At 44.8% G+C, this 69950-nt stretch overlaps 2 protein-coding genes across 4 annotated transcripts in view; one reads left to right on the forward strand and one right to left on the reverse strand.

Moving 5' to 3' along the window:
• The window catches only part of TMPRSS2 (transmembrane serine protease 2), a 20769-nt gene extending 15565 nt beyond the window's left edge, over positions 1-5204 (reverse strand). For 2 of the 3 annotated variants that reach the window (XM_027635242.1, XM_027635232.1), the window contains exon 1: positions 5096-5204. The gene's annotated coding sequence lies outside the window, so the exon portion shown is untranslated. Of the gene's footprint in view, positions 1-4687; positions 4706-5095 lie in introns of those variants that run through there. The other variant, XM_027635261.1, reaches the window with a different exon arrangement.
• A 15337-nt stretch (positions 5205-20541) lies between these two features.
• On the forward strand, positions 20542-37824 carry LOC113944900. Its single transcript, XM_027638571.1, has 2 exons — positions 20542-21084; positions 36778-37824. The coding sequence occupies exons 1-2, from the start codon at positions 20758-20760 to the stop codon at positions 37822-37824; spliced, it is 1374 nt and encodes a 457-aa protein (XP_027494372.1). The 5' UTR covers positions 20542-20757.
• Positions 37825-69950: the final 32126 nt, after the last annotated feature.

Raw genomic sequence — 69950 nt, forward strand, 5'->3', positions numbered from 1 at the left:
ATGGGTGGAGCAGAACCAGCACTTGGACCTCCAGTAACACAGAATGTCCAGAACTGAGTGTGTTTTTCTTTGGTAACTCTGAAAGTACAGAAATAAAGCTACTGTTTCTAATGACAGGAGATAAGGAGAGTGAAAAGCCATCACTGACACAGTATCCTGATGAATACAGGAAAATGTACTGCCTCACAGCTGGCAGCTACTGCTTGAAGTATCTGAGCTTCTTCTCACATATGCCTTAGGAGTATTAATATCAACGTGATTCCATGGGTCATTAAGATTAAAAAAACACATCATTATTTCCAGTAAAAGTTGTCAAAATGAAAAAAAAAAAATTAACAAAACGGCAATGCAAAATTTTAAAATATTAGATTAATTCAAAACAAATTCAACCCAACAGGTTTTGGTTTTGTTTTAGTTTTTCAATGGATTTCTGCAGATCAGATCTTTAGGTAAAAGCTGCAGTAGAGTTGTACTTCATTTGATAACATACTGCATTTGATAACATACTACTTAATCTAATACAGACTTTCTAGACAATTAGTCCTCCAAAGGGTTTTCCTCCTCCCTACCCCAGTGACAGCCACTCTGTCCCCCGGATGGGAAAAGCACTGAGCACAGAGTTGTGCTGCTCAGCTCTAAGGGGTCACCACCACATCCTCCTGAGCCCCTCACCTGGTGACTTTTGGGCAAAGGAAAGGCTCCACTTTTGCCACCATCATGTCATGGCTCCTTCATCCAGCCTGTGTCCTTCACTAGCCAGGAGCCAGCATCCCAAAGAGACAATAGAAAGAACGAAAGGCAGTGAAACCCTAAAGGTTTAACCACAGTTTTGTTAATCAAACCTGACCTGCTGGCTTCTCCATGCAAGAAATAATAAGGTACTTCCTTAGTGCAAACCATGTCATGGCTGTTAATTGCTTCCCACAAGCTTCTATGTGGAGATCACCATAGGCTGTTTCCAAGCCTAAGTCAGTAGGATGGAATAAGTACCTCCAGATATCCTAATTCAACACTGTGAATTCAACTTGGCCAAAGAAGCCAGAGTTACGTTGGCAACAGTTTACTTCCTGCATTTACATAATGCTTCAATACATATTTTGTGCTATTTCCTGAGACAGAAACAACGTTAGTTGTTTGCTAAGCTCTATGATAGTTGTCAACAGTTGAAAAAAAAACAACCAAGAACAAAGAAAACCAAACCAGTTCTCCATAGGTGGACCTACGTAAAAGCAGCCACATGCAAACAAGAAAGATGGGAGAGAACAGAACAGTCAAAAGCCAAATGAATGAAGTCAAGCCCATCTTCTAAAAGGAGGAATCATAAAAGCATCCAAACACTCTACATGAACCTGAAACAGTGTGTCACATCCAAAAAATTGCCACTATCCAGATGAACAAACTGGCAAAAGTCATTAAGATAGCAAAGGAGTAATCTCAGTGCAAAGCTCAACCCTAAAAAAGGGCAAGCCGACAAATTATGGTGTTGATGATGCTGGAAAGGAAATATGCTTCCTTTGTTTTTTTTTATTCCCAACCATTTTATGATCACTGAGAAGTTTCAGTAGCATAACCACAAACACAATATAACCATGATACGACAGTGGGGAGGAAATATTAGAGGGGCAATAAAAAAAAAATAAAGAGGGAAAACCAGGAAGGAGGTGATTCCAGATTGATTTTCATTATCTTTTCAGAGAGCAATTTCACAGAACAGGATAATTCTTGCCTTTGCTACCAGGACAAGAGGAAAGAAACACGGTCGAGATTTCTATTGAATAATCAGTACTAAAAGTCATCACGACTTGCAAATGAAGTATAGAAAGGTTAAAATAAATCCAGCTATAAATTAAAAAGGAGAGGAACTAAGTAAGATTTTCACCTCATTTCATTAATAAGATTTCCTTGACACTTCAGGAAGTAGCACTAAATATTCTTATTGTGATGATTAAAAAAAAGTGATCATAATTTACTCCACAGAGTAAAATTTATCCCCTGGAAGGGGTCAAAGACAAATTGACTGAATGTCTCAAAGTCATCAAAATCAGGTTCTTCCCAATGTCCTGGCCCTTCAGGAACCTTCTCCATAGAGGTGATCTCTACTCAGCGTGCCTGTGGGGTAACATCACACATCTTCCTGAGAACTACAGGAGACTATGTAAATATTTACATGAAAGGTTGCCACAAACAAAATCTCAGCATTCTCACAGTTCCTAAGAAATAGGTTTGAAGCTATTCTAGATTAGCCCCCAAAATATCATTATACTGTAGAGTGTACTTATCAACAGGAGTCAAAAAACAGTGCCTCTTGATAAGCACTATCAGCAGCAGCTCAGTGAAGCCCACAACAGTATTCCCGAGGCCAGGAAACCAGGATTAATTCTACTTCCACATGGACAAAAGAAGGCATTAAAAATCTCTGAGTGTAGCAGTCTCTTTAAGCAGTTATAGGCTGCCATATTTGTGCTACAAGTAATCATCTATTTGTCTTCTCTGAAAACAGATACTGCCATGAACCTCAGCCTACCACAAGTACATCACATTAGGAACACTGGGGTGGGGAAGGAGGCTGAAATGCTGTTGCCTGGCTGAGTGGATGATGAGTGCCAGAAGACCCTACAAAAACAACCATTTCTGAAACAGAAAGGACCAAGAGCCCAAAAGAACCAGCCGTCCTGCCACGGTAGGAGATGGACCTATTGGTCAGGCAACAACTGCAAACCACAGCACCCACCACCAGACCACAGGAGGAGCTGGAGAATGCACCAACAGCCAGCCTGGCATTTGGATTCTTACTTCCCCTACACTGCATCCCCAGTTCTGCCTCTGCCCTTCTTCCATGGCAGAAGCAAATAATTTTCTGGCAGAAGCATATTTGCTTGTTATCTTCATATTTGATTATTATCTTCTGGCAGTAAAATTCAAGTGTCTGTCTATGTTACTGAAAGTTGCTGGCAAGGAAATGAACCTCTCAAGAATACCTGTTTACCATATTGGAGTTGCAAATGTATATTGTATGAATATGATAGCACTAGTTACCCACTCTGCAGAAAAAAAGCCCCCAGCAATGTTCACAAATTAGACTTATTTAGGCATCTGGTCCAGGTCAGCTATTTTCAATCTGTGAACTACAAATCCTGAGAAGCTGCAAACCATTTCTAATGGGTCTATGGCAGAGAAGAATGAAAAGCAAATCTGCTGGCAGGAGGTTTAAATTCACTCCATGGGGAGGCTCATGTTGCCAGAAACAGGTTTCGGGATCCAGGCATCCAAGATGTGGGGGAAGTACTGCTGCAGTAGTATAGACACTGCTGAGCTACCATCATGGCACTGGAAATACTCATGTGGACCAACCCTGCACTGATACAGGAGGAAAAGGCTGTATCTTCAGGACTGACAACTCCAAGAGAAATATTTTGACCAGCACCCTGGAATCAGGAAAGGGTTCTTCACCCAGAGGGTGGTCGGGCACTGGAACAGGCCCCCCAGGGCAGTGGTCACAGCACCAAGCCTGTCTGAGTTCAAGAAGTGTTTGGACAACACTCTCAGGCACATGGTGTGAGTTGGGGATGGTCCTGTGCAGGGCCAGGAGTTGGACTTGATGATCCTGATGGGTCCCATCCAACTCAGCAGATTCTACAATTCTATGAATAATGTGTCACTTTGCTTTTCCATCAACATCCAGGAACATAGTTTCAACTTATTTCCATTTTCAGGCTAGGCTGCCATGATGGATTTGCTCTAGGTTGACTGGGACTATGAACCAGTATAATTTTTAACACTTTAAGAATGAAAGGAAAAAGGAAAAAAGACATGTTAAGTCCTACTTTGGCATCAAATTTTATCTTAGTCTTTTGGCTTTACATTTATGTTGATCCTTGTAGGTAACACTCACAACTGCAATCACTTCCCAGTTCATTAATTTGTGCCACACACAATGTCCATCTCTTTCCCACACCTAACACTATAAAAATCCAAAATACTGTGAAAATCTTTCCCCACCTAATACTGGAAATCATCCAAGCTGTTTCCCTTGGCTCTTTCTAAAGCACTAAAGGCATTAGTGTCACTTTACTCAGGGCAAACAAGGATACTTAGGACAAAGGCTCGACGTGAGAACTGGCCCTTTAAATTCACTGACACCCACCCAACCCACCCAGGGACTTGAGGTTGAAATTCGAGGGCCAAGTAAACTCGGAACATAAAGACACCTGAGAGGAGGTGTGGAGTGGGGGTTGATTTCAGCTTGCAAAGATTTGGCCCAGAAGTTTCGGTGATAGGACTCCTGAAAAAAGTCACTCTTCCAAAATCTAAAGCACTTAAAGGGATTAGTGTAATTTAGGGCAAACAGGGAAACTTAGGACAAAGGCTCAACGAGAGAATGATCTTCCAAAATCACTTGATGAATTATGACAACTTTAACTAGAAATTAGAGTTTTTTGGGGAAAAAAATGAACCAGTGGTGGCATTAATACAAGCTGAAGAGGCCCCAGAACTAAGCGTTGTTCTGGTTTACTCTCCCTGCGAGCAGCTGCTCGCTCGGTGACCTTGAGAAAGTTGCCTCATCTCCTGCCCTTCATCACCACGGCAAGACATGGACAAGCTCCACTTGGAAAGGTGCGCGGAGCTCTCCGCACCTTCCCCCCCCCGTCCCTGCTCGGTATCCTCTGAACTCACATCGCCCACCCACCTTCTCTGGGCGAGTTCAGCTCCCGGCTCCCCTTACAAACCCGGCTTCCCACAGGGAAGCGCAACTTTATCGCGCTGCATCTCCCAGTGGAGAGAGCGTCTACGGAGAGGGGGAGGCAGGGGGAAGCGGGGGGAAACACCGTTTAGAGGGGCGAACTACGTCCCCGCTCGCTTTTTTGTCACCCGGCGCCTCCCACCCCCACGGGACGGGGCTTTCCGCCGCCGGGGTCCCTCCGCATCCCCGCAAAGCCGAAACGCCTTCATTAAAAGCCAAAAGAACAGCAGGCGCCACTCGGAGCGGTCGGGATGGCGATTCCTCCCCCCTTTCCCTTCCCTCGGGAGCCGCCCGGGGTGGCTCCGCTCGGCTCTCGGGAACGAGCCCCGTGCGAGGCGAAGGGGCCGCGCTTACCTGGGGCTGCTCCCGGCGGAGCTGGACGGGACGGGCTGGAACACGGGAGGACGGAGCCGGGAGCAGCCGCTGCGGCCGGGGAGGAGTCAGGGAGCGGGGAAGGGGCAGGGGCAGGTGCCGGCAGGTGGATGCGCCGCCCGGCCCCTTCCTCCCGCGGCGGGCGGGGAGGAGGCGCTGCCCGCTGCCCTTCGCCCGCCTCCATCACCCCGGGACCCCGCGGGGGGCGCAGCCCAACCACCTCTTCCCGGCCTCCGACCCCTGGGGCTCCCCTTTTCCTCCTCCTCCCACGGTGGAAAACAAACAAGCCGGATGGAAGCCAAGGGACACCTCGAGGAGGAGGAGGAGGAGGAGGAGGAGGCGGTGGCGGTGCCCCCTCCCCTGTGAGACCCCGATGCTCTCTCGGGTTTGGTTTTTGGCGCTCCAGCCCAAGGGATCCGCGGGTTCGTTTGGGGGCTTTTTTGGAGCTCGCCCATCGGTGCCTGCTGGGCTCCGTTTCAGTTAAATCACAACTCTTCCCTAAACAGGGCAAGTCAGCGCCTGATAAAGATTGCTCGTAAAATACCGGCCCTGGGAAATGACTTCTGTTTTCTTCGGCTTTTTTAGGGCCATTTAATAACGGGGCACTCCGGAAAATTACCGTGGTCTCTCAATGGTCGCGTTACTTACAACGCTATGGTGACTCGTGGTAACTCCTGTGGAGCAGAACTGCTCCTGAGCAGTGACAGGACTCGAGAAAACCGCACGAAGCTGAGTCAGGGCAGGTTTACGTTGGAGATCAGGAAAAAGTTCTTCCCCCAGAAGGTGGCTGGGCGCTGAACAGGCTCCCCAGGGCAGTGGTCACAGCACCAAGGCTGACGGAGTTCCAAGAAGTGCTTGGACAATACTCTCAGGCACGTGGGGGGATTGTTGGGGTGTCCTGTGCGGGTCTAAGAGTTGGACTCGATGATCCTGATGTGTCCATTCCAATTCAGCGTATTCTATGATTCTATGATACAGTGAGTGAAGGTTTTTTCTCTGCTGCAGCTGAGCTCCACAGAAAAAAAAAAAAATAAAAAAAATTACTTATATCCCAAAACTTCAGAGTAATACTGGAAAAGTAAGTCAGCAAAAGAAATTCCACTCAGTGTTAAAAACAGCTCCAAATTAGCTTCAGTATTGCTGAATGCTGTGCTTAACATCTCTGTATGGAGACGAGATAAGGCAAAGTACCCAAGTTTGGCATGATAAGTGTCTGGAGTTTGTGTATATTTTCAAATGCATATCAAGGAATTACATCAAGTGCACCAAGAGGGTCATACCATCAGTATTTTTCCATCTCTATGTGTTTAGTCAAAGAGAACGAATGATCTTCAGGACCTTTAGTACTAAAACATAAGGAGTATTGGTTTTAAACTTTAGCTTAGGCTTTCCAGCTGTACCATTTGTAGGGCTATTTCAGTTCATGTGCTCCCAGAATGAATCAGTGAGATCTGGTAATTTTTGCAGTTTGGATTCAGTTGCAGGAATTGGACCTCAAATTTCATTTGAAGTGTAAAACGTAAAATCGTCCCAAGTCACAACCAAAATGCAATGTCACCTTCTGTAGGTCTCTGATGTGCCCACCTGTGTGGCTTGTCCTTGTTTTTAATCTGCAGTAACTGTCAGTGGCCTTCAGAGCTTAGAGGTACTTTGGGTTTGAAGCAGGGTACCTGGTCATAAGGTTTCCCTGTTAAGTTTCCTTACCAAGAGGAGGGAAATGGTCCTGCAAATTGTCACTTGACATCATACCAACAAGAAGAAACCCCTCAGGATCTTTTCTGTTCTACAGGAGAACCCGAACATTTTTTTTCTTTTGAAATTCACGTATTTTTTCCTCTGAAAGTCATGTGGAGTTTATATACTCCTGAACTGATGGTGTCTAGTGCCTCTCTCAAGACAAAGCTCAGTTATTAGTTATTAGGATGTCTAACAATATATATTTCAAAAAGGTATTTCTTTTGAGTTTAGAGTATTTTGGATCTCTCTTTGGATTTGTCCAGATCTCTTGCACAATGGCTACAGATAAAGGGAGATATGAAAAATATGTGCTGGTTCCTGTTGCCTGTATGCAGCCACTTCTAAGGTACTACATCAATTCAGGTATTGGGAACGAAATTAGGCAGAAGGACACAAATATTCAGTGCCAGGGAAGCTTTAAACCCTTTAGGAGGACCCGCGTTGCTTTATGCGCTGATAAACAACACCAGCCCTGCCATGGGGGAGATTCAGCTCAGCTCGGTTAAAATGAATGGCGCTCTGCTAAGTTACAGACTTGAAGATCTGGGCAAAAGCCAGCAGGTCGCTGATTACCCCTGTTAACACCTTTTCTTCTCAGAGAGGGCTGAGCCGGTCAGTGAACGGTGCATTCCCACCCTCTTTCCCCCGGTTATTCCCTCCCTTCGTGGCTGGTATGGGGCTCACTAAAGGCTTGGCCTTTCTGATCTCTAACGTAGTAAAAGCTTTTTTTTTTTTTTTTTTCTTTTTAAACCTGGGTTAATATTCCCCAAGGTTAACTCGGCTTGCTAACAAAGGTCAGAGGAGCGGGAGAGCTGGAGCAGCGGCAGCAGAGGTGGGGAGGGGGACATTGCCTCCTCTTGGCAGCAGAAGCTGTCAGGTCTGTTCAGCTTGTCCTCTCTGCTCGAGGACTGAGCTCCGGGCCCTGTTATCTTATCCAGAATAGTTCCGTGGGCTATTATCCGTGCGTGTTACCGTGTTTTAATCATGCAAAGGTGGCTTTTGCAGAGCAGGATGCTGAGTGTTCATTTTATTAATGGATTATAAGCAATTTCTGAAGGAGAGATCAGGGCAGGGTTTGGTTTCTCGGAGTGGCTGCGTGCTTTGGGAGGGGCAGGCAGCTGCCTGCTGGAGAGGGATGTCCTCCTGCTGCGTAGCCCAGAGTTCACTGCCCAGAACTGAGGGTGTTGGAGAGCTTCAACATGACCCAGCCTAACATTGTTCATCTCAGAACTTACTCCAAACACCTCAACCTCACTTAAATATTGATAGTTAAATGTTTGGCAAACTCCTTCCTTCTCCTTATTTATGCAGGAGAACATGTTTGGAACTTTTGTTGTTTTTTCTTTACAGGCATGCAGGCTAGCCTTCCTGTAAACTGGGGCTAAGCTTCTGAATAAATAAACTGATGAACACACTGATCTTTTTTAAGTGCCTGGTATCACCTACTATTGTACACCCTGCCTTGTGATACCTCTGGCTTCCTATGACACCTCCCTTACCCTGTTCTATAAGGTAGCTCTGCCCACCCATTTATAGTATCACAGAATATGCTGAGCTGGAAGGGACCCACAAGGATCATCAAATCCAACTGCTGGCCCTGCACAGGACACCTCAACAATCCCACTTCATGCCTGAGAGCGTTGTCCAAACACTTCTTGTGCTCTGTCAGCCTCGGTGCTGTGACCACTGCCCTGGGGAGCCTGTTCAGTGCCCAGTCAACCTCTGGGTGAAGAACCTTTTCCTGAGATCCAACCCAAACCTGCCCTGACTCAGCTCCAGTCCTTTCCTTGAGTCCTGTCACTGGTCACCAGTGAAGAGATTGGTACCTGCCCCTCTGCTTCCCCTGGTGAGGATGCTGAAGACTGAAATGAGTTATCATAACTCCCTTGGTTTCTGCAGGCACTTTGTCACCACGGGTTCATTTCCTACTCAGTTGGTGCCCAATGTGCCATGTGCTCCACTGTACTTCTGATTTTTGCCTGGGTTTCATGTGTCTAATAAAAACCCAAGGGCAGTGGGAGATAAGGCCTCCCTAGGGCCAAACACCAGAGTACTTAATCAAAGCACATCAGGGTAGTTTGCCCTCGACACTTCGAGATTACAGCACAAGACTTCTCTTTACCATTCCAAAAGAGCTACAATTAGAGCTATCTCCAGCCAAATTCGGTGCTAAATCCCACAACTGGGAAACAAACCCACCAATATTCAATTAGTTGCGTCCTCTATAGGTTTTTTTCTTCCCTCAGTAGCACGAAAGAGATCTCTGTGGGTTGACTCTTTATGACAGACACTACAGTTGTGCACTCATCCATAAAACTACATCAAACCTGGGAACATAATTAGTCATTTAATAACTAAGCTTAAACTCAATGTATGTTGACTTTGGAAGTACGTTTGCATCTGGCTGTTATTACCATGAATACACACACATAAATTTACCTGCTGCAGCTATATTTGAAAATCAAGGTAAACGGGCAGACATCTTCAAACACAGTCTTTTTTTTTTTTAGTTCTAACTGTTGAATGAAGCAGAAGGTAGTCCTTTGTTAGGGTATTAACTAAATATGGTGAAAAAACACGACTTCTTAAACCAATTACCCTGTTATCTGGGAACTAGGAGAGGGTCTCTTGTGCCTGTAGATTAGAAAGGTGTGTCCTTGTGAACATTCTCACTTCTTTCCCACCCTTTCGGAAACTATTTTAGGAGTTTTAAACCCCACGCAGATGGAAACCCAGAAAGTTGCCCAAATCTTTTTGTTTTTCTCAATTTATAATTTTTTTTTTCTTTTTTTTCTCCCAGTTTAGCTTTCTGGTATAGACACAAAAGTCTCAGAGTCATGAGATTCTTTGCTGTCTCCCCGAGGGAAGAAACTTTCAGAAATAATAAGTTACCCTCAGTTTCATTTAGGTGCATGTTGTTTCAACGGGTTTCTTCTCTGTTATTCTATAACAAGAGAGAATAAAAATTCAAATACTGCTCTTTGCTGGATTTTTCTGGGTGTATTGTAAATACAGCTGCATTTTCCTACATCAGAACACAATTTGACCTGCTACCCACAATAAAATAATCCTCCTCTTGTGGCACAGAAACTGAATGACAACTTTCATTTATTGTACTTTTTTTTTCCTGATACTTGGGACTTTTTTTTTTCACTGATCTGGTAGTTTAGCTTTGTCTTGCACTTGTAACACAAAGCAACCATAAATTCAAACTACTCAGCCAATTAAGCCAGGTTTATAGTTACTCCTGTGCCAGTAATCAGGTCTGAAGCAACTACAATGCATCAGTGAATTTGAGTTTCGATGCAGAATGATCTCACTGTTCTCATAAAACAAATTACAGAAATACATTTTAACTTAACATTTTAGAATATTTTATTTCGTATGAAATTGCAAAAGGAAAATTACTCCATTCTTATGCAATTGGCTTAAACAATTAGTGAAAGAACTGTGTTTCAGTGTAGATTAGAGTCAAATATATTTAGTCTTGCTGATGCATACAGAAAAATACTGAGTGGTAAAATAAAAAGAAACCACAATAAATCTTAAGATTTTTTTTTGCTTTGTTTTCCAATTAGAAACCAAAAATTATGTTTTGGATCCAAATGTAATCTTGGGAAAAGTTAACAATGATGTAGTGGAGCCAGATCTTCTCAAATGATCATTTAATTATAATTTGTTTTTAAAATGTTGAATGCCACTCATGCCATCTTATATATATAAAAAAAAATTCCTTATTTTCTATAGCTCCAGGAAGACCACCGCTTTTCATTTATTTGGAAATAATTCTATGCTAGAGAGGTTAAAAAAAAATGAACAAGACCTTTTGAACAGCTGAATTTTCTGAATACCTGCATGAGATAACCAGAGATAAATCCTATGTGAAAAGAATTGCCTTTTGTTTGTCTGAATAATAAAGAGACAGGGTTGTTTTTTTTTTACTTTCCATACTAGTTGAGCTCCAGATTTACTATATAACTTCAGCAAATTGGTTTGCTGCCCTGTGAAAGGAAATTAATGGTATGCAGTATCAGGAGGAGCACAGCTATTTTCACATTTAACCAAATATTTGTAAAAGTGCTTGGAGACTTGATGATTAACCTGTTATAAAAGGGTAATAATAAAGTGTCCTCTTTATATTTACCTGCAGCTAAGTGACCTTTTATGGTCTGTTCCTGCATCAGGTATAGGTACTTGGTTTTTATCAACAATGTGACGTTGCTTTTAATCCAATGATAAACGGTGCAGATGGAGTCAGAAAACTGTAAATCCCTGATGAGTCACAAAAACCACCACTGGATCAGGTGTGTTATAAAGGAGGGGAAATGCAGTTTGGTTTCACCTGTTTATATTCTTCAGCAAACCATCAATGAACTCAGGAAAAAATAGATTTAACTGTGATTATGAAAAAGCACTGATTGCATATGCAAATGCAAGATATCAGTTTTCAGGAAGCTTTCCATGGAAGCAGCCAGATGTGTTGTCCATGGCGTTTCACGGGATAACTTTGTTTGTGAGTAAGGCAAGATTTTACAGTTTGACTCCAATATGTTATTTTTCTTGACTTTTTTTTTTTTTAATTGTGACTGAAGAGGCTCAATGAAACACTATTTGTGCTGCAAATATATTTTTGAGTGGACGAAAAATGTTGATTTCTGAAATTATTTCTGAATCACAGTTACCACTCTTCCACATCTCGGTGTAAAAATTATTAACTTGTAGTAGGACATCACACATTTGTCACTCTTGCCATTTGCTAAGTTTTCCTCGTTAATGACTAAAACATATCTTACTTCATCATTCTTAATTTAGCTCTGACTCTCTTTATTCTGGTTCAGTGGCTGCATTAATTCCTTGAGAAAAAACTGTGTTTGTTGGCCTACTGTTTGTGTAAAGAAGTGTTGTGTTTGAAGGCACAAATAAAACAAAGCCAAAATACTTCTTATCTTTAGAGAAGGTGGCACCAGAAAACAGATCCTTGCTGGTCAATAATGAGAATGGCATTACTGTTTTACTCTCAAGAGGTGAGAGACTGATGCTTTAATTCAACCTTTACCTAATTGCCAACACTTCAGCATCAACCAAGGAAGTTTTTGAAGAGCAAATTCTTGTGTTAGTGTAACTGCCTAGTTACCAGATTTTTTCTTACTAGTTCTATAACTCCTTTGTGATCAAATCCCAGCCACACTGACACATATCAAAGCTTCATGTGAAGCTAGAAGAAGCTGACTGGAAGTGTTTGTTTTCTCTGGGCTTGGTTGGACACAGGTCATCAGACTCCTGGACAACCACCTGGTGAGGAACTTTCAGAAGGTAATTTGAACCATCCTGAGAAAGAAGTACAAGCTGGCTCAAACGAGTTTCTGCTGGGGATGGACCTATTTTCTTAAATACTTCTGTGGTAACAACAGCAACAGCCCTCATAAAACAAATACCAGTGAGAGTTGGCATCTTCACTGCTGCTTTGTACTGGTGCAATGAAAAACACACAACAGTACATGGGCACTGTAGAAAATGGCCTTAAGAAATGAGCATTTCCATAAATATCCAGAGCTCACAAAGCCTGTGCTTTAGATCTTAACATTATACCACTATTACTAATTGGTGGAGTGGGTCTTATATAGTTTCTTTGCAAAATACTGATTGTCTTGGTGTCTATGTGGACAGGTTTTGAAGGAAAGAAACAGAATGGATAGCATAGATGGAAGTCAGGTAAAAGAAGCTGGCCAACTGATGGTTAATTTTATGAAGATGTGTCTGCAGTCAGGGGTTTTATTCCACCTTTAGCATCACCAGAGACACAGGAATGCTAGAACTGAAATAATAACATATAAAAAAAATCACAGGAGGTAGACCATATTATTTTGGAAGGTTATAAAAATTTTGAAAGTTTTGAAAGCTGCAGGAACTGGTAAATATTTGAGGTACTTGGAAATCCAACTTTCCTGCCTGCTTTGTGGTCTTCTCACTGCCCTGAGGATGTTGAACTCCACCAGGAGATACAGGTACTGCAGTACCCAGGATATCACGGAATATTGCAAGAACATTTCCTTGAGGAGTAAAAAGATGGTCTGTGAGACAAGATGTTCCTGTATTTGGACTGGATTAATATTGCCACTTTTTTTTTGTGCTGTTGCATTGCTACCTAATAGATAGTGAGTATCTGAACCATCTGGGTTGTAGTTGTTTTGGGGGGATTGTATTTCCATGTTTCCTGTTTTATTTTTTAAAGTCTGCTTCAAGACTGTTCTCCCTTACTCTGATTTGAGAAAGACACATTATATTTTTTTATAAATTTTTCTTTATTTTGCCCCTTTGTAATTCCTACTACACACAGTTTCAAGTGTTAATATTGATTATACAGTAAATGAAAACATTACCTTGTTTTATGTTCTCTCCTCCCGTTACATCTTCAAGACAAAACAATTCCACTGCCCTTTTTCCAATGAATTTAGTTCTACTGAACTACTCCAGCCTGACAAAGAGGGTTTCCACACCTTTGAACGCAGCTGCAAGGTGCCTATTGTGTGAAAACAGGGAGTTAACCTCTTCTTCCACTGGCTGTGCTGAAGTGGGAGAGAGAGAGTTATAACTTCAGATTGCTTCAGAAGTGATGCAAGAGCTTGTGTGTCCTGCCCCTTCCTGAGCTCTCCAGGCTCATTCCCAAGGGAGACTGGCTTGTCAAGAGAGTGCCAGGGCAGAAGCTGGGAGAGCCAGCTGATAAACGCAGGAAGGTTCAGACCTTGGAAAATAATTCCCAGAGTGTGGTTTGGATACCCCAGTAATCTCTCAAAAAGCAACAGGGCAGCCAAGGTGGACACCTCACCACAGGGCATGTTGTAGATGTTGGCAGCACTTGGGGGACCAGGTAATATACAGAGGTTTTTAATGTATTTTTCTATGACTTATAAATACAAAATAATCCTCCTATTTATGCTGCTTTTGTTCATACGTCTTTACCAGTCAGATTTGTCAGAAAAGCCTAGTCAGTACACAATCATTTAATATTGGACTACACTGAAAATTTAAGAACTGTGGGATTCCACCCAGAAAATGTGATTTTCCCTGTATCCTTGCAGAGATTAGAGTTGAAACTGAGAGAGGAAGTTGTCTTTTAAGTGTTGGGAACTGTCAGAAGACCTTAAGGCAAAGAATCCACAAAATAGCCAGACCTTTAGCACCCCATTACATGCCCCAGAAGGGCAGGTTTGGAGCTGACAATTCAGGAGAGTGCCTGTACTTCAGCACTTTGAGCCTCGTCTGAGAACACTTGAAATTTTTGTCTTAGATATGCTAAAGGTGACAAATTAGCCCACATGCCAATGAGTCATTTCATTAGGCACAATCTGATTGACCTTCAAACACTCAGTCACTCATAAAAGGACTGAAAGGAGGCCACTGGGTCTCCTGCATCCTGTGCACACAAAACAGCTCGATCATACATAGTTCGAATGCAACTAGGCTCCACTAATCCAAATACTGTATCACTGTGTGATGGGGCTGCAAAAGCTACAACCTCGGCTGTTGCCTGGATGGGAGCTCAGGCTGTTTGTCAGGCTCTGAATGGGGCAAGAGCAGCAGGTTTCGACTGTGGTGAGATTTCACGGATTTGCATGTGAACGGGGGAGCCAAATGCCGGTGTTTCTGCACGGGGGCACATCACCAGCATCCTCAAAGTGCTCCCAGAAGGACCAGCAATGATCCTTTAACAGCTTCTTCAGATGTTCCCTTCTGGAGGAGGGGAGTAGTCCTGCAGAAATCATTTCATCCGGCCAAGGTTAGCCTGCTTGTCTTGTGAGAGAGGGGCAATGCCAAGTCTCCCTGGAGGACAGAAGCACCCAAATCAGCCTTTACACCCAGGAAAGGCTTGTGGAACAATCCCAGTAAGTTAGGATTGTATCTGTCCATCGATGTGAGCAGAATATCCTGATAAATGCAGCTGTAGGCTGTCCAGAGGTAAATAAGTGAAAGATGTAACCCATACCCTCATGGATGCCCCATATGGACTATGCTGCTGTGAAATGTAGTATAAGCTAAAACAGGGGCAGGTTAGTGCTGCAAGTACATAGTAACAGTGTAATGTCTCTTAGAAGTACATGGTGATCAAGAGATGACCAGGAAATTCAGAGAGGAAGGCTCTGCAAAGGTCAGATCTAAACCCCTAAAATAGTCTCTCCCTTGCAGGAGCAGCAGTTCTCTGTTTTCAGCTAGGAAATTTCCATATCCTGCTGTCCTGTGGGCATGCAGTGACCCAGTGCAGAAGGTGAGCAGTCCTGTGAAACACCCCTGAAACTGGGTGTCCGTTTTTGCAGGTGCTGTTGTGCTCATAACACACCCAAAGCTAAAATCACAAGGTAAAAGGCAGGTGGTCTGTCACCCTTGTTATGGGGTAATATCCATAACACTGGCATCTTTTTTAGAGTGCTCTTGAAACTGAGAGATGTCTTGATTGCTCTCCCATCACCTGAATAAAAGGAAAGTGAATATAAGAGAAGGGTGAGGAGAAAAACTGCACCTCTCTCAGAGGTGACTGAATGATTCAGTCTTCCTTAACAGCAGGAGCTTAGACGTGTGCTTGGACACAGGTTGGTTTAAAACCCGCAAGAAGGTAATCTTTCAATGTGGCTTTCAGAAAAAAGGTTTGCTGTGATACACAAAGAAGAAGAGTCTTGGTTACTTTCAGAGAAAACTGGTTGCATAGCATGAAGCTGCAGGGCTTCAGAGCAGCAGAGCCACTGGGCAAGACGCAGGTCTGTGGGGACAAAAGAGAAAGTTGAGGTACCCTTTTTTGTTTCTGGTGCCTTTTAAGTTCTTTCTCTGTTTTTTTTTTTTTCTTTCTACTCAAGTGTCCACAAGAACATCTAAGCTTTAAGAGGTTAAGCTCTCCAGGCTTTCCACATCAGGAGCTACCTCATAGATGTGGGTATCCACTGAAGCCACTGGAAGGAACATTGTACCAGAGAGTGCTTGAAATGTACTATTGGTTATATGTTAACACTACAGGTCCTCACAGCACATGCTGTTCTCAGGCCAGTATTTCTTTCCCATTAGGAGCAGAGCAGTTGCAAATTACTTTCTGCCGAGGCTATTGCCTAGTGGGGTTGTGGATCAGAAACTTGATTTTCCCTTCTGGCTTTTGCAGGGAACACACAAACCCTGCTGGCTGAGCCACCCACGGGGACTGGCTGCCACCCACAAGTTCTGGGTCAGGAGTGTGTTTTGACTGAACTATAAAATATATGCTGAAAGAAGTTAAAGGGGCACAATGTATAGTAATGGCACCAACTGCTGTTAATCAACCTAGCAAAAGTCACAGGGTTTGATGGGATTTCCCCCTCCTCTGTCCTAGGAATACTTGTCCTTAAGAAAAATAGACCTATAATAGAAGTTTCCACCAAGGGGTATTCAGATATATTCTGTCTTGGGTTCAAAGGCTGGTGGGTAGGCACAGCAGATCTGTAAAAAGTCCAGTTTAGCCAACAGAAGTGCTATGGGAGAGCTTAAAGTCAGGCAGACTTTAAGCCTGACATCAAGAGCTTTTCCCTACCCTCGTGTGGTCTATGCAGGCTTATGTCAGCTCAACAGTGAGTATGTGAGTCAGCACAGGCAGGCAGCCAGAAAAAAACACCAATTCACGACTATAACAAAAAGAATAAATTTATTTCCATTACCTCACTAGCCAGGGGATCCCTGAACCAACACCTGGGCAGAGGCACACAAGTGGAGACACAGGCACTGTTAAACTCAGTTCATGCCAGAGGATCCCTGGCCTGCTGTTTACTCAGGCTTATCAAGGGTTATTCCCAGCTCCAAGGTCACTTGGGCAATTCACAATCCTCCTCCAACCTTCCACTTTTTAACCCATTCCTCCCACCGCTGAGCATAGAAGAACTCTGCCAGGTATCTTATGTGTCCTATTGAAACCTTGCCTGGAAAAAGTAAATAGACAGGCTATCCAGGGCTATAAATCAGGAAGGAGCTGGTTTTCCTTCCTGGTGCAGACAGAGCACTCACTGTACTTGTGTGAAACCTTTGCCAGTGTTTTTAATACTGCACCCATAAAACTCTGAGCTGAGACACAGACCATAAAGCCCCTGAGGCTTGAGAAGTATTTCCAGAAATTAAGATCTATGTTCTGTCTGAGGACAAGTGTGGAGCTGGCATTCTCATTCATCCTTGGGCTTGCTTTTCCATATTCTTCAGGAATGTCAATACTGTGTGCCAGTCTGACATTCACTTAAGGCTGTCTTAAGAAGTTACTAAAATGCTGGGAAAGGTCAGGTATGTTATGATCCTTAATTAAGAGATCTTCTGTAATTCTTCTCACAGGTGCTATTCAATGTGTAGAGACCCACAGACAAACCTGAGATCAATGTACCTCATCCTGACTCCTTGTTCTTATTATTCCTCTGCTTATTTAAGCAATGTGGTCACCTACAGCACTGTGAGTCCTACCTGTAGCTCCTGATGACTGTTCAGCACTCATGGCAAAACACAGGCTTCAGCTGCTCAGGTGCACTGCAGAGTCCCTGTCCCAGCTCTGCTGAAGGGAACTCACAAGTGCGGCCTCGTGTTTTTCAAAGCAATTGTCTTGTATCACAGCCCAGTTCCTCAGGACAATGAGGCAGGTAAATTCCTCTTTTCCCCCATGGGCATTTACAGATGGTCCATCTCATGCTGTGCTGCCTTCCATGGCTGCAGTGACAGACTCAATAAAGGATACCACTCCAAAAAAGAAAAAGGAAGGTTTTCAGGATCTTGAAGGAAAAAAAATCTCTGCATCTCCAGTAAAGAATAATCCTGATATGCAGCAAAAAAACGAAGCTTTGGAAGGGGGAATCTGTTGCTTTCTCAGGGGGTGGGGATGGAGAGCCCATCCAGAACAAACCTCACAGCCATAATGAGAGCTGAATATAGCAATGAAGTGCGTGGGAGTCGGACCTATACAGAGATCTTTAAACACACAGAGCTTTGTCGAAAAAGTGTCATGACTGGACTGGGAACACCTGAGTGCTGCCACCCTTTCTAAGGAATAACTCGCTCTGCTGTTGCTGACCTGAACAGGGAAAGATCCCTCAAGACCTGGCTCTGATCTCAGCCAGTGGTTGTTCATATTCCTTCAGTCTCTATGAACTGCTCCCTTAGGACCTGCTCAAGGGACTGACTTTGTCCTGGGCTGCTGAACTAAAAGCAACATTTTTATCAGGGAAGAGCCCTGCTGACTCTGACACTTCCTGCATCAAATGTTTGGCTTTGTCCCAGACCATCTGACCTCAAAGCAACATAACAAGGGTGAAATTAGGGAATAGGGCTCCTGCAGGATGGTTTGAGAGATGGAAGACAAAGAGCTGACTACAAAAAAATCTTCCACATTTTCCAGAGATGGACAGATCCCCTCTTGGGGAGGCAGCCTGGCTCTATCAGCCTCAAAGGGGCAGGCAGGCAGTTGGAACAGCTTTTCATACTGGAAGTGCACTGACCTCAGAAAAAAAGGGATGTAGAAACAACCCTCATCTGAAAAACATTTAATGGAGTATTGCATAAAACAGTCTGCCATGAGATGACTTGAAAGACTTGTTTCAGTAAAGCTGTGTGGGAAACAAACAGAAAGCCAGTTATTTTGTGTCCCATGATAGATTTTGCCTGTGTTTTGGCTGGGTTTTTTGTTTTGTTTTTTTTTTGGTTTTGGTTGGTTGGTTTGGTTTTTTTTTTTATGTGGGTTAGCGAGTCTAAAGGTAGCATGTGCTCTTTTGTGCATTACTTACCTGTTCTGCTAAACATAAGAGCAAAGTTTGCAGGACACCCTTTTGTACAGGTTTTCCTCAGTCACTTTTGTCTGGGATGTGAGATGCCCAGACAAAATGTACCACTGGTGCCTGCACACACATCGGTTCTTTGGGGTCTTCAGTGTCATTCATCCCTTAGGAGGGGGCTGGTTTGGTCATGTTAACAGAGGTTGAGATGTGCTGGCAGGAATTACCTAGATGCTCTTTGTCTTCCTGCCATGTTTTCCTGATCTTAAATTTGCAAGGGTGCAAATTTGGGTTGTTCTAAAAATGTACTCACATAATAAAACCCCACCTTATCAACATAAGAGAAAGAGGAAACCTCTCTGAGTGTGCTGTCAATACAAGAGAGGTTTCAGAACCCTCTTTGCTTGCATTTTGTTGTGAACTTCTGACAAGTCCACTTTTGTCATTATATAAAAACATTTTAATATTAAATCCTAGAGATTATTCATGTGTTCAGTGATATAAATACAGTGAGCACTCAGCTTCTCATAGACTGTGATGAAATGGCAACAATTAATGCATTGAAATAAAAAGCAGAAGCCAGCTCCTTCAAAATCCAGTGTATTTTTTTGTAAGATACCCCATTTCTAAGGGAATACAGTGTACCTTCATCCTTATCAGCAAAGGCTGACCTTATATAGCTTGGTGTGGGCAACATGCATAGCTTATAACTGACCCTTTCCTCTTGCAGTTTATCTGGTGGAACATCTTGCTTGAAAGCACAAGTTTGGGATTGCAAAGGCTCACTTTTGCCCTTGATTGCAACACAGGTGGAGTACAGTTAATACCTGCAACCTGGCCCGGGCTATTGGCTTTAAGAACTGACATTTCTGAGGGCAAACAGAGGCTCTGAGCCGAGGGCCCCTTCCTGGGGGTGCTGCCCCTGAGTTCTGCTCCCCTTGGACGATCCTTGCTGCAGTGAGAGCTGCATCTGTGGTGGGTGGGAATGCAGAGGGCAATAAAGTGAGCCTGCAGAGGGCAATAAAGTGAGCCTGCAGAGACCTTTGCTTTCTAACCTCAAGCATTTTTTCACAGCATAGATAAGGTCCCAGACACTCCTCTGACTGCAACTGGGAAATCTTCCTGGCATGGTGGGATCTTACTGGCACTGCACTGGTCTGGGTTATGTTGAGCTTCAGATAAGAGCTGTACAGAATGTTGGTGGACATTGCTGTTCAGATCTTGAACATGTGCAAAAATCCACAGGTGCTCAAAACAAAATCCCTGTTAAAGACACAGTGACTCACTGTTAAAACATTCACAAGGCGTGTGGATGTGGCATTTGGGGATATGGTTTAGGAGTGGTTTAGGTGCTGGGTTGACAGTGGGACTGGATGATCTTGAAAGTGTCCTCCAACCTTAATGATTCTGGGATTCAGTGTTTCTGGAATTGCCCAACCCAGGTGCAGCACCGTTCACTTGGCCTTACTGAAGCTCATGAAGTTCTCGTGGTCCCACTTCTCAAACTTGGTCAGGTCCCTCTGGATGGCTCCATCCTTTATTATTTCACCTGCCCTGCTCAGCCTCCTGTCACCTGCCACCGTGCTGAGTCTGAGCTCAATCCCACTGTCTGTGCTACTGGTAAAGACATTCCAGAGCCCTGGTCCCAAGGCCGAGCCCTGAGGGACACCCCTCATCCTTGGCCTCTCCCTGGACAAGGAGCCACTGGCCACAACTCTCTGGCTGCATCCCTGCATCCAGTTGCTCATCCCCCAAGTAGCCTACCCTCCAAACCCATGACTCTCCAGTGTGGAGATCAGGATGTTGTGTGGGACAGTGTCAAAAGCCTCCCAGGGGTCTGGGCACACCAGGGCCTGCAGGTCTGGGAGCTGCCCAGAGCCAGACAAGGCCTGTTCCAGGTGGATCCAACAGGTTCCAGCTGGTTCCAGGTGGTTCCAGCCAGTTCCATGGTTGTTGGGGTGCCAGGGGTGGCCCTTTGTGACAGCACTGTGTTCCAGGCCCTTTGTGATGCGGGGGCCACGTCGTGCCCAGAGGCCATTGTGACACCGGGGGTGGGGGGCACTGAAGGGGTGCAGAGCCCTGGGGTGTCCCCTGTGCAGAGAGTGCCTCACTCAGGAGGCAGCAGCTCCCTGAGAGCCTCTGAGGCAGAGGACGATGGAGATGCTCAAGGAGAGGGCAAACCCCAACTCCCAACCTGACAATATCCTGTCCCAGTGGGAAGCTGAGGAAATCCAAGAGCTGTCCCAATGGGAAGATGTGGAATATGAGGACCTGTCCCCATGGGGATTTGAGAGATACCTAGAAGCATTGCAATGGGGAGAGGAAAGAGTCCATGAGCTGTTCGAATGGGAATTTGAGAGGTACCAAGAAGCATTGCAATGGGGAGATGAGAAAGTCCAAGAGCCGCCCCAATGCAACAATCAAAGAATCCAAGAGCTGTCCCAATCGGAAGATGAGACAATCCAAGAACTGTCCCCAGGGGTAGATGTGAAAGTCCAAGAGCTGTCCCAGCAGGAAGGCAAGAGAGACAAAGAGCTGTCCCAAGCAGAAGATGACAGTGACAAAGTGCTTTGCCAAGCACTTTGCCAAGGCTCCATGGAGGAAGAACTGTCTGAAGGGGAAGTGAGAGTAGACCCAGAGTTGTCTGAAGGGGAAGTCAAAGTTAGAGACCCAGTGTTGTCCCAAAAGGAAGACAACATTTACCAAGAGCTGTTGCAGGAGAACTGGGAACACATCCCAAACCACACCATCTGGCTCAACCTCAAGCACCCACAGCTCCTGCAGAACCCTCACCCTGCTCCCCAGGGGTCAGCCCAGGCAGCAGCTTCTCCTGCCTCGTGGAAGCGGGTGAAGGCAGCAGGGGCAGAGAGCCCGGGCCCTGCCCCACACAGCCCCTGCTGCCCCCCCAGCCCCTCACCTCACTCTTGGGAGGGGGCAGTGGGGGGGCCAGAGCTGCCAGGGCCACAGACTGAGCAGTGGTCCTTTGCCAGGGAAGAGACACTGTGGAAATACATCACCATCCGCACCATCTGGGTCAACCCCAAGTACCCACAGCTCCTGCAGGACCCTCACCCTGCTCCCCAGGGGTCAGCACAGGCAGCAGCTTCTCCTGGCTCCAGAGAGCAGGTGCCAGAGGCAGACACAGAGAGCCAGGTCCCCAGGAAACGTCCCTCCCGCCCCAGGCGGGTGCTCCGGGCTCTGCGCCGGCTGTTCCGGATCCCCTGCATGGCGGGACGGCCGGAGGATTAGTGCCCACTGCCAGCACCAGGCTGGGCCCCGGAGATGAGAGCTGACCTGGAGCCTGCACAGCTCCCTGAGGGAGCAGCACGGGCTGGCCTGGATGGCCAGGCCTTAGAAGGATCAATCCCTTGTTGGTAGAATTGCCTGGCTCAGGTTTAGGACTTGGCAGGCTTCAGTGATCCCAGACCTAAGAGGGGCATAGAAAGCTAATGAACATAAGAAGGGAGGAAATCTTTTAATCGATAGAAGATAGAATATGAAGTAGTATCTTCAATTAGATTAATAATATTTCTTAATTAATTCTTAATTATATTGATATATTAAAATAATGTAAAGTTTTTATAATTTATAAGATAAGTTTGTCTACTAATTTATTTATAACAGTTGTTGTTTAATTTTTTATTAAGAATAATAAAATAATTAGTATAGTAGGTTAATAAGAGAACCACATAGCTTGTAGCCAGTGAACATTAATCCCTTTGTTTGCTAAAATGTATAAATAGTGAAAAGTGTTGATAGTCGTCGTTCTGACCCTGTGAATTTGCCACTCAGCACCCCTTTCTGTACAGAACTGAAATAAATAAAGAAAAGAAATACCTCAAGTCTGTGTGTGGGGATTGGCTTCTTGCACACCGGGTGAAAAACCTGTTTTGGGACAGCAGCTTTGCCATGGACACATAAATAAAAGATGCTGGTTTTCCAACCGTGCTCACCTGTGCCTGGTCCATCTCAGGAGCAAGACGGGAGCAGGCAAAGCACCAGATGGGAAACTCAACGGCTGCACGGTCACTGTGGCCAAGACAGTCACCAATGGCCACTTCACCCACGAGGGCCTCTCTGGGAACAAGAAACAAATCTCAAAGGGCACCTCTGCCAGTCGGCTCCCTGAGCCCCTGTACCAAGAAGTTGTCACTCAGGTGTTTTAGGAATTTCTCCTGGACATGTTTGTACCACCTGGGTTGATGGTGGGACTGGATGATCTAGAAGGTCTATTCCAGCCTTGATGATTCTGTGATTCTGTGGCTAATGACCTGGGGCAGAAACAGCTTAAATAAAGCCATAACGAAAAATTCAGGCTATTTACAATATGTAAGTATTCTCAGAAAATTCTCCTAAGTACTACAAGGTAGAACGTGATTTGCAAAGTTAAGGACTCCACTTTTGTTTATTTTTTCCCACTTCCCCTTTGTTTTCCAGTCAAAATCCTTATCAGCTCTCAGAACCAGGACTTCAGAAAGTCAAATCTTCCCCCTGTAATCCAAAACTCAATCAGATAATTGGGAAATGTAATCTTTTTAATAGAATTTAGTTCATTCCTAAGTACTCAAACGAACACCGTGGGATTTTCTCAATTTTTTTAACTAGATTTTATTTCTTCTTTCTTTGACTGACTGGTACCAAGATTTACCTAATGTGAAAAAGTTTTTAAAAATGGCACAAAGGGAGTAGAAACTGAAAAGCTATTAAAAAAAAAATCAGTGAAGTCAATTGTTTTTATTGAATATGAAAAAGTGCTGTAGAGAGGAAAAAATACTTGCATGTTCAACTCCAAGACAGATACATAAACAGACACATAGATCCAAGTTTTAGAAGAAAAAAAGTGTGTGGATTTAGTGAAAAATTTTTGCTATTCTAGCTGTTCGATTCCATTTAGTGAAAGAGCTTTTCTGCAGAAAAGTGAAAAAAATATACATAATGTATTTAATACCATGAAGAAAATTGAAAGGATTAAAGTGTGTGGGTTTGCCTCCACCTAACTCCAGACAGTAAATAGAAATTAATGATCAAAATGACAGCAAAAGGTGTGAATTTTCTTATTCATTATTGAGTTCTACTTCATTGTTATATATACTGTGTGCATAAAGAACAGAGCACATTCCTTTTCCTATTGTTCTGGATCCGTTGTTTGCCCACAAGTCCTTAAATTATCAAGCAGTAGTTTTTATAAGATTAATACATTTACATTTCAAATGCACGTGCATGCTCTTGGATGAGTAAACTGAATAATCACAAGTGTCAGAATAATAACTGTAGGCAATACTGGAATGAGATTTTGCTTTATTTCATGTGTGTGTGTGAGAACAGTAAAGTGAGATTTTGGGAGGAGGAGGAGGTCTAACTTTAATTTCCTGCTTCCCCCAAAACCTACATTCAGTAACGTGTTCAGAAACTTCGTAGGATTATAAAACCAAAATGCAGAGGTTACATGAGTAACTACACTGACTAAAAATTATATAGCAAGAACATAGTTGGTAAAGACTGGGTAGCATCACAAGCTTTTAAAACATATATATTAATACTGATTTATGCAGTAAAATGTAGTAAATTCATATGGTTGGAGACCAGGTGAAATGAGCCCCAAGTGTAACAAATTAAACGCAATGCAATTATACAAGGATTTAACTGGAGCATAACATTCAGGGGACAAGTAGTATTAAGAGGCTTAGTGAAAATGAAGACATGAGCTGAAAGTAGTAGAATTACATTAACATGGGAGGTTATCAGAAACTGGGAAAAAAAAATCAGAAAACTTTACTTCTAAAGAAACTTGGGATGAAAAGTATCTATTGATTGTACAAATTTGCAGTGGGATGCCTGAGTAAAATAGTTTAAAGCTCTAACTCCTAGTACAGTAATCTCCATTTAAAAAGATATCAGAAAAAAAAAGGGAGTACACAGAAGGAGAAAGCAGGGACAGGCTACCTGGAAATTTGTATCGAGGTATTGCCAGAGCATGCAGGGAATGCCAAATGTAGGAAAACCAAACCTCAGCTGGAGGTGAATCTAGAAAATTATGTGAAGGACAACAAGAGCTCTTTCTTTAAGTACTTTTGCAGCCAAATGAAGGCTAAGGAAGATATTGGCCAGCTGTTCAGTGTGGCTGGGGACCCCAGGCCTGATAAAAATGGTTGAGGTGCTCAATGCCTTTTTTGCTTTCTTTATCATTGACCTGGTAGTCCCTCCGGCCTCAGGTGCCTGAGCCTCCTAATGGAGCCTGTGGGAGTAAAACCATACTTGAAGTAGACAGTTAGTGAGTGCTTGGGACAGTCAGCCATAGACAAATCCATGGGACCAAATGGGAGGCATCTAGGGAGCTTGGGAAGCTGGCCTCTGTCACTGCAAGGCCACTTTCTGTCATTGGTCACAGTGAGGTTCCCGGTGACTGGAAAAAGACAAATGAAGGGCAAGAAGGATCTGGGGATATATAGGCTGCTCAGCCCCAGCTCAGTCCCTGGGGATGTCGTACAGCAAATCCTGTTACAAGCCATTTCCAGACACAGGAAGGACAAGAAGTTGATTTGGAACAGCCAGCACGGATTTACCAAGGGCTAATTGTGCCCTTCCAGCCTGAACCCTTTCTATGATGGTATGACAAGCTCTATGTAAGAAGGGAGAGAAGTAGAGATCATATTCCTAGACTCCAGCAAGCTTTTGTCAGTGTTTTCTTCAATATCTTTATTGTCAAACTAGTGAGATACAGACTGGATAAGCGGATGATAAGGTGGGTGGAAAACTGGCTGGACTGCTGGGCTCAGAGGGTTGTTTGTAATCCTTCAGGGGTATAAAGTCCAACTGGTGACCAGTTACCAGAAGCCTCAGGGATCAATACTCGGACCAGGAGTGATTTATGCCTTATTAATGACCAAGGCAACAGTCAGGGAGCAATGCAAGTTCCTCTGTGGAAGCAGTCGATCCATGGTGCTGCTGTTGAGAAGGACTGTGGCAAGTGTGTAGATACCAAGTCCAGAAGGTGATTCCTCCCCTCTGCTCAGCACTACTGAGGGCACATACTGAGTGCTGTGTCCAATTTGGGGCAGCACAGGACCACCAAAATGCTCACGAGCAGGAGCACAGGACATAAAAGGAGAAGCAGAGGGAGCTGGGACTGTTGAGACTGGAGAAGAGACAGCTGAAGGGAATTCATTGGTGTCTGGACCTGACTCCTCGAAGGTTGCAGAGGGTGGAGCCAGGCTCTTCTCAGAAGTACAGGGTGACAGGACAAGAGGAAATGAGCACAAGTTGAAACATTGGAATCTTTGATTAGATACCAGGAAAAAAAATTATCAGCATGAGTCTGGTAAGACTGGAGCATGGGGAAGTTGTGGGATCCCTGTCCCTGGAGAAACTGAAAACTCGCACAAGCCCTGAGCAGCCAGAGCTGACTGACCCTCCCATGAGCAATGGGTAACATTCAGTGGCCTGCCTTCCACAGAACCAGAATATTCTGAGCTGGAAGGAACCTACAAGGCTCATCAAGTCCAGCTCCTGGCCCTGCACAGGTCCATCACCAACTCACAGCATGTGCCTGAGAACATTGTCCAGACACTTCTTGAGCTCTGTCAGCCTTGGTACTGTGACCACTGCCCTGGGGAGCCTGTTCCAGCACCCAACCACCCCATGGGTGAAGAACCCTTTCCTAATATCCAGCCTAAACCTCCCCTGACACACCTCCAGGCCATTCCCTGGGGTTCTGTCCCTGGTCCCCCCAGAGCAGAGCTCAGTGCCTGCCCCTCCTCTGCCCCTCCTGAGGAAGTTTTAACTGCAGTGAGGTCTCCTCTCAGTCTCCTCCAGCTGAACAGACCAAGTGACCTCAGCTGTTCTTTGTATGGCTTCCCTTCTGGGTCCTTCCCCAACCTCAATTATTCTGTGATCCTCATGATTCATCTTATATTTTGGGGTGTCCAAATACTGCCTCTTTTTGTCTTTACTGTAGCCAAGTGAGCACAAATTTGAAACAATTCTGAGAGAAAAGAGTGCCAAAAGCCTGGACAGGAGTTCTAGCTTGGTGCAAGGACATATCTGGGGAGTGTAACAGGAGGAAAATCTAATGTAAGCTTCAGGGAGAACAGCAAATCTATTTCTCCATGTTTCCTTTATCTGTTTTTTTTTAGGATATGGTTTTAGCATATGGTCTGTCCAGAGCTTTTTTTCTGATCAGTTTTCTGTCCAAATTAATTTAATGAAGAAGGCAGTGCACCCAGCAGCCTGGTTTGAGCACAAAGTTAAACAAAGACCTAATTGCAATAAAATTATTTTGCATATTATCTTACACATCTAATACAATGATTTTTTTTTTGTAGGTTGCTGTTAGAGCACGTAATTTCGCCATTAGTCATAAGGAAGGGAATATATTTTTCATCTGTCTGGTTGCCTGAGGAATTACCACGACATGATAAAGGATATTAACAGTTAAACATAAAACTGAGTTGAAGGTGCCCTTTCATGTAAATAAATCAAAATCGAACAGTAACATTTCCACTGGGCTGTTTTCCTACTAAAGTGTTATTATTTTATAATCTTATAATTAGTAGTTGCACAACTCTGTTCCTCTCTGGCACGTAGCCAGTCAACTGTGCTGTGTCTCGGGAGTTCAAGTTACACGAACAAATTTAATGTGCATTTCAAACAAAGCACTCATGGAAATCATTACTAGGAGATCATGTGTGCAAATGGACCAGACAAAGGTAAGTGGAAAATATGAGATTTCTATTTGGAGACATCTTTAGGAGTGGGTGTGTGTGCCCAGGTACTCCTACATAGGGGTGTAAGGTATGGCCTAAGCTTTCTCTTCTCCTTGTCTTCATTTTAATAGGAAAAAATAGGATGGTACAACTGGAGTCTTCTGGACTCTACAGGGGTCTGAAGGAAAGAAACATTGAGCATGAGGGTAAGGATGTCCCTAAGGAAGGTCACTGATAAGAATGGGCACTCCACACCTGTGGAGTAATCACCATCCTGGCATAGGGAAGATCTGCATTCAAGTTATGGCCACAAATCAGATGGGAGGTGAAGTCTTCATCCCTGTCTGTGTCCCAGCCACCATTTCCCAACCTGCAGCCCACCTCACTGACTGGACACACCTGCTTTCTGGATCTAATTATCTGCAGAAGTGCAGTCTGGCCCAGAGAGCACACACTGGGATGCATGGACTGGCAGGGGACAGCCCCTGAGCCCCTCTGCAGTTTGTCATGACCAAGGGCTCCAGGTCACACGGCTAAGAGGTACAAGATGGGCAGCTTGGGGCCTGGAAGGGCTTCAGTGGTGCTAAAAATTTGGATTTAAGTACTTTGGTTCTGCAAGACTTGGCCTCATTTTTATTTGATTTCCTTCACTCGGCTATTAAATGGGAGCAGACAGTAGTTGCCTGCCTGGTTTTGTGAGGCTAAATTTAAAAAATACACCATCCAGACACCAAAGTGTGCAAAGTAGATTATCTTTCAGACAAATAAGGAACTGCTGGGTCTTCTAACAAAAAAAAAAAAAAAAAAAAGGAAAGATAAGGATGGAGGAAATTTGGCTTCACTTGACTTAACAACGTGCATGTTACACACACCTGTGCTGTGGTGTTTGCATCACTCCAATGTGGCCAGTCTGCCAACTATTGATCAACAGGACTTATGTCAGCACCTCTCATCCACAAATGTACAGGCAGTGCTCTCCCAAGAAGATGGGATATTCATCTGGTGTTGCTTTCCTCCGCATTTTAATCTAAATCAGTGTGTGGGAGAATGGGAAAAAGAGCTCAGAGATACCTTGTTATAATTTATCACATGCATTTGGACTGTTGGTATCGGCCTTTTTGGAGCTGCTCCATTTTTCTTCCTTTCCTTCTGTGTTGCTCAATCTTCTGGTCACAACTGGGAGAACAAATTGCATAGTTTATGACCTCTGAAGCATGAGTAAAACACGTTATCTTAAATTGCAGACCTGCTGTAAAAATAGCTGCAAATATTAACTATAAATATATAATATCAGAAATATTGTGGGGAGAGAAAAAGCTATAAAAGTTTTCAGAAAGCCATTATTTTTCTCAGTTCTGCCCAGCTGTGTGTGGAGCCATATCCATGCACTTTGGAGACAACTGTGTTGGGGCCCATGTTTTCCCTGGTTTTGTGACTCTGGAGACCTCCTACAGCCTGGAATCTCCCCTTAGCTAATGGTTAATGGAATTCCAGTTGAGGTGATAAACTCTGCTTCCTGCTTCAACCTACACAGCCTCTTCCCTCCCCCTCCTTCCCAATCCCAGTAACACTGATCAGAGAAGAGGGTTAACTGGGGATTTGCATTTCTCCACCTCCTCTCCTGCTTCACACTGCTCCCCTTTGCATCTGCACTGGAGATTGCTCCATATCTGAACAAAAGGAAAAGTCTTCAGCCAGAAGAATGGGGATGGTACTTGTAAGAATAAAAAAACCCATCAGCTAGTGCTGTTTCTGTTGCTGTTTTTGTGCTTTTTCTGGCTCAGCGCTGGCTTAGTTTGTCTGGCATTCTCCGGGAACAGGGTTGGATTTTGGGAAAGAGAGTCCCCCCTTTCAACTCAGTAAGTCTGAGATCTTCTGCGTGACAAATCTCACTTCTTTCTTTGCCTGGGGATCAGGCTTTGTGGAGAGAAGACAGAGAGAGACAGACAGACAGAATGACAGGGGTAGGATGTGATCCCAGATACAGATGCCTAAATTTAGGTTCCTGGAGCGTAGGTGACTTCATGTGGGCTGAGCTTCTACATTATGATAAACTGAATTGCCCTCCAGTACTGTTCATTGCATAGTGGAATCTGAGTCAACAAAAGTAGTTTAAGACACCTGCATTTGAGACTGACTCCCCCTTTTAGTATTTTATCCTAACCTGAGTAAGGCTTTTGAAATAATTTTTGGATGCTACACTTTTCTTAGTTTCTTCTTTTTTTAAGGGTACTGTTGTGCCTTAGGGTAACAGGTACAAATACAGCATTGCTTTATTGTGACAATCCCATATCTGCATTATTGTTAACCATTTATTTGATTACATTTCTGTAGGGATGTCAGTAAAATATTTTAATCTTGATAAATCTACTGCTGTAGAGTGGGAGTGAAAACTTGCTTGGACAGCTGTGCCCCAAGAGCAGTTTTTAGGAGTTCATTGTCAAAACTGGCAAATTTTTAAAAGAATTATAGGTCTACAGGAGGCCAAAGGCTGAGCATCAGTCAGCAGTGCCATGTTTCTGTGAAAAAAAAGTAAACACAGCAGAAGTGTTTATGGAAGTGTTATGGAAGTAGAAAGGAGAGCATTGCAGGCAAATGAGGGAAGGACTCTTTCCTCCCGGCTCAGTAGTTGGTCAGGCTGAAGGTTTGTATTCAACAGGAAGACGCTGAGCAGGTTTAAAGAAAGCCCCAAGGAGAGTGGTGATAAAGGTCAGAAGGAAAACCTCCCTCCCAGGACTTCCAAGGAAATACTGTAGAATTGTTTAGCTTAAAACAACTGAAGTCAAGGAGCGTAAATTCTGCAAATTCTGCATGTGCATACAAGCTGAAAGGTGCAGTAGTTCCTGCATCCCTTTAGGATTTTGCATCCAAAAATCATTTTTATTCCTTTGATGTACATACCCTGGACACAATCTGCAGACCAAACAGAACTCAATCAATAATTGTTCTTTTGAAAGCACACAAACTGCATAATGTTTATAAATCCCAAATGATGTCACTGTGCAGGTGAATGAGAGCAGAACAATGGTGAGGGCTACACTCCCCTGAGCTATGGAGTTGTTCCTTAGCAACTGCCAAGGTGCTGGGCAGCCTTTGGAGCCAGACCACTACCTGAGAAATGACTGAGAAATTATCTGAAAATGATATTTCATGGAAGAAATATTGTAAATCAATAGCCTGTATGTAAGTTACAGATAAAACTTTCTGCCTGTGGGTAAACTATTAAGTGAAAAATCCTCTGATTAACAACTACATTGTTATTTAATTCCTTATTTGTGTTAGTATTAATCATATACATTTTGTATGTTAAGTATTTGAATTACAGAGGAATAGCATTTGGTAGCTGCTATAGTGGAAGAAAAAGCACAACTGTAATGAAGTTTAACATCAATATAAACTGATCCAGCAATTGCTAAAAACTCAAGCACTGGTTGCTTCCCTGGCTTGAAACTGAATTTAGAAGCACAGGGCTTGGCACAGAGGCAAAAAGGAGAGAGGGGAAGAATCAGGGCTTTATCTAAGAGGCCCAGTTATTTATTAAATCAGCTAATAATAACATATCAGCCCAATAAATACCTACTGGTGCAAGGAACACCATGGATAAGCCACACAGATGCTCAGTGCTCCCAACAGATGATGGAAAGCCGTGCTCTACCCTTCCCATGTGTGTGACTGCAACAGAGAGCAGATCATCTCTTCTGCAACTCTGCTCCCACCCAGTTATTCTGTGAGCCTGGGCATGTCTCTATATTTTGTACAACAAAGTTAATAAGATTCTCCTGTCCTATGGTTAGTTGCACTGGGGGGGGGGTTGTGAAGTGCTCTGTGGGCACATCTGGAAATAGAAAGGCAAAGTATATCCAGTATGTTCCCTAATTTGCAGCGATCTCCATAGAGAATTGCCTAAATCATCTGCCTCCCTGAAAACCTGTGTCTGATCAAGATGTTTGGCTGTGATTTTGCTCAATTATTGAATGACATTTATGTCTGTGGAGACTGTGATTAGGGACCCCTCTCTTGTTTCTGGTAAAGCCCAACCTATAACCTCAGCCTATACACTCCAGATCATCCACGTGATCCTTCTTCAGCCATGGACATATCCTGCTAATCCAGCTTGCAGTCCATTGTAGAATTGCTAGATGAGTTTGACCATTCTCCTTAGTTTGTATGTCACTTGCCCATTTCTTTTGAGGGCAGTTCTTAGTAATTTTAGTTCCCTATCTGTAGAATAAACCACTTGAGAATTAAAACTGGTAGAATAAAAGATCCTCAGGGTGGGGAAGAAGAATATTGCAGCAATTAGCTGCAACATTTATATTACCATCAAAGGGAATTTCACAGCTGCTTCTCAGCAGTAGTGCACTGAAAATGAACCCTAAGTCATAAATGGGCTTTTTCAAAAACAAATGCTCCTGAATATGCACATGACTTTACTTCTACCTCAGCAAAGATTGCTTTCAGTTAGATTTGATGAGGGGACTTTCCATTGCACTGTTCAGTCTCCTCCCCAAGGAAGTTCATTAAATGTTTCTTACAGTTACCACGTGCTAGAGCTTGGCATCTACCTCTATACTGAGGCAGGAATTGTCATCTTTGTCACTTGCCTATTCAAAAAAAGAAATTACTGCTCTGTGTTAGGTCCAAGGACTTGTGGCAACCCATTTGGAAGAAGGGAAAGGGGCTTAGAGAGTCAAATATAAGAGTGATGTACACACAAGAAAACTTTAATGTGCAGTAAGGGCCAGATCACTGCAGTTTCAAATTCCAAGATTAAAAACAAATGGGCAGATCTTGGGCTGTTGGAACATGTTGCATTTGGCAGAGAGCTTCTGCCTCAGAAATTCTTCTTGTCCTTATTTGCTCACTCCCTGGCTACAGCATTTGCTGCCTCTGCAGATACACCAGTGTGGCCCTGCTGTAAACTAGATCTCTGGGATGACGGCATAAATCTCTCTTCTTCCTTTTCTTTCTCTTTTTCATTTTTTTTTTTTTTTCTGAGGTTCTTTATTTCCAACCTAGATAATTTCAGAACGCAAACAAATAGCTGTACCGGGAGGAGGAGCAGTGAAGTGCGGCACTGGGAACCAAGATGTTTTGTAACACTGCCCTCGTCTGACCGAAATAATTACCTGGTGTCTTGAACTGTGGACTACTCTTCAACTCAGAATTAAATAACTCTTACCCCATGTATTCCAATTCCATAAGCGTTGCAATTCCACAAGCATCGCAGAGTGAGTAGGAGAGGGTGGGAATTGGAGACTGAGACGTTTGAAACAACAGAGATGGTAAAGGCAGATAGAGGGGCAAGTAACAAATATTGTCTGAAAGACAAGAGAAATTTTCAAGGGAAACAAAGTTTTGTATAAGATGGTTGTGTGGAGGAGCATCAGGTGAATTGAAAGGGAGATGTTTTAAAGGAGAGAGAATCTGGAAAATGTTGTGTAGATATAAAAGGTGGCTGTGAGGCAAAGCAAAGAAAGAAGGACAGAACAAGAGAGTGAAATGGCTCCATTCTGAGTAGGTCTGGAACAGAGGATTTAAGCCTCTGCTTTAAGCCATAGCAGGGCTATAACTTCTCAAACAAGGAAGCTAGTTGCCCTGTCAGTATGGGGAGGTTACAGACCAAATACTTGATCAAGCACAACCAACCTCAGTCTTTAGCAAAATGAAATACTCCAAATTTCTGTAAGTGACATTTAATGGACCATTACGGTAGAAACATGGAAACACAGAATGGTTTGGGTTGGAAGGAGCCTTAAAGATCCTCTGGTTCCAGCCCCCTGCCATGGGCAGGGACACCTTCCACTAGACCAGGTTGCTCAGAGCTGCATCCAACCTGGCCTTGAACACTTCCAGGGACAGGCCATCCACAACTTCTCTGGGCAATCTGTTCCAGATGCCTGGTTAGTCACAACCTGCTATTTTGGGATTATCACCTCTCACCATCTCTCTAACCTTGGTTAATATTTCAGCTCATCTGGAAGAAACCGAAGGCCTCCTACTTTAAAAGGTTTGTCTGGAAGCAGCAGGGAAGCTGTGGGGCCACCTCATGTCAGTCATTTACCACAGAAAATTCCCAGCTGCTCCTTTCTCTTTTTGTGGCAGCTGAGTCCCATTAATTGTTGTATCAAGAGAGATCGTGCACTGGAGTGGTGGGTGTGGAGGGGACACACACTGCAACCCTGAAAGATGTTTTGACTTGTTCCCCTATTGTGAAAGGCCCCTCCTGTTCACTGCAGAAAAACAAAATTGCCGTGCAGCAGCCATCCCTGTTCAAGCTTGTGACTTGCCTTAAAACACAGCTGAAACCACTTTTTTTCCTGCAGAGTCAGACCTTCATAGCTCAATCATGCGGGAAGGTTTCCTGCAGCTGTGATTTTTAAAGACTTCCCAGGTGCTTTGTGTCTCCTTTTCAGTGCTCACAGAATCTATATAAGGTGGGGAGTGAGCAGGTTTCTCTTTTGCTGTTTTTGGTTGTATGTGTAGCTGTTTCACTAAAAGGCAATGCACCTTTTGGGCTAAGAGATGCAATTACTGCAGATTCCCTCTGTCAGAAGAGGCCTCACCTGGGAGGACTAGTCCCTGAAACAGCAGGTGAGAATAAAAGCAGCTCAGGGTTATTCTCTTTTTTGTTTGCTTGGCTTTGCTTTTTGTCTTTTTGCCATGAACCTGCCTGTGGGCAACTTCCTTTCAAAACAAGGGGTGGATAAAAAGGTTGAGTTTTGCTTCAGTAAAAGGAAATTACTGGGTTTGAGTGAATGGTCTGATGATTTTGCCTGTTTGTTGGTGGCTACAAGAAGGGGGGATGCAGCCAGAGGAAGCAGATGGATATGGGGAATTCTGCTTCTGTTGAGGAGCATTAGTCAACATGATTTGAGAGGCATAGGTGCAAAAACTGGTGAATGACCAACTAGGGTAGATCGAAGAGAAATGCCACCTAGCAGTGCTTTGTGCAGGTTCAAACTCTGACCAGGTTTTGGTGTTACTTGGCTCACAAAGGTGAGGCTGTGCTGAACAACCTGACAGGATTTCTGTAGGCCTGCTCTGGAGCATGGCTGGCTGTGACCTTCATTGGATATACCACCATCTCTGTTTCCAAGGAATAACTGCTTTGAATTGTCAGTGTGGAGCAGAAGGGAGGAGCCTCCTCACTAACCTTTAGCAGTAGATTTTTTTAAGATTTGGGGTGGGGGTGTCCTCAGGCACCACCCTGCAAACTATTGGCTGCTCCTCAGCCAGCCCTGCCACTCCATTCCAGAAAGCTCTGGCCTCCAGCTTGGCCCCAACTCACCCTGGCAGGGGTCTAGACTCTTAAATTCAGAGTATTTTTCTTTCACTTTTCCAATTTAGATTACATATATTGGAGCTTTCACTTTTTTACTTTAGTTTATATAGATTGGAGGAGGCTAAAAAACAAGTTGCAACAGGTATTATAGGAATGTGGCTGTCACATGCTTCCTATGCTTCTTTGCCATTAAAATCTGGCATCCATATACTAGTGCATCAGGGTTCAATAGGCAAAGGGAATGTTGAAAACACTCCATCCTCAATAAATACCACACTGAGGTTATAATTGTGCCGTATTCAGGGATCTCTTGGGTGAGAATTCCTGTGACTGAGTCTCATTTTTAGAGCCTAATTCTGATTTGACCAGTTTTGCATTTGCTCCTTTGGATATTATGCATTGAAATAGTGAATGCATTGGTACAGAGTTGAAGAGGTTCAGGACTTGTGGTAGTTTGCAAACACACCTCTTCAGTGGATCATATTAAATAAATACAAAAATAAATAAAATTCCAAACTCTTTAGTGGTCACAATGTCTAGACAAGTGTGTGAACTTGCTCTCTCCACCTAGTCCTGTTTGTCTGCTTTCTCACCTGGGGTGCTGCTGCCTGAATTTGAGGCAGTGAACTTTGAGTCTTTTGTGGAAGGGCGTGTCTTTGTGCTGCTGGTTTAGATGGTGCCTTGTATAATGGTGTCCTCACCTGAAGGTTCATAGTGAATCTCTGTTAAAATGTTCACGAGGCGTGTGGATGTGGCACCTGGAGATATGTTTTAGGGGTGACTGTGGTGGTGCTGGGTTGACAGCGGGATTGGATGATCTTGAAAGTGTCCTCCAACCTTAATGATTCTGGGATTCAGTGTTTATGAAATTGGCCCAACCCAGGTGCAGCACCGTTCACATGGCCTTGCTGAACCTCATGAGGTTCTTATGGTCCCACTTCTCAAACTTGCTCAGGTCCCTCTGGATGGCTCCATCCTTTATTATTTCACCTGCCCTGCTCAGCCTCCTGTCACCTGCCACCGTGCTGAGTCTGAGCTCAATCCCACTGTCTGTGTCACTGGTAAAGACATTCCAGAGCCCTGGTCCCAAGGCCGAGCCCTGAGGGACACCCCTCATCCTTGGCCTCTCCCTGGACAAGGAGCCACTGGCCACAACTCTCTGACTGCGTCCAATTGCTCATCCCCCGAGTAGCCCACCCTCCAAACCCATGACTCTCCATGTGGAGATCAGGATGTCGTGTGGGACAGTGTCGAAAGCCTCCCAGGGGTCTGGGCACACCAGGGCCTGCAGGTCTGGGGGCTGCCCAGAGCCAGACAAGGCCTGTTCCAGGTGGATCCAACAGGTTCCAGCTGGTTCCAGCCAGTTCCATGGTTGTTGGGGTGCCAGGGGTGGCCATTTTGACACGGGGGCCACGTCGTGCCCAGAGGCCATTGTGACACTGGGGGTGGGGGGCACTGAAGGGGTGCAGAGCCCTGGGGTGTCCCCCGTGCAGAGAGTGCCTCACTCAGGAGGCAGCAGCTCCCTGAGAGCCTCTGAGGCAGAGGACAATGGAGATGTTCAAGGAGAGGGCAAACCGCAACTCCTACCCTGCCCAGGGGCTGCCGAGCCCGTGGATGAGGCGCCACGTGAGGGCCAGGGTAGGAGCCCTGCCCGTGTGGGAGCAGGTGAAGGCAGCAGGGGCAGAGAGCCCGGGCCCTGCCCCACACAGCTCCTGCTGCCCCCCCAGCCCCTCACCTCGCTGTCAGGAGGGGGCGGTGGGGGTGGCAGAGCTGCCAGGGCCACAGACTGAGCAGTGGTCCTTCGCCAAGGAGGAGGAAGAGCGAAAATACTCCTTGGACCAAGAGCTGTCCCAGTGGGGACATAGAAGTCTCCAAAAGCTGTACCCATGGGAATATGAGAGACACCAGGAGCCTTCCCAGTGGAGAGATGTGAGATACCAAAATTTGCCACATTGGGAAGGTGAGAATTGTGAAAAGCTGTACCGATGGGAATATGAGAGATGCCAGGAGCTTTCCCAATTGGGAGGTGTGAGATACCAAGATTTGTCACAAGGGGAGGATGACAGTGTCCAAAAGTTGTACCAGTGGGAATATGAGACACACCAGGAGCCTTCCCAATGGGGAAATGAGAGTCTTCAAAGGCTGTACCAAAGGAAAGGTGAGACAGTCCAATGGCTGTACCAACAGGAAGATGAGAAATACCAAGAATTGTCCCAAAAGGAATTTGAGATATACCAAGAACTGTCCCAGTGGGAAGAAAAAAGAAGACAAGAGCTGTCCCAATGGGAAGGCAAGAGAGACAAAGAGCTGTCCCAAGAAGAGTTTGACAGTGAGAAAGTGATTTGCCAATGGGAAGGCTCCATGGAGCAAGAGCTGTTCGAAGGGGAATTCAGAGTGGACCCAGAGTTGTTCCATGAGGGAGATGACAGTGACAAAGAGCTGTCACAGGAGAACTGGGAACACATCCCAAATCACACCATCTGGATCAACCCGTTGTACCCAGAGCTCCTGCAGAACCCTCACCCTGCTCTCCAGGGGTCAGCACAGGCAGCAGCTTCTCCTGCCTCGTGGGAGCGAGTGAAGGCAGCAGGGGCAGAGAGCCCAGGCCTTGCCCCACACAACCCCTGTTGTCCCCTCAGCCCTTTGCCTCACTGGCTGGAGGCCCTCAGAGGGGAGTGGAGAAGGACACCATGGAGTGCTGCACTGCCCATGCCACGGACTGAGCAGTGGGCCTTGGCTGAGGAGGAGAATGAGTGGAAATACTCCTTGGGCCAAGAGCTGTCCCAGTGGAAAGAGGAAGAGCTATCCCAAGCAGATCCAGAAGATGACAGTGATAAAGTTCTTCGCCAATGGGAAAACTCCACTGACCAGGAGCTGTCCTGGTGTGAAGTCAGAGGAGACCCAGAGCTGTCCCAGGGGGAAGTCAGCGAAGACATAGAGTTGTCTGAAGAGGGAGATGACAGAGACCAAGAGCTGTTGCAGGAGAACTGTGAATGCATCACCGTCCGCACCATCTGGGTCAACCCCAAGTACCCACAGCTCCTGCAGGACCCTCACCCTGCTCCCCAGGGGTCAGCACAGGCAGCAGCTTCTCCTGGCTCCAGAGAGCAGGTGCCAGAGGCAGACACAGAGAGCCAGGTCCCCAGGAAACGTCCCTCCCGCCCCAGGCGGGTGCTCCGGGCTCTGCGCCGGCTGTTCCGGATCCCCTGCATGGCGGGAAGGCCGGAGGATTAGTGCCCACTGCCAGCACCAGGCCAGGCCCCGGAGATGAGAGCTGACCTGGAGCCTGCACAGCTCCCTGAGGGAGCAGCATGGGCTGGCCTGGTTGGTCAGGTGTTAGGACATTTGGCAGAACTCCCAAGATAAGGAACAAACTCATAAAGGCAGCAGCTCAGCAACTTTGCTGAAATCAACTCTGACTGGGTAAAAGGTGCTTCCAGCACAGGGAGATTGAACATTAATAAAAGATGCTGGTTTTCCAGCTGTGCTCGCCTGTGCCTGGTCCATTTTGGGAGCAAAATGGGAGCAGGAGAACCACGAGAGATGGGAAACTCAATGGCTGCATGGTCACTGTGGCCAAGACAGTCACCAATGGCCATTTCACCCATGAGAGCCTCTCTGGGAGCAAGCAACAAATCCCAGAGGGCACCTCTGCCAGTTGGCTCCCTGAGCCCCTGTACCAAGAAGTTATCACTCAGATGTTTTAGGAATCCCCTGGACCTGTTTTTACCAGCTGTGTGGTGTTCCCAGTTAACACCTGGCCAGGTGAATTCCCCCACAAGGACAAGTGTGTTGATTTGGACGTGTCCCTTGGTTCTGTAAAGAATAATTCCTCGGTGTTGTCATCTTGGCTAGGTGGCCAAGAGCAGCCTCCCACAATGACAGCCCCTTCATTTCTTTGTCCCTCAGGCCTTACCCAGAGGCTCTCAGGTGGTATTGCCAACTGCAGCTCCAGGCATTCCAATCCCTCCATTACATCCAACACTCACAGCAGTGCCCTAACAGTGTCCTCACCTGAAGGTTCAGAGTGCCCTTGTAGGGTTGCAATAAATAAACTCTTTGAAAGAGTCCATCAGGTGAGATAATCTGAGTGATGCATTTGTGTGATCTTATAGGGCTGTAACAGAGTAAAGGCACATGCAAGGAATTGATGGTATTTAAGCATTTTGCTGGTGAAGACACCATCTGTCCTGTAGGAACAGGACAGCTATTGTGGACCTGAATCTGCCTGCCTTCCTCTGGTGCCAGTGCTGCACAAAGCACGCTTTTTGTATCTCTAATGCTATTCATTTTAGCAGAAGTTACAGCCTGGGACCAGTCAGAGAACATAATTAAAGAATGCTCAGCTTCCATCCCTCATATAAAGGTCATGTGTTCATATTTCAGTTACTTAAGTCAGCCTTCAGCATTTGTAAACTGTCTGATGTTCTCTTAGTGCTGTCTGAACAATAGCAAAAGCAAAGCAGAATTAATTTTCAATTAATCTGAGACATAACAGGGATTAGAACAATAAACAAGTTTTAGAATACTCCTTCCTTCTTGTGTATGAGATTATTTGACCTCTTTAGACTAATCAGATTTTATTTGTAAAATTAACTATAAAAATCAGTATTAGTAATACCAGACAGTCAACACTGACTCAAGCTTCATCCTCTTGTATTCCCTCCAAGTGGGGGAAAATTATTTTATTTGAAAAAAGAGATTTGGAATATGAACAGTCTTGTTCTCACTTTTAGAAAGTTTGGTTTTCTTGTTCTACATTGTTAATCTTTAAAATACCTATTTTTTTTTTCGCTTCCAAGCTCTTCTGTAGCATTTCTGACATCTGGAAATATCTGAATATTATTATTATTGTTAAATGAAACCTGAGATTCCTGCAGAGTAGCTTGCCTTTGGGAGTTCTGGTTTTAATTAAAAGAACAGCAATGTGGGACAGTTGTGATAAAATCATAAGAACTGGCAACACCTTTAAATATTGAAGCCAGGTAGGGAACCATTGTAAAGAAGAAAACAGCCTGTTGGGAGACTTTCCTGATGATGAAACCCCATGGGATTAAGGATGGATGCAGAGGGGAGATTATAGGTCACCTATACCCACTGCAAGCACAAGAAGATCCAAATCTTCAACCACCAAGTCTACCTTGTGTTCGTGGTTTTTTCTAGGCTAATCCTCTCCTCCCCAGCTCCTTATCTGTTGATAATCTTCCTTTATCGTGATAAATATTTGAAGTGCACAGAACTTTTCAGGTTCAGGGTAGTGCCTGCACAGTCTCTGCCCTGTGCCAGGGAGATGCTTAGGGAGGATCCACAAGGCTCAGGGAAAAAGCAGAGGCTGTGACTGTTTATCAGCCTGTGACTGTCTGTTTATGAGGCAATATTGTTTAAATGATGATTCATTACTTGCTCAGAACAAGGAAATAGGCAAAGCTTGCTCCCTTTTCCCCGAAGGGACCCTTAAGCCTAACACCAAGAGTTTGGAAAAGTCCTGGCCTTCAAAGAGGAAGATAGTACAAGTTTGTGTGTCAGAGGTGTTTTATGAACACTGAACAAAGTCCTAGACAGTGGCTGACAGCACTAAATCTGAAAAGGAGATAAACCAACAGATCTCTGCTTTTGCATTGTAGTGTAATTATAGGTGAGCTTTCCTGTCACCCAGCTGATGGTGTCCCTTGGTGCTGGGAAGGAAACCGGTGATAACTCACTGCTGTGACTCCTCTCTCAGCACAGAAGCACGTCATGAACAGGCATGTCTAGTCAGAGAAACAGCTCCATGCTCAGGGTTCACTGTGTTAAACAGTGTGGAGGGGTATTAATTCATGATCTGGCAGCTCATCTTACCTCTGCTTTTTGTGTCAAAGCTCTGAGTTTCGTCGCCTGTCATTCTGGATGGATGGCCAGAGAATGTCCTAGCATGAACTGCACACTCAGTTAGTGTAACCCAAATCTCTGGGTAAGAAGTGAAGAGCTGGGGGAACAATGGAGCCTGTATCCAGCTCTTATCTGATAATGGAAGTTCATTCAAGTAAGAGCACCAAACACAGCGTGGGCAGGAGGGAAATCTCATTCAGAAAGGCTGACCTAGTGCCCAAGTGAATGGGAAGTGCGTCATCCTTGAACTCTCCAAAGGATGATTGCCTGGTAGTCAGGGAGGTGACCCTGCTTTTTAGCCATAGGGCTTAGTGTGCAAACCAAGGTGGTGGTTCATCCCATCACCTCAGTCTCTTCCTTGTACTGCTGTGATCAGTGTGTGTGTGCTTTTTTTATCCTCTCTATACTCTGGGACTAAACTTAAAATGAAGGTAGTTTGATTTCACACAATAAAAAACTAACAGTAGTGTGTCATAACAGTCAGTTGTCCTGCACATTTGGTGAATTCACCCAGACAGAGCCTAAATAATGGTTCAGTTACCAATTTCATGTAGTTTTTCATACTAGGAAGATATTTGAAACTATCTCTGTCATTACACTATATTAAGGCTGCTTCTCAATTCATCTTCCCCCTCACCACATTCTCTGACCTGTTTCAGGCTTGTGCTGCTTTTTTTTGGGGAGCTGTTGGCTTTGTGTTACCATCAGAGACAGGAGGATAAATGGCCCTTCCCAGTCAATTCCCTCTCAAAGCATGTTTCAGAAGTATGTTTAGCTTTGATTGGGAGGGGTAGGAAGAGGTTCTCCTGCCTCTATTTGACTCTATTTTACTTTGAAGCCATCAAACATTGTTGCCTGGCTTTGTCTGCCTCTCAAACTTGGGAGCCAGCAGGGGGAATATGATGAAACAGGTATTTAAGGCAATTACTGGGCAGGCTGGAGCTATAGGTTGAGTTATCAATCATTGCAAGACCTACCTGGAGACATGAAAGGACAGTGTGGGTACTCAGCACATTCAGTACTCTCAGCACTTCAGCTACTGAAGAGGGGCTGTCTGGGGATTTCTTTATATTTCTTCTTTAGCTAAATCTGTAATGAAGTAGATAAAGTTAGTTTACTTGCTCATGTTTTATGTTTTCAGACAGTGCTCCAAATCAATATTCTGGAGGAGCTGACAACAGAAAATAGCTTTTCCAGAGCTCTGGTCTAATAAAAGCTCAGTTCCAGGACTAAAGCAGAAGATGGACTGAGAATCCCAAAGAGACACACAGCATTTAACTTTGGCTTTTTAAAAAAACTTCTCACACAGGTGCAGTAATCCAACCCAAAAGACTCAGCTTAGAGAAATCCAGAAGACAGAAGGACTTTAGACCCCCCCCCCCCAAAAAAAAAAAAAAATCTGTCAAGGATCAGAGTACATCCTACAACATCTTCCTCCTGTTCAATAAAATAGAAATTGTGAACTGATTTTTACAGTGCCTGCTGTAAAAACTCTGCCAACTGCATCGATAGCACTCAATATATTAGTGAGTCAACAAAAAGATTTTGAAAATATTTATTTTACTGTTGATAGCATAATATTCTAGTAATTACAAATGAGTAAAAGTGAAAAGTTCTGCCTGCACCCAGTTTAAATTATTGTTTGTTGTCCTGTGTTTTGGAGCTGTACTGGCCAAGGAGCCCTTCTAGCCAGTAATGCTGATGACCTTGCTAATGCCAATTGACTCTTCTGGTGGGTTTAGGGCATGAAACACTTTCAGAACGTGGCAGAGATCTGTTGACCTCAAACTCTGAGAAACACCAGGTTAGTCAAAGAATGTGGATAAAGGAAAGAAACCGAAGCAGTGTGTGGTGCCATGACCAGGCTTAGAAAACATTTGGGAAAACGGTCTGGGATTTTTTCCTGTAACATCAACAAATGAATTTAAAAAAAAAAAAATAAATCTGTGTGCTAGTAGTGCTTTTTAGTGAATCGTTTTCTGATGGAAGAGGTTTTGTGGTGTTGGTATTTGAGCAAAACCCCACTAGGTGTCCTCCGTCCGTTACAGTTGCTCAGAGGAGAGCTGTAGTCTGAGGTGTGGGAAACAAAGCCGGAGCAGCCTGTTGCGGTTTGGAAGGTTTTGGGCTTCCTCCTCCTCCTCCACATGCCCGCAAAGCAGCACTGAAAGTTGGTTCTGATCCTGACAGCATCCCTGTGTCAGCAGCAAAGCGCCCATCAATGTTTCCATGCTACAGTGAGACACTTAAAGGTAAGGAAGTGTGTTCTTCTGAACATGACTTGACACACACCAAAGATGTGTTGTGCACTTAGAAGAGAATCATCAAATTAAGGTTGGAAAAGACCTCCAAGATCATCGAGTCCAACATTTCACTGAGTACCAAGTCTACTTGTTTCCTGAACGTGGATGGTGTCTCCATTGCTTCCTTGGGCAGCCCATTCCAATGTTTAACCACTCTTTCAGTGAGGAAATTTTTCCTAATGGCAAACCTGGACCTCCCCTGGCACAACTTGAGGCCATTTCCTTTTGTCCTGTTGCTGGTTGCTTGGAAGAAGAGATAAGGTCTTCCCCTTAGCCTCCTTTTCTTCAAACTAAACAACTCCAGTACCCTCAACCATGCCTCACAGGACTTATATTCTGGAGCCTTCCCTCTTAAATGCCATATGAAGGAATACCTTTGAGAATCTCAAGCTCTTTTGGACATAAATAGGTCTGTTATAATCAACCAAAACAATCAAGAACCTCAGTATTTACCGGCATTAGTCTGAGAATACCAAAGTGTGTGGGCATACAACCAGATTTTACTTGAACTTGGAAACCTCTTGAGTGAAGGTCATTTGGCAATCAGAAGGTGTTTTTTCTGAGATTTTTGGTACATTTCTGTAGGGTTACCCCAAGCGCTGCTTTTCTCCTACTGTCTCAGATCTCTCCCTTTGCTTTGCTGGAGGTGGTGGGGAATGTGGAGAACACTCCCCATCTCTGCTTCACTTCAGTGAACCCCATTTCATCTTGCTCGTTGCCTTTTGGGTTGTGTGGACAGCAGAAGTTCAAAATCTCTGTAGAAAGCAAAGATGTTTGAAGTCTTTCAGGCAGAAATTTAGCATCCTGACAAGTACTGTGGTTCAGTGTGTCTGCAACCCAATTTTAACCTTAATAAATTGAAACAAAACAAAACTGAAAATCCCACTGATTGTTTTCTGTTTAGTTCCAGCAATTTTGTGCTACTGTTCCTAATGAGTTTTGTAACTAATCTTTAAAAGTAATCAAAATCTGGGCTGAAGCTCCGTGAGGGGCACAGTGACCTCATGACAGAGCTTGTAATTACAAATCTGTGCTCAGTGTTGTTTATGGTCTACTACACATCAGTGCCAAAGGTGGTTGGATTGTAGATTTTAAGGGGGACGATGGGGAAAGCAAAACCATTAGAAAGCTATAAAGGCACAAACCCAAGCAACTTTAGGTATCTGTCCCAGTGCTATATTTGTTTTTAGTATGGAATACTGCTTCTGAAACATAATAGGAAACAATCTTATTTGAGTGCTGCAGTAATCTTTTTAATAAGTCTGAACACCAGCTCTCCATGAGACCTCACACGTTGCTGCTCCAAAATATTGAAGCCATTCTATATTTCCGAGCGAAAATTGTTTTTAATGAACAGAGACTGCGGCTCAAACTACGCATTAGCAAAAACCAGATTATTAAGCAAGTTAAATGCTCATGAGACTTGCAAATTGATAACTTGGGAGAAGAAAGTTCTCCATATAGCCACGGGGCAAATAAAGCAAGGGCAGAACAAATGCAGGCCCTGACAAAGTGCTGCAACGTTGGCCTGAGGTTGTCCCGTTTCCGGCTTGGTTGAGTGCTCGGCCTCTCTTCCCGAGGGCTCAAGCTGCTGCTCTTTCTCTGTGTTTCAAGTCCTCCAGGGCACATCTGTTGCCCTGTATCCTCCCCTGGGTAATTTTTCCCCCTCATCCTAATGTTGTTCTTAATACAGCTCTGGAATTCCCAGCGGCTGTGGCGCCTCCGTGCTTATCTCGCACTGAAATGTGTGGTTGGACCTCCCTCGAGGAGTCACATGGATCCACTGAAGGAAACCAGCCACTTCTTGGGGGCGTCAAGGAGGGGAACTTCACCCTTTCAGCAAGGCAGACCTCCTGTCCTACAAGGCAGGAGTAGATGTGACTCATTGTAGGTTTGAGTGGCATGTTTCCTGATCCAACACTCCTTCCAGTGTATTTCTCATCTCATTCTGGTCTTAGTCATAAAGTTTTATGAGCGCTTTTCTTCCTGGCCTTTTTACCCCAGCTCAACGCTGTTAAGCAGCCCTTTGTTCCTTTTAGTCATCCACCCACAGCTTTCCCAGTTTTATTACTGCCAAGATGAATGTTCCTACTTCTCTAGGCCATTCAGCACATATTGATTCACCCAACTTCTAATCAACCTTTTCTTACTCCCAGTGTGGTAGTGGGAATTACCTGAAATTTAAATAGAATCCTGCAGATTAGGATGTCTGCAGAAGCAGATCCCCTTTTGTATGGTGCAGAAGATAAGCTTTAGGTTTCTAAATGCTCCAGCAATCTTTCCAGCATGATTAGCACTCCAGGGAGTGTTCCTGTTATCCAGAAGGGCTTTAATTGTGCCCTAGGGGTATTGTGAGGTGGGAGGGGAGCCGACCTGTGCTAGGGAAAGATAAATCATTTATCACATATCTGGATGTTTTGAAAGTCCCAGCAAACATCAGGTTGGAGCAGAAGGCTCAGCCATGACTCCTGCTGGGAGGCAGCAGCCCTGAAGGGGCTCACAGCTAATTGCACTGGCACAGGAGGTTGGCACATCACCTACCTCCGAGAGATGTGCTGTGTCCAGGACACTCTTTGGGAAGAAAAGGCAGCTTTTAGGGAAGACAAGGTGTTCTGTGGCTGCTCTGCATCAGTTACAGTGTTGGTGGTTCAGGGGGGTCTCAGCCCAGTGATTCTTCTCAGGCCTCATGTGCAGCAGATTTATTTGTAGCTCCTTTATAGGAATAACTAGCTCTAAGGTCAGGTCTTTGTTTAGTCTTACCTGGTAGAAGAATCCTTGTTATCAAGAAGCAGCTTGCATAGAGAGAGCAGGGATGTAATTTTTCTCTACTCTTTAATTAGTGGGATTTTTTAATGGTTTCTTCACAAGCTAGCCCATTAGGTGGCTGCTATTTCTGACTTGTCTGACTCCTACCCTCTTCCTCCATGCCCTTAGCTTTCTCATTTCCATTTTTGCGTCTTTTCTTCCCTTCTTGATGCATTTGCCTCCCTGCAGAGTTTCTTACCTCTTTATGATCCTCACACCTACCACAGTCTTTGCTTAACCTACAGAAAAGAACTAATGTTGACATTGAACTAATGTTGACATTGAACTGTCATCGCTGTTACTCTGCTGTAATGAGGTGGTTGTGAGGTGGCCAAGAGTGGTCTAGTTGACGAGTCATTGTTTGGAGACCTCTGCAAGCTTGGGCGTGTGTCTGTCTGTACTTGGTTCTTTTTTTGGCAGGACTCCCCTGTGACAAACAAGGGCTGGAGTCTTGTCCACTAAAAACAGTGAAAAGCAAAACAACCCTCTAACTCACAGTTAGCATTTGGATTTCTACCCTGAGTGAACTAGACTTACAAACCACATGATCCACTGTCTTTCTGCAGAGGCATGTCCTGAGTTTTGTGGAGCTTTGCTTTTGCTGTTGTGAGGAGCAGGCTGGACCTACAGCACTGAGACTGATATTTAGATGGCTTGCTCAGTCTTAATATCCATGAAAGGCTCTATGTTTACATAAAGTTTGGGATTGCTTGCATACCAGGTGCATTCTAGAACAAAAAAAAAAAAAATCCAGTTAGGGGTTTATTTATACCAAGTGGGTTTGAGGATGTTTCTAATATATCATTAAACTAATTTATTTAAGTGAATGGTGTACTTGAGTCAAATCCCACCAGAGTCAGCAGGTTCCACAAAGAAGAACATGATGCTTAAATAGTATTAGAAGCTGTGTGTGACCATCAGGCTTCTTGCACAGAGAAAGAGCAGAGAGTAGACCAGGTGTGCATTAAGCAAGAAGTGGAAGAGGTGACTGCCCACAGGCCAAACCCTGGTTGTCCTCTCCCTGCACATCCCAACAGTCAGTGTGTCCTCTGACTGGCTACCTGCCATGGGGTGGGTGGAGGGAGGAGGAGGAAGGAAGGAGAGCAGGAGCTTCCATTTGTGGTAGCAACAGGATTGCCTTGATGTGAACTCCTACCTTGGAGCAGGGAATGGAGTGCAAGGGGCAGAGCAGGGGCAGCAGTCACCCTGCTGCTGGTGGTGAGGATGGAGCTGAGGCAAAGGCTGGGGCATGACCCTGGATTGCACAGCAAATTCTAGGAGGACATCACAGTCTTTGTCCTGGTGGAGCCAGTGACAAACCTCCAGTCTGTGCTCAGAAAAGGTCTATGACAAGCTCGTGTCTTGTTTGTGGGAAGGAGAGAGAATTGTGAGAGAAGCAGTGTGAAGAGCAAAGAGGAAAAGTAAAGAAGCGAAGGTCAATTAAACTCTTGTTAATTTATTGAGTTAATGGGACGACAGAAATAATCTTCACAAATGCTGACAGTTAAAGTTTTTAACTTGAAAGAATCGGAAATAGTCTGTGTTTTAGTCTGTGTTTTCTTCTTGAGGCTTTCTTACTTTGATTTCAGACTGTGATTTGAAATACCTTCATTAAATAAATAATTTTCCAAATACAGTATTTGTGGGAGAAGAGGAAAATTAATTCAAAACCATTTTTGGCAGGGGGGTGGTGGGGAGGAAGCACACGCACATGTATTAAAGTCTGTCAGGGAGAACACCTTCAGTAAGTTGAGTGAAATACAGTACAGAGTAGATTTTAAAATGGTATCTTTCAACACAGGAATCTAATTAATAGACACAGCTTCTTCTTCGTAAGTGCAATAATCCTCTCTAGAGCTGTTGTGCCAGCTGTGTGCTGGAGCTGAGAGTTCAGGTATTTGTAGACAGGTCACTAATGGGATGCTGAAAGAAATGACCTCTTGTTTCTTACAACCAAGGATGGCTTGGTAATGAGTGTCTGCCCCGCTGCCACAAGGTAGAAGGTGGTACAGACAGATTTGCATTGTAATGATGATACATTATTGATACAAGAAGTATTTCACCCAGTTACTGGGCAGACCTCTCCCATAATATCTTCTTGTGCAAGTGCATTGAAATCTCTGTTGACACTGAGTGTGTCCAGCTGTGTCATTATGTTTCCAAACAAGCCACTCCTCCTCTCCATTGTTTCCTAAACCTTTTGCTGAAGAAATTATTTACTTCGGTTCTAACCCACGGTGAGAAAAAAAAAAAATAGAAAGGAATCCCAAGAAATCTGCGGGAGGGCACTTTTCAACTGGAAAAGAAAGAAAATGCTCTTTTGGGGTGTGGTTTTAGGGGAGATCCTTTCATTACATTCTACTACATCTTTTTTTTTTCCTTTTCTTGCTGAAATTTTTTCAGGAGAGGGAGATGACTTGGCTGAGCAGATCCATCAACTGACAAGTGTCTCATTCTAATTTCAAGAATTAATTGCCCTCAAAAGACTAATATTGCCACATCTGTTTTTCTGCCCTAAACATTAATGCTTTGGGATGGTAACTTGCCTGTTGACACATTGTCTTCCTACTTCCTGAAGTACTCATCCACACTTAAAATACTTGGGATTTTTTGAGGGGAGGAGAGACTCTTGGTTTGGTTGGTTTTTTGGGGTTTTTTGGGTTTTTTTTTTTGGTTGTTTGTTTTTTTTTTTATCATAGTGTTTGATTATTAACAGTAACGGATTACATAAAAGTGTGGAACAAAGGGAACCTTTTATATAAGCACAAGTTTATTGTCAGCACAGGAATGTCTTGAAAAATGTACAGAGGTCAATGCTTACTACAAGTGACTGTCCTGTATCTCTACAGATATGAACAGATAAGGAGATATTTACAGGTGAATGAAACCTGAAATTCTTGTCAGTTGAAAAGTTTATATGTTTTTATGGCAACTATAAAACTGTTTAAAAAAAAATTTGGTGAAGAAACTACTGCAATTAGAGCCTGTCAGTTGCTGCCACTGAATTTTCAGGCGTCCACTTGGAACTGAAAAAAGGGCACATCACATCCTTTCTTCTTTTAGGATGAAGTTTCTATGTTGAAAAACATCTCAGTTGAGGAAATACTGTACGGCTTGGATAAGTAGAAAATACACCATAAAAATCTGACTGTTCTAAGAAATTCAGCTCATCAGGAAACAATAAGAACATGTTGTGCCTCAGTTTCTGTACTGTGTGACTGATCCTAGAAAGGTGGTGTGAAGCTGCCCAGAAAAAAAAAAATGAAACCGCACAAAATAAAACATTTAAATTCTGAGGTCAGAGTCATTTTTCATCCAAAAATATTTTGGTTAGGAAACTCAAGCTTGTGTGTCTTTCACTATATTATGTATGAAAAAGGCAGAGACTTTTTTTGTGTAACTCTTCACGTACTCTTGTTGCCTCCTGTTTGCAGTCTGTAAAGCAATCACACAATGACAAAATTCCAGTGAGTAATGGGGTTTTTTTTCTTAAGAGTTTATGTGTGCAGGGATTTATAGATCCTGTTGCAATGTGGCTGAGTTATCCTGTGCGGTAACTTCAGAAATAGATTCAGTGTGCACTTCCTTGCCAGTTAAGGAAAGTTATATACATCCACATACTTATTCAGTAAAATGACAGATTACACAGCAAGTTCTGTAAGACCAATGGTGCTGATGCCAAAAAAAATAAATCTGATGAGTCTGGAGGGATTGTAGCCATCCTGCACTTGAGCTGGATACGAAATGTGGCCACTGCTAAAAATGAGCAGGCATCTTATGTTCAACTTATTTGGTCAGTTTTGAAATATGGATTTACTCGTGTTTTGGAAAGGAAACCCTCAGGTGTTCAATGCCAGTCTGCTTCTGGTTCTTATATTTCCATTATTTATTTGCACACAGTGCTAATTGTGCCAGTAAAACAATAAAACGAGGTTAAAAAATGCATTTGGAGTAGAAATGTCCGTGGTGGTTTAAGGGCAAACTGACTTTTGGCAGCAGAATGCTGCCTTTAATGGCAGAGAGATTGTGCACCTGTGCTTTGGCTGCTTTGGTGCCAAGTGATTGCCCGTAACAGGGTCTGAACTAGTCTGTGAGCTCAGCCCTGGCAAGGCTGAGGTGCCAACACCTGCTCTGTTTTACAGCTTTGCTGGTGGCTGGCCCTGCAGTGCAAAGGCCTGGGTTCAAACAGCTTTTAACAGGTAGTAGCATCCTAAATTGCAGCTATTAAACCTAGCATTGCATGCTTGACCCATGCCCTGAAAAGCTTTTCTGGAACTGTTCTCCTTTAAGCCAGTAAGGAGACCTTTGCAATCTCTGTGCTTGTTTTAGTAAAGTGATCTTATCTGAAAATCAAAATAGATTTTGAAGGTGCCAAATGCTTGCAGTATATCTCCTGTAACAACACACTTGTCGCAACAGGTGAAGGTTTAAGACTGAACAGCACCTTGGGCTCGGCCGCTCTTTGCGCTCCCTTCAGCTTCAGTGAGGCTGTGGGAGGGATGAGAGCCCCAACGTTGTACAGAGATGTGACTTTTTTGGCTGTTTGGACCATGCATTGCACTCTGGTCTCTGGACTGAGCTGTTGTTATCACTATGTTTCATAAGGACAATATTTAGTTTGACACCCATGGTGTTTTTCTTTCCTGTATCTTACTATTAAATCCCCAACTGAAAGCACGTTGCTGCATAATTACACACACACACACCTTCCTTGGGGCTTAGAAACAAAATTGCAAGTGTCTGCAAGGGGCTTCTCTTTCTGTCTTTTCAAATAAATAGCAGCCACGTTGTAAAACTTGCAATGTTCTCCTTTCAGCCTCAGCTGAAATGAATTCTGCAATGACAGAGGTCACCAAAACATGTGACGGGGCTTTATTTTTCATCCTCAGAAACGATGTTTTGATGATGCTGAAACACTTTACAGCTCTTAGAGGGTGTTATATAACAACTTAAGTGTGTGCTCAGAGGAGCTGGAGAAGTTTGACCAGGAAATTGGGCTGGGGAGAGGAGTCATCACGGGTCAGGCCTGTGTCAGGGAGTGCGGCTGCCTGTGGTGGGGAGGAGGTCGGGCAGCCTCCGAGTTTTGGAGCAGAGCCTGATTGCAGACACTGCTGCTTTGGTGGAGAAGCATTAAACCACAAACAGGACGAGGTGTCTGTCAATCTGTGGGCAGTGCTGGGGAGGGTTGTCCTGAGAGCTGAACAGAGAGGTGCTTTGTGACCTATGCCCTGGGTGGTAAATGTCTGCTTGTGGGCAGAGCTGTCATCAGGGTGAGCAGGTGGTGTTCAAGTGCTTTCCTTGCCCCACGAACCCCAGCTGCCCCCACAGCCTTCAGCAAAGGCAGCACAAGGTCACATCTTTGCAGTTCACTGGTATAGTCCCAACACCTTATGGGACAGGAGAGGGTGGATAAAGTCTACCATGAACAACAGTGCCTGTGCCTGGTGGAAATGTTCCAATCCATACTGTAGTCCAAAGCAGAGTTGGACTTTCCCTGCCACCACTCCTGGAGCATGCCTAAAGCGTGCAGTGAGTTTGCATTTGTGCTCCAGCTGCAGCAGGGAGCCAGGAACCCCCAGGTGTCTCCTAAGGCCATCACAGGTGCTATTAAATAGAGGAGGGGTTAGAGGAAAATAGGCTTGTCTAGTGCTGTTTTGTCAAAATACAACCAGGACAAGTGCAAACTAATTAGAAATCTAGACAACTCCCATACAGAACGCAACGGTGTGTCATGTGTATGCCAACAGGCAGAGTCATTACTCAGTTGTTGTTCAGGCAAAATTCCCACTGAGTAAGGTCAGAGTAATCACCTCAGGATCTGGCCCTCCTGTGTTCCACTCCAGTTGCCATAGTGCTTTCCGTGTGACGGGCACCAGGTACTTTTTGACCTTGTCTGGGTGCATGTCTCACGCTCACGGCTTTGCTGAGTCAAGGCAAGGCTTGGTACGACACCTGGACATCACCCATCTTCTCTGAGAGGAAACACAACCTTTTGGGCTTCTGCACATTGTCCTCCTGCCCCTCTACCCCTGCCAGAATTGCCACAGCCATTAGGCAACGCTGCGTGGAGGTTGCTGCCTGTGGGAGTGATCACAGTCAATTGATCCTCATTATCCATTAACTTCATCTTCCCCTGCCTTCCCATACCAGTGGGCAGGCTAACTGGAGGCAGCTGGGGTGATGCCCTTCACCCAGTCTTCCCCAGAAGCCTTCCTGGGCTTTTCCCCAGGGTGGTGAGGCAGGAGGACCAATGCCTGGGTGCTCTCTGACAGCCCATGTGCTGCCTCAGCACCCTGAGCCTCACAGTTTCCTGAGGCAGATGCATGTTTTCCTCCACTTGTACATGTTTGGGGCTTGCAAGCACCTGGTGCTCCTCCTGTGCTACCTCAAGATCAGTAGTGGTAGAGCTGTGGTATTTCTGGTCAGAATCCTGGATGTGTCAGACCCTTCATGCACCTCTCCCTGAATCAGTGTTTCTCCTCAAAGGCCACCTCCAGGGCCTGTCCTGAGCCTTGCTGGTCTCTCTGGAGGTCCATGGGTTGGTCTGGTTCCCTTATGCTGGGTCAGCTTTCAGGGTCCAGACCAAAGTTTTTGATCTACAAATGGGAGGAGAGGGTGAGTGCCTTTTTTTTTTTTTTTTTGAGGGGTAGCACTCTGGTATGGTTGCAGTACTTTTAGTAGGCTGGGTAGTCCTTAATGTCAGTGCAATGAGCACTGCTAGGCACTAACTGTGTCACACTGTGTTCCCATCCTTCTGTTTTAGGGATTTTCAGTTCCCTTCTGGATCTTTCAAACCTGCCCCAGGCCAGCTCCCCTCTGCTCTCCTTTCCTCCCTGGGCTCCACCCAGCTTTATCTAACAGAGGGACAGAGAGATATGACACACAGCTGTGTTCAGGGCTTACTTCACTTGGCTGATGATGTTTCCCCAATTAGCCTAAACGCAAGCTAGCACAGCAAGAAGGAAAGGAAGTTATAGGAGGGCTTGAGAGAAAAAGGCATCTCTGTGGCAATAGCAAGGGGAAATGGATTTGATTTACAACAAAATGAGGCTGCAAGGTGGACTTCTAGGCCAGTTAACAGGAAATTAAGGATAAAAGCATAAAGTGTGCATGTTTTGGCCTTGATTCTTTTGTTGCCTCTGTGCAATGGGCACCTGACTAAAGACAGTGAGAGGTGAGCTCTGGGCGATGTACCTGTGGCTGTTTGTCCTTTTTCTGTGCTCTGCCTCTCTGTTGGAGGCTGGTGGTGTATGTGCAGTGGGGAAAACGCTGAAGACAGGAGCACCTACAGCCCAGCTGTTGCTCTGTGTTCCAGCCCAGTTCCTGAAATCAGTAATGATGGGAGAATTGCACTGAGATGCTATGAACCCATGGGGTTGCAGGATGGACATAAGCCAATTTCTGGCCCCTCTTCTGAGAAGACCCTTTGGAAAAGACTGTGGGGTGTGTGGGAATGTAGTATCTTGTCCAGCAGGGCTCACTGACAGTTCTCACTTCAACTTCATTTTCTTGTGCTTAGTAGTGGTTTTCTCTCTATATGCCCCATGGCTTGATGAATAATAGAATGAATAACAGAATCACAGAATGGTTTGGGTTGGAAGGGACCTTAAAGATCATCTAGTTCCAATCTCCTGCCATGGGCAGGGGCACCTTCCACTAGAGAAGATGGAGATGTACCTTTTGACATTGCATAACAGCAGTGCTTTGGAAGGAAATGTCTCCCTTTATGCTGATGTGGGTATTAAGTATGGCTGCTGGGAAGGAAAAGGCCTGTCCTTTAGAAGAGTCTTATTAAGGGAAACCAGCTATTAACAAGTATATATGGAAAGGGTGGGGTTCCTCATTACTCCACTCATTTCAGCATCTCCTATCTGCCTCAGGAGTGCATCATGGTGATATCAGCCTTTATTAACATAAAACTCAGGATTACGCACCCAAGATTACACAGGGGTGTAATTCAGTGGGTCTCTGACACTGCAGCCTGTCTGATTAAAGTGGCAGTGCAGGGATCAGTGACAGCAAATTAAGCTGTCAGTATCAAGGAGCATTTGGTGTTATGGTGTAAACTTTAAATTACATTCAAGGATTAAAACCTGGGAGATGGTGATGTAATTACCTGAAGTTTATCCTGCAAGTGGTTGGGATTTAATGACTTAGTGATGCAGAGATGAAAATGCCCAATGGCCAATTTTCTCTGTGGGAAAGTGTGGAATTGCTTGGGTTTGGTATGTGCTGCTTGACTTTTCTGTGTGCTTTTTTCGATTGGTTTTGTCCAGTCTAAAGAATATGCCATTGAGGAAGGATGTATTAACTTGAAATCTTTTCCAAGCAAGTATGGGTTACAGAGTTTTCCCACTCTCCTTGAGGAGAAATATCTTTATATGGTTCCTGCTTTTATTACAGGAGTTACCACGAAACTTAATTAGGGGAAGCATGTTTTTGGTGGTGGAGCTGCTGAGAATTTAATACTTCTGTTCTGAAGGCCAGTGTTGACATTTAAATGCTGTGTGGGAATAAAAAGCCCGCATTTCTTGCAAAACAAAACTCAATAATTCCTAATAAAAACTCTCCAGAAACCTTTCATTTTGGTAGTATGGACATCTTATGCTCTACTCTTCTACTGTTTTACGGGAAAACAGATTTTAATAGAGAGATCACAGTTTAAAGAAAAAAAGTCACACTATCAAAACAATTTGCTCACTCCATTTTTTAATCTGAACAATTGTTTGGTCTCTTCCTTTCTTGAAACACTTATATCAAACCATTTCTGCAAAACATTTAATTTTGTTTAAACTGACTTTTTTTTTCCTTTTAGCAGAAGACTTTTCCCTCGGATGTTTTGATCAGCTTTATTTAGCATCTGAGTGACCAGCGGAGGTGCAGGGTGGCTTGGGGTGAATTTCAAGGGACTCAGCACTCCCCAGGGTGAGTCCCACGATATTTACCCAGTGATGAGACAAGCAGGTGTAATTATATTGGCCTTTATCATTTTCTCAGAGCTCTCTTGCTGATAAGCTGCCCCTGGGGAGAAGTGCTCACGCACATTCAGTGACAAACCGGCGTGTTTGTGTTTGTGTGTGTGTGTGTGTTTCTGTGCACACAGAGACATCAGGGCTGCCCGCTGGTACCATTCCCACCCAGCCCCAAAAGCAGGAGGGAAATTCTGGGCTCTTGCTGTCAGGATTAAGGGGTTTTGTGTCCTGCTGTGGTATTGTGGATTTCTGGTGTGATTTAGTCATGGCTCAGGACACCCCTTTCCCTCTAATCCTCTTCCTTCCCTCATACTTGGTTCTGTGAAATCAGGTCCCTTAAAGCTGACTTTTGCTTCAGAGAGCTTGGCATCCAAGCTGGCCTTGTTCTCCACAACTTGGCAATAAATAACCTTCTCAAAGTTCCATTATACTCTGTTCTCATGATAGCTGCTTTCTTGCTTGCTTTCTTTTTTTTCTTTCTTTTTTCTTTCTGTTTTTCTTCTTTCTTTCTTTCTTTCTTTTCTCCTTCTTTCTTTCTCTTTCTTTCTTTCTCTTTCTCCCTTTTTCTTTCTCTTTCTTTTTATTCCTCTGTATTTTCTTTTTATCTTTCTCTTTCTCCCTCTCTTTCTTTCTCTCTTTCTTTCTCTTTCTTTCTCCTTCTTTCTCTTTCTAGCTTTATTTTTCTGTTTCTTTCTTTCTTTCTTCCTTTTTCTTTCTTCCTTTCTTCCTTTCTTCCTTTCTTCCTTTCTTCCTTTCTTCCTTTCTCCCTTTCTCCCTTTCTTTCTCCCTTTCTCCCTTTCTCCCTTTCTCCCTTTCTCCCTTTCTCCCTTTCTCCCTTTCTCCCTTTCCTCTTCCTTTCTTTCCTTTCCTTTCTTTCCTTTCTTTCTTTCCTTCCTTTCTTCCTCCCTCCCTCCCTCTCTCCCTCTTTCTCTCCTTTCTCCCTCTTTCTCTCTCCTTCTTTCCTCTCTCTCTTTCTTCTTCTTTCTCTCTCTTTCTTTCATTCTTTCCTTTTTTTTCCCCTAAACCAAAGCTGTCCATATATATAGAAGCCAAGTTATCCAGCTCTGTCAGTGAGCTCAAAGCTCTTTACCTGGCTGTTGATGGAAAGAAGGTTTTTATTATTTCCAGTCAGCGGATACAAGTGAACAGAGAGAAGTCTGTTGTTTAGGGCAGAAGATGAGCTAAGAAAAAAACCCAAAACACAGGTATGTTTCAATGACAATAAATGATATAAGGGATGAAAATAACTGTGTGCAACTTAAGGAATGAAAAACATCCCAGGTTCAGCTTCTTTTCTATATGTCAATATTTAACTGTAATATTTAACCGTAAAATTCTATGGAGGGGGATATCTTGGGATCAATAGTTGTGTTTCAAATAGTGCCTTTGACCTACTTAGAGGACAAGCTTATTACTCGGAGTCTAAATAAAAGCTCTGGTGATAAGCAAATGATGCTGTTCCCAGGTGAACTGTACAGGAAATGTGCTGGTTATTAGGTCACTCATTTTTCAGCCTGGGAGACAGACACCAGTGAAAGCTGAGCCTGAACTTGCTCCTGTAAGAGTCAAGTACTGGAAATGTTCATTGTTGCTCACAGCCTGTTAACTTGGCTTCCCATTCCCCAGTACTCTTTTGTGCTTACTCTGTCAGGTTTTCTCTCCTAAGGGATATATTTTCCAGCCTCATCACTTCTCTCATTCCTCTTTTCACCAGCACTGCATCTCCCGTTGAGCTTCCTTATACCTTTAAAACACTTCCCACATCTTTCGTGGCCAGAAAATTCACCATTCTCCTCCACATCATCACTGGGGAAGCGAAGCAGATGTATTGAGGAAGATGTGAGGAGCTGGGGTGACATTTTTACAGTGGGTTTGAGATGGTTATTTTAAGGGAAAAATTTGTAATTTGCTCAGAATTTACATTCATGTCAATTAGTGGTTCACAAAAATGAAGTCGTTGTTCTTGTTCCATTTTTAATTGGCATTTTAAATATATCCTACTGTGTGCTGGCAAAGAGAAACATTTTCTCTTTAATGTTTGTTCCCACTTTTTGACTCTTTTCCTTTCAGTCTGGTGATTCCAACATCTTATCAGCCAATTTGTCTACTTCAGGTTTTTTTAGGTAAATATGTGATTTGTCATACGTATCAAAATATGTTATTCAAATGAATAGAAATAAGGAATGTCAGGGATTTTTTTAAGTCCTCAAATCTATCTACATTATATTCATTTTCACAACAAAAGTTTCATTAATTATTTTGGAGGCATGTCACGTAATGAAGACTTTTTCAGGGTTCTTCTCTCGATTCTTTTTTTTTCCCCTTAACCAGAAATTCATGTTCTTTTGCCCGGTTACATTTTTATACTCCTACCATTATCTCCCATGCATATCTTTTCCTTTAAGTATTTAATTATTGCTGGAGACTGTGCTCTGTTTAAAAACAATTACATTAATTCCTGTATTTTTCACATAATGTGGTGTGTGTCTGCTGCAGTCTACAAAGGCTTAATAACATGGCTAAAAACTGTATGTGGGTGCAGTGAAGATTAAGCTGGTCTGAGCATGGAAAGTGCAGGAGCTGGAGGGGAAAGGCTTTTGTTCAGATAAAGTGGGGTGAGAAACCTTTTCCTTACCTGGGGCCACACAGGATTCTTGGATACCAGTGTCTCTTGCAGTAGCACACACACCAGTCTGATTTCCTTATCACCAGACTATCACCACTCAGTTCATCACAGGGCTGGAGCACCTCTCCTCTGAAGACAGGCTGAGGGAATTGGAGTTGTTCAGCCTGGAGAAGAGAAGGCTCCAGGGTGACCTTAAGGCTCCTTCCAATGCCTAAAGGGGCCACAAGAGCTCTGGAGAGGGAGTTTTCACATGGGCATGGAGTGACAGGACAAGGGGGAACGGCTTTAGGCTGAAAGAGTGTAGGTTTAGGAAGAAATTCTTTACTCTGAGGGGGGTGAAGCTGTGGAATAGGTTGCCCAGAGAGGTTGTGGATTCTGCATCCCTGGAAGTGCTCAAGGCCAGGCTGGATGGGGCTCTGAGCAACCTGGGCTAGTGGAAGGTGTCCCTGCCCATGGCAGGAGGCTCGGAATGAGATGATCTTTAAGGTCCCTTCAACCTAAACCATTCTATGAGTCAGGAAGTGGGAGTCCAGGATCATCCTTTGGGACAAGAGTGGAAATGAAGACTGGACAAATACCAGCAGAAGGGATGAGGAACAGAGGTGGGACTTTGCAGTGCACTGCACTGTGCCAGGGAAGTTGCCATGAGATCTCACAGGAGGTTTCACAGCTCTGTGCTTGGGAGTCAACTTTCAAAATCAACCGAGCAAGGAAACAGTTCAGCTCTAGCCCTGTACAGTGGGATTTGTGTATGCACAGATATATTCCCTGCTGGAAAACAGCACCTGTGGCTGTGGCAGAAGGAGAAGCTCATCCCTTTGGGGAGGGTAATGGCAGAAGAGGAGGGAGGTCCACACTGGTGCGGGCACAGGCAATATGTTACAAAATGATGATTGTGTCAGCAGCCAGCCAGGTCATGTGGATGTAGTAGGCAGAACTTGTTGCCTTTAGCCTCATTTTAGGGAGCCAGATTGGCTAAAACAGATTTACTAACCCAGGATTTAATTTCTAATTTCTCCTGGAGGAGAAAACTCAGAACTAATCTTACTCTTTTCTCCCTTCTCTTGACAACACCTCTGAAAGGAAAAGTAACCAGCTGAGGTTTAAAGTGTTTCTGACACCAATCCTGATGCAATGGCAGTACAGGGTGCAATAACAAGCTGCAAACCCTGCCTGGGAGCGTGGAAGGTCACTGGTGCCGTGCCAGGGGACACGAGCTGCCGCCGGTGCCCGAGTCGTGGCTTCCCAGGCACAGTCTCGCCCTTTTAGCCTGTGGTGTGGGCATTACCTTTGGTGTTACTGGCTCAGCAGCCAGAAGTGCTGAGCCAGGTGCTGCCTGTTTAGCTAGGGTTCCCATCCTGTCTCCCAAGGAAATCGGGAGTTGTGCAAGGGCACAAACTGGAATTCTTGCTGGGGCACAGGGAAAATGGAAGTTGTAATGGGATAACTGTATGCAAGGGAAGATCCTGTGGGAGAAGAAAGGGTAGCAGCCAGGTTTCTCTCTGTTGGCTGGGGAGCAGATCATCCACCTGCTAAGTTTTTTTTTTAACTCTCAATCTGCTCATCTTTCATGGTCTTTGACCTGATGTAAATTCTCTCTGTTCATATTTCCATCCTCCTCTGTCCAGCAAGACCATGTGCCATCACTAACAGCTGCTGGAAATGTTGGACCTGGTCTTCAAAACTAGATGCCTCCCTCTGGATTCAATTTGTCCTGGAGACGTGTACAAATGTGTCCTTCACACACACACACCTGGATTGGGTGGCTGGGAAAAAACTGTCCCACCAAGTTCCTTACATTTCATGCACACAAACCCTTCAATTATAAAAGAGAAAACCAAGGTAATATGCTGTAACAGGCCCATAGAGTATGGAAAGGGATGGATGTGACTTTTTTAATCCTTACCATGCCTGTCTGAGGGATGGGACCTTGCAGTAAGCAGACTTCTCACTCTCCCAAAGGTCACCAGGAGAAGTTCAACAGGAGAAGCAGTCGGGTGGCCAAGTTGCTTCAACATAAGGAGGAACAAAAGAGTGTAGAGACAACTCATCTCAGAAATAAGAGGCAGCTAATAATGGACTGCCTATTTCAGTATCTGTCCTGATTAATAGAAACTGATTGAACAGAGGTGGGAGTTAATTGAGTGATCATAAAATAAGCCAGGTCACCATGATAAGAATCGTGGATTTCAGGAAAGGTAGGGAGGGCGTTTGGTTGTTATCTGGGACAAAAGTCTAAAGGGATGACTGGCACTAAGACGCTGTATCCAAAACATGCTGGTAGACTTTCCTGAGGCCGCAGCCAGCTGGAAAGCATTGTCTGAAATGCCCTGCAGTCCCTGGAGAGGAGTTCGGTGCAGACAGGCGTGATCTCACTCCAGGATGTGGCACAAACTCAAGTGTGGGGAATAATTCCTTGGCAGCAATGGACCAGAAAGATCCAGTTGTGAACAGAGCACAGGGGATGTCCAGTGGCAAACTTGGCCTTCAGCAAGAATGGCCAAACTCTAAACAGACCTGTGCACCTTTATGGGCTCTCTGGGGTTGTTTGTGTTTTGGGATTCCACCACGTTGTATCCCGAGTGTTTTGCGCCCGCAGGAATGTGAAAAGCATTGAAATCAAGATTGGGCTGATTGATACAGTGCTGTTTGTTTGCTAACCTGGTTACCAAAGGTATCCTGCTTTGTGGTGCACTCTGGGTTAGAAATGAAAGTATCCTGATGTCTGGGGCTGCTCCGAAACGTGCTCAGTGTAGCCAAAGGTTCACAGTGCCCCTCAGCAGTGCTGACGTGTTGGCCTTTGAGCACTCTGGGGTACAAGGGAGTACTCACTTTGGCTATAAAATATTAATAAGAATAATAATGAAAAATAAGATATTTGAAAGAAAACCCACCTAATTACCAAAGCCCTCCAATTCAGCTGCACTTTTACTGTCCTGCAGCCCTCTGATGCCCCAAGGACGTTCTGTTAGCTAATGCTAGTGGTTCCTTTTACTGTTACAAAGCTGGATCATGAAGAGAAATATGTGCCATGTCCAGCTTTTCCTGTTCAGGGAGTAATTTTTTCCATGACGTCTAATCTTTTCTTCTTTTGCTGAACTGTCAGCAAAGCCAGACCACTTTGGCTTGGCATTTTGCCCACATCCACCTACATATTTTTCTTAACAGCAAACAAACTAATTAAATGCCTTTATCTTATGAGGCATTCCTTTCTCTCAGGTAGTTACTGATTAAAAAAATAAATAAAACTTCTCACTATTTTGAGAAAACAAGAGATGAGTCAGTGTGTTCACAGCCTGGTTTATTATTAAATAAGAAGCCAGGATCAAAAAAAAAAAAATGTGAGCAGGGTGGAAAAAAATGTTAGTGCCATCATACTGTGGCCAGTGAAAAGAGCATGTTCTCATTCCAGTGAGCATTTCCAATATCCATTAAAGTTCATGAGCATTACATTTGCACATGAAGGTGGATGGGGCACATAAATGAGGCAGAGGTACCTCTCACGTGAAAGATTATTGTAATAAAATGTAAATTTTATAAACCATAGTTCATATTGCTTCGTGTTCAATAGCCTTTCCAATAATGCCAACCTGAAGCAGAAAGGCAATTATTCAGAGTCCACAGAGGTTCTACAAATCTAATAGACAACAATGACCTTAAAAAGAAGACAAAGCTTCAGTTAGTAACTTAAAAGAAATTTGTACAGTTATAAGGGGAATGAATTGGAAAAGGAAAAATTCAGAGAGCTCATCCAAGCCATTATCTGCTGTTGGAGGAGTGGGGTGGGGGGCACAGCACTATGTGTAGTATGTAGAAGTTATAGCTCCCAAGCAATTCCCCTAATGATTTGTATGTGTTCCCTGTATAAGACACATCTTGTCTAGTGGGTGTCAGGACATGTCTGGGCAGCAGAACAGCACTGGGTAAAAAGGGAGCAGGAACAAGGGACAAAAAACCTGGATGGGTGGTACCATGGGAGCAGGGGGGCTTGTGCCTATGTGGCTTCACGTGCTAGTACTGAGGAGCAAAGGTGATGCTGGTGAGGGCAGGTGTTAACTTGAGCTGAACCCCATGGACCTCCTGGGCCTGAGCAAAAAAGAGCCACTGCCTGAGCACTGACTGCAGCACTTGATCAACCCAAGGCACCAGCCAGGCAGTGAGGGCTGAATATTTTGGTAATCTCCTGCCAGGGCAGCAGTGGATGTAATGCTCTAAGCTAAAGAGAAAACAACAATAAAGAGGTCTTCAGTTGTCTCCTTCCCTAATATTAAGCCCAGTTCTAGGCTTGCCTGTGTTTGTCTGGAGAACAATTTGTGCCCCAAGACAAACCAGGAGACGCTTGCTGCTATTACCAGCAGCCCTCATTCTACCTTGGGAGGTGTTGCAAGATGTGTAAATCAGCTTAGCTCTTCATCCCTTGGTTTTCTTAATCAGGACTTCAGCTCCAGCCTTTGAAGCAGGCTTTACTCACAACAGACCTATTAAGTTATTTGCTCCTGCTATTGTATATCCAGGAGATCCACACATGCCCCACAGTTACACAGAAGCCATCCAGACTGACACCAGTGTTTATGTAAATCTGCAGGATTTATCGCTTGGCGTAGACTTTGGGCTAAAGTGCCAACTCTGTTTAAAAACTACTGTGCCATGGAGTAGCATCCCCAGCAAACTCTCCCTGCCCTAGAAAAAAAGCAGGAGCTGTTGGCTGTTGGCTTCCAGTGGCACCATCTCTAATCCTACCCTCCAAGGGCTGAATGATTCAGAAGCAGACTGAGATCTCCCATGTATTTGTTTTGATCCCTAATCCTGCCCTGTCCTCCTGCTTTGATATGCAATAGAGGGCTGCTGGCAGCTGTGGTGAGAGGCTGCTGGTTGCCAAAGGGTGATTAGGAGACACCAGATGCTGGAGCTGCCGAGGTTTGGTGGCACTGGGCAGGGTAGTCACTGTGGAATTTTGCTGCTGGAGCTGGGAAGGCCCCACAGGTGGAGCTGATGGTGAGTTTGGCCAGACAGTGCTCACTGTGATGGTGAGAAAGGCTAAATAACCCCCAACTGTGACACCAGCTCCCATCCTGCCTTCCCACTGGGCCAATTACAGCAGGAAAACAGGCTCTTCCAAACCAAGCATTAAGTGTGTGCCCATAGACATAAATGTGGGAGTCCCTGCTTCATCCCAAAATAGCCCACGAGTCATTTCCTCACTTTAATGCCAGCCCTCCTCCTGCTTGTGAATTTTTCTAATCACTTGGGCTCCACGAACCCTGCTGTTCCTAATCCTGCCCCTCATCTCAGTAGAGGATCTCAGGGAGCTCATCCCTATGAAAAACAATTAATCCCTTGAGGACGCCGTGCAGGTTCTCATCCTTGGCCCTGAGATTTACCTCGTGGTAAAACAGGAAACTCCTCAGCTCCTGTTGAATGAAAGCTCTGGCCCTGCCCTAAGCTTTCTGGGGCGTTTCCACTGCCTTTGGGCTTTGATTAGCACTGGTGCCACGTGGGTGGGGGTTTGAGGCTCCTCTGTCTGAGGGACCATGTGGGAAGGTAAGAGCCTGAAGAGCTGCATGGGTCAATACATTCACAGAATCATGGAATGGTAAGGGTTGGAAGGGACCTTGAAGATCATGGAGCCCCAGCCCCCTCTGCTACAAGCAGGGACACCTCCCATTAGACCAGTTTGCTCAAGGACTTATCCAACCTGGTCTTGAACACTGCCAAGGCTCGGACATTCATAACTTTCTGGGCAACCTGTTCCAATATCTCACCACCACCACAGTAAAGAATTTCTGCCATATATCTAGCCTAAATTGCCCCTCTTTCTATTTGTACCCATTCCCCCTTGTCTTATCACTACAGTTCCTGATGAAGAGTCCCTCTCCTGTTTCCCTGTAGCCCTTTCAGATACTGGAAGGTGCTGTGAAGTCTCCACACAACCTTCTCTTTTCCAGGTTGAACAGCCCCACCTTCTTCAACCTGTCTTTGCAGGGGAGATGATCCAGTCCTCTTATCAACTTCATGTCCCTCCTCTGGATTTCATGTCCCTGCAAGGCTGAACAAGCAAAAGTGATGGTGGCATCCTGAGGGAAAACATCGATCTTTGATTTGTTCAGGCAAAAAGTGTGATGGTTAGGGATTGGTTTAGCATGGGCTGAAGATCTCTGGGGCTTTATGTCCTATTCTGCTGTGTCCTGACATGCATTTAAAAGTAGAATGGCAACTGTTGTAGGTGAGAGTGTCCTCATTCATTTCATACCAACTCAGGATCCGTAAGCAAGGATATCACCCTGTTATTAGAGCTCAGCAAAGCCCACAAAGAGCTGTTAATTTCTCCTTGGTTCCTGTAGTCCTGTAAAATCGAAGAGTTAGCATCACCTGGAGCAAAAGGGTCATCCTTCATTTAGGTTCAGCTCAACATCACTGGACTAGAGTGCTGAGAGCAAAACTGGAGAGTTTGGTATAATGTAAGCATCTGCAGGGCCTGTCTGGCTGAGATAAGGGTTGCATCATGTGGAGGCAAATTGGCTTTGATTTGCTCAGAAGTGGGATGAGATTTTTCCACAAGGCTAAAATGAGCCAGTGCCTCCTGGAGTGATCCAGTGTTGATTATTCTGGGCCAGATTCAACTCATTGAACAGGTATTGTGGTTTGCACGTCAGGTACAGGAAACTACAGCACAAAAGCAGATAGGTTTATGGACTAGGCTTAAGACAAGGGGCAAGGTGGGTGTTAGGTCTCAGAAAAGCAGAAGTTGCCCTCATTGTGAAGTGAGTGGCAAGCTTGGCTGATAACTGATTGTGAGACTGATCCCAGGAATGCTGAAAGGTTGAGTGTTACTGAGAAGGCTGGAAGCTACTTGTGCCTATAACGACCATTGGCCTGCATTCACCTCCCAGGCAACGTTCCTCAGGTTATTTCTTGTGATCCTGTGGTTCTTAACCTTGACTCTGGTCTTAGTAGAATAACCCAAAGTACACGCTGATAATCCCTGATGTCACCCTGCCTCATCCTTCGTCTTTAGGCTGTGTTTGATCCATCTCTGAATTTTCTCAGACCCACTTGTACCAATGTGGTGGCTTGACAATGGCTGGTTAGAAGGTGCCTACCAAAGCTGCTCTGTCACTCCCCTCCTCAGCTGGACAGGGGGAAAAAAATATAACAGAAGGCTCATTGGTGGAGATAAGGACAGGGAGAGATCACTCATCGATTACTGTCATGGGCAGAACAGACTCCATTTGGGAAAATTGGCTTAGATTTGCTTAACTGATTGCCAATCAAATCAGAGTAGTATAAGGAGTAAACAAAACCAAATCTTAAAAATACCTCTCCCCCACTCCCCATCCCTTCTTCCTGGGCTCAGCTTTACTCCTGATTTTCTCTATCTCCCCCACAGCAGCTCAGGGAGACAGGAAATGGGGTTGTGGTCAATTCATGACACATTTTCTCTGCTGCTCTTTTGTCCCCCTCAGTCCTCAAAGTCTTTCCCTACTCCATCATGGGGTCCTTCCCATGGGAAACAGTTCATGAATTTCTCTGACATGAGTCCTTCTCATGGGCTTCAGTTCCTCACAAACAGCTCCAGAATGGGTCCCTTCCACAGGGTCACAAGTCCTGACAGCAAACCTGCTCCAGTGTGGGCTCCTCTCTCCACGGGTCTGCAGGTCCCTGCCAGGAGCCTGCTCCAGCATGGGTTCCCTTTGGCATTCACCTGCTCCAGGATGGGATCCTTCAGGGGCTGCAGGTGGGGCTCAGCTCCCCCATGGACCTCCATGGGCTGCAGGGGCACAGATGCCTCACCAGGGTCTTCACCATGAGCTGCAGGGGAATTTCAGCTCTGGTTCCTGGAGCACCTCCTCCTCTCCTTCTCCACTGACCTCAGTGTCTGCAGAGCCGTTCCTCTCAGCTACTCTCACTCCTCTCTCCAACTGCAATGGAGCAGGGTTTCTCCCACCACCCACTTTTTAAATATGTTATCACCAATGCACTACCATCTTTGCTGATGGGCTCGACCTTGACCAGTGGCAAGTTCAGCCTGGAGCTGGCTGGCATTGGCTCATTGTGGAACACAGAGGAAGCTTCTAACAGCTTCTCATAGAAGCCAACCCTGTAGTCCCTGCCCCCCACCCCTCAGATGTTTCCGCACAAACCCAATACACCCAAATGATCATCTGATGTATCCTTCCAGCTCTGAACTTCCCTACATCCAGGAATCCTCTGTCATTTTCAGAATTATCTACAGCCCTTCAGAAATTTGACTCCATCTTCTGTCAGGACAGCCCTAAGCTTCCTATCACAGGAGACCACTTCAGTGAAGCACCACTAGCTCAGGGGTTGATGGTCCAACAATCCCTGGAGACAGCAGCACTTACTGTAGGTCTCTAGTCCTTGCTAGACTCAGCTCTTTGGTTTCTTCTGGACTTGTGTCCCTAAGAATAACCCTAAGCTTAGTGTTAGCCCATTGCCCTGGTCAGCTCAGCCCAAACTATTAAACAATGAGCTCTGCCAGCAATCTCTCACAAGTAGTACTTGCCCCAGGAGGACCCATTAGAGGAGATTCCTGGCTCTGCTGTTCTCACACTCCTTTTCCTCCCTCAAGACACGCTCATGAGCCCAGTGCTCCAGCTCCTAGACCAAAACCCTCTTATTGCTCCAGTGATACCCTGAGGCACATCCTAGGAGCTTCTCATTGCTTCCCTCTCTGGGGCTGTTTTAACAACAAAACACAGGCAGTCTGGGTGGGATTTGGCTCTTCTGCCTTTGGCCAGCCCAGTTCCCCTGGGCTCACCTGGGCTGTCTGCTCTCCCCGTCTGGTCAGTGCAGGGCACTCAGCTCACCCAGAGGCACGAGACTGAGAAAGGTGGGATGAATAAATGCACTGGGTTTTCCTCATTTTCTTTTCATGGATTGCTGGGAGAGCATTGGCACACTTGCAGCCTATGGGACACCTGAAGTTGGGTGTGCTGCATTCTACCCGGCTATGAACATTTATATTTAATGAATAACCTAAACAACTGTGTGTGAGTGTTGCTGACTAGCCCTATTCCCCTGTTTTATTAGTCTCTGACTTGGTCATGTATATCTAGCAGTTTCAAATGTGCTCTTTTGATTCTTTGTTGGTGCTCTCAATAATTAGCTGTTAAACAACTTCCCTGCTGTGGTGTGAGTACAGTGCCCCTGGTCTGGGATGTGCCAGAGGGGAGCCCACGCTGCAGGGTCTGACTGATCCTGCTGTGGGAGGGTTGTGGGTGAATCCTCAGTGATGCTTAGACACTTGGTGCTGTGGATTTCAGCTCTGAGGAGCTGGAATGATGTGCTCAGGCAGTCAGCTGAGCCCTTCCTTGGGATCCCTGTCACTTCTGAAACAGCCTCTGAGACCACATGATCATGTTCATCCAGCTTGTGCTGAACAGGAAAGGATGGTAAGATGAGGCCATGGAGAGATGTGGCAGTCAGAGGAAAACAAACCAAACCCACAAACTCCTTTTTGTTAGGACCTGTCAGAAAACCACCTGCTGGAGAGCTGATTTCAGCTGCTACCTGACACCAGGTGACATCAAGGTGCCGTCTTGGGTGGGGTCTGCAGAGAACAACTTTGGTACAAGAACATTAAACCTGCAATGGCTGGCTCAAACACTGAGAGTGAAGGGAAATAAAAGAGGAGGATAAGAAAGTAATTGTCGTAATTAGGCAGGAGGAGAAAAATGAATAGACTGTGTTGGGGGGAGCAGAGGCAGCAAAGCGCTGCTGGGTTACCTGCTGCAGGTGCTGAACTGTAATGGCAAAGACTCAAAAAGAAAAATTAAGAGTTGTGTAATTAATGCCCTATGGATAATGCAAATAGGTGCCCTCACAGGTAGTTGTATAACTGATTTCTTTACAGGGATTTCTTTTCATTTCCAGCTCTTTTACTAATGTTCTTCCTCTGCCTCCACATTTTTGTTTCAGGAGTTGGCTTTCTTTTCATTGACTCCCTAAATTTGCCATGTGTCACCCTATTTTGCTGCTAGTAGAGAGAGATCCTTAATAACTTAGCCTAGCTAAGGCAGAAGGAAGTGAAAGAGGGATCTCGGGGGGCCTCCATCGTAGGTGAAGGAGAGAGGGGGGGAAAATCCTGTAGTGACTGGGCTGGGTAACAGGTAGGCTGGGATACAGAGGATGTTGGTAGCTGTACTATCACAAAACAGACACCTGCTGCCTCCAAACTCTGGAGATCACGGTGCAGCCCTGCAGGATAAAGAGGGGAGAGAAAAAAACACATGAGCTGGCCCTTGTGTTGTGTTCATTTCCCTCCCTCCCCTCTTGCCTTGTGACTCACTGAGGACTCACCTTTCAGCTCTGGATGCATTGGTTCACCACAGCTCAAAGGGCAGAACCCAGTAGAGGAGCAGGAGATGAGGACAGGCTTAAGCAGCCTTCCAGTGGCAGCTGGCACACCTAAGGAAGAGAAGGGCAGGCTGGACCCTTGGCATGTGTGGTGACTGCAGGCACATCTACTGTGTCTGGGAGGTACATCCAGGACAGCACCCCTGGCAACTGCTGCTTTTGGGGACACCAAATGTAGCCATCCAGGAGCTGCCTGTAAGGTCTGGTGGGTGAACTTTACAGCCAAGACTGAGTCTAAGAAAGACAGGACAGATACATTTGCAGCTTAATGACCTTTTTCAGACAAAGGATCAGCATTTAACATAACCTAGACACAAAGTAGGCACTAGCTGAGAGCAGCCATTCCCTTGGAGAGCCTCACAACTTCTCATCTGCATGTATTTTAGAAAAAAATCTCAGCCAGATGTGAGCATTTCTGGTGAGGAACAAGAATAGCTTCCTGCCCCAGGTTCGTTTAATGGCTTGATTGAAGGATGGGATGTCATACAGCACTAAATTTAATCCGTGGTTAAAGGATTATTTCTTGGCTCCTCAACAATAACATATTTGGTGGAAACCTGATGATCTTATGTATGTCACAACATAATATGTATATCCTCATTATGTATTAATCATGTCACAACTGGGATCTGCAGCCAAGCTCTGCTGGCAACAGGCATGTTTGTACTGACATCTCAACTTCACTGCTTGTTGGCCAAATGCCTTTTGGGCAACATAGGAGGATTGGATTGGTTGTTCAGGAAGGGCATCAAGGAGTTAAAAGCACTGAGAGGGGGAGCCAAACCCAAACACTGGCTCTGGGATTCTGGCAGGCGATTTTCCCCTTCGGGCTCACCCATATCCCATCTTCTTGTGGGCAGCAGCAGAGCTGCCCTCCTCCCCCAAGCACCAGCATCTCTTGAGAGCTTGCCTGTGCCTCTCCAGAAACAAAACCTCCTGGGGAGCCGAGGTGCTGGGGCTCACCCTCCCTGCAGGCAACCCAGTGCCTTGCCCAGGAGCCCATCTTCTCCCCGGCTGGGTCTGCTCCCATCACTCCCTGCTGGCACAGGAGCTTCAGTATCTGATCAAGGAAGATAATTGAAGCCTCTCAAGACCTTCGAGGAAGCCATAATCCTCTGGCATGTCAGGGTGGCTGCGTGGCTGCTGAGGAGTGGCCAGGGCTTGGCATGGAGCCCCTGGCACCCACCAGGCATCAGGAAGGGCCAAGGGGACATTTAAACTGAGATATATGGGCCTAACATTGCTGGAGGCCATGAGATCCACTTGGCTGGAAGTTTTTGCCCCTTGTGTCTTGGTAGATGGTGAATTTTATTCATCTGGAACATATTTAAGGCCTGGAGCAAACCTGGGAAAACAGCAGAAGGGCAGGAAGAGGCTTGATAAAAAGCAGTTTAGCACTGCAACTGACCACCTACTCTGTGTGTGCATGGGTATGCCTGCAAAGGATGTGAGAAATACTGGTTAAATACTTTCTCTGAAGGCCAAAGACTACCCTTTAGTGGAGCAACAGTTATAAAAGGAGTGTTGAAGAAGACTGCTGGAGGACAAGGGGAGGAATGATAGGCTGGTTTAGGTTGGAAGGGACGATAAAGATCATCTCATTCCAAACCCCTGCCATGGGCAGGGACACCTTCCACTAGACCGGGTTGCTCAGAGCTCCATCCAGACTGTCATAAAAAAACCACTATAAACCACTGCAAAAATGTAAGGTCAAAAGTAAGTTACTTGCAGCTCCTTGAGTTTTTGGTGATGCAGGAGCAGCAGCCTCATGTACCATTCTGGACCCAAGTCCTTGCAGCTGGGTTTGGATTTGGGTTGTTAGGATGGGATGGAGTTGGAGCTATTGTCAACAGGGAGCATCGGAGAGGAATCAGTAAGAGTTTGTATCCTGTGTCTCATGTGACTGCTAGAGAGAAGATAAAGATGACTTACTCTGTCACAACAGGAGGTGGAAGCAGAATCCAAAGGCAGCATGTCTTTACACTGATCAAATAAATGTTTTCAAGGGATTTTCTCTGTGTGTATATATATATATATATATATATATGCAAACATATATTTATGTGTGTGAATATGTATAAAAATACATATATATAAATATTTTTAAAAATGATAACTCTTAAGAACAGTACTGGATTCTGGAAACATTGAAATATTTATTATAGGTAATGTGAACACTGTGATAAGTGACTGGGATGTGGAAGGCGTTTTCCCTATGAGCACTGTATTTCCTAACTGCTTAGAGCAGGATTATGTTTTGATTCTTCCTTGGGCTTTTTTACATGGGAAACTCCGAGGTAAAACACTGAATTTGGGAATTGCTGGTCTGATCCAGATTGTGTTTACTGGGTTGGGAACAACCATACCATACCATACACCATACCATACCATACCATACCATACCATACCATA

Source organism: Corapipo altera, unplaced genomic scaffold (genome assembly GCF_003945725.1).
Source record: "Corapipo altera isolate COAL_440 unplaced genomic scaffold, ASM394572v1 0, whole genome shotgun sequence".
In the NCBI taxonomy this organism is placed as follows: domain Eukaryota; kingdom Metazoa; phylum Chordata; class Aves; order Passeriformes; family Pipridae; genus Corapipo; species Corapipo altera.

What these genes read in the sequence shown, in the direction of transcription:
- LOC113944900 (XM_027638571.1), top strand. Translation starts at nt 20,758, where the DNA reads ATGGAGATGCTCAAGGAGAGGGCAAACCCCAACTCCCAACCTGACAAT. An exon ending in TCCAAGAACTGTCCCCAGGG is followed by an intron (nt 21,085 to 36,777) that starts GTAGATGTGAAA and finishes CTGTACCAACAG; the next exon opens with GAAGATGAGAAATACCAAGA.